Consider the following 60,948-nt stretch of genomic DNA (forward strand, 5'->3'; position numbering starts at 1 on the left):
AGGGAAGGTGGAAATGCTCAGACAGTTTATAGGCAACATTGTCCCTCTGGCAGTAACCTAAATGCAAATGCAGGCTGCTGCTAAAAGGCATGGTCCCACTCTCCCTTGGCTGTGTGTTCCCTTGCTTGCTTATCCACCTTGAAATAACCCTAAAAAAAATCCCAAAACACAACCCAAAAAAAAAAAAAAGAAAAGCAACAAAAATACATCATCATTTCTGCTGATGAATAAGATGAACTGACTTCCCTTCCAGCTACCTGGACTGACACAGAGGGAGGAGACAGAGAGCACCAAGGACATGGTGGAGGGTGGAGAACTGCACCCTACAGTCCATCAGCCCTACACATCTGTTTCTTGATATGGTTTCTTGGCCCGTTAACTTGCCTAGGGTAGAGCAGCCAGCCACCAGCACAGCTCATGAGGAGCTGCTCAAACTGCAGTATGAGATGCTTTGGTGTAAGCATATAATAGGGAATGTTGCTCAGATTAGTTACCCCCAGCTTGGTGTATCCCATAACCCCAAGGAGGAGGAAGCACTGAACTCCTCTGGTTGAATGACCATGTTCATCCACTCAGCACAGAGGTGTTCACCTGCATGTTTTCATTCACCATGAGACCCCACTCCTACAGGCCCTCAAACACCATTTTCCAACCTTTTATACCCAAAAGCCAAAAAATATTCCTTGTTTGAGGCACTCAGTAAAAGTCATCCCCAGTGTGACCCTTTGCCAGAGGACCTCCGCCCGTGACCAGCAGTCCTGTCTAACTGGGACCCCTTCCCAGAGTGTAGACCCACACGTGGTCAGTGGAGCACATCTGAATCCATCCCGCTACCTGCAGGATTGCGTGTAGGAGTAGAGAGGACAGTCAGGCCAGGGGGAAGCCAGAATAGTAGAAGAAATGAGAAGGTGAAATCTACCATCCCTTAAGAGATGCAGGCTGGTGAGAATTTAAATCAGGCTAGCCGTGCACTCTGAAAAGACATGAAGTTTTTGCCCTCATGGGAGAAAGACAAATGAGGAAGAGGATTTTTGTGGGAAAGGCTTGGTTGAGCCTTTAACTCCAGCTACCTGCACCAGACAGAGCTTAAACGGCTACAAAAATATGGGTTCTTCAGGACTACCCCAGTAGATCTACAAACAGCTCCTAAGGGAGACCCAGAAACCATCCAGACATCTTGGGAAGGATATTTTGGGTCTTTGGAAGTACACTTTGTGTCTTTGCAGCCATACGGACAGCCAGGGTAGAGCCCTACCCTCATGCCTGCTTTGTCAACCAGTACAAGCCTCATGAATAACTGGAGATGTCAGTTCATCAAAGCATGGCGTGAACGTCCCCCTCGCTGGATTTTGTTTGCTGTTCCCAGGCAACAGGCCAGTGTTTGCTTGGCAGAGAGAGCCAGATGGAGACAAAATCTTCCGTTTCTGCCCTAAAAATGACGTTGTAAACAGAGCTGCATAATCAGGAGCAGAACGGTGGTCAGATGGGGTCCTGCTTGGGGAAGCTGAGCTCTCCCAGCCTTGGGCAAGCCCCTTAGATCCAGGTTGTCCCTAGCAATCCCACGCAAACCAATGCAACCACCCGCATGCGTGGCTCTTCCTTCACCTCCGTGCAGGAGAAACCATTAGCACTATCCCTGGCACGGTTTTGGCCTTGGCAAACTAGCGCTTTGCCAAAGTGTTCCTTGGCACAGTTTGGAGGTGGGCACATGCCAGGGACCATTCGTAGTAGCTGTCTGGATGTGGCCATGCAGCTGGCGGGGAGAGCTTAGATGTGCAGACACAAGGTGTGCTGTGTCCCTTTGCCACGGGGCAAAGAACAGTATTTTGAAAAAAAATTGGGAGAAATGAGGGATTTGCAGATTCAGACCGTATAAAATGAAATCTTTTTCTACTCAGAGAGTAAATAAGAAGCTGCAGCAGGCTGTGAGACCAGGAGCACAGAAGATTTGACAGGTGGAGTGGAGCATGGCACAGGACAAGGCCGCATGAAGCCTAGCTGCCAATGTCACCAGTGTGATGGTGTTCACACACCAGGTACGAGATGCATTTGAGATGCCCAACAATTGGCCCTGACCTCCAGCTGCCACAGCAGAATGGCACATAGATCTGGTGTCACACCTACCAGCCTGATGTGGGTGTCTTGGGCACCCCAGAGCATCCCAAATGCTAACTGATGCCCATTTAGGTGACTGACATGAGTGCTAGATCTCCATGAGCTTCAGTGAGTGCTTAGACATCTCATGAGCCTGAAGACCTACATGTTTTAAGGAATACCTATGACCCACCCGATGCCTGTAGGCTTGAACAAGCATAGGGTTTTGGGATTATCCAAACATCTCCCCTGGGCTCATGGAGGACCTGGGGAGTGGGCAGGAGGCACGACAGAGCCTGCTGGGCAGAGTTTCACTCCAGAAGCACCTCTTGCAAAGCAGGGCTGGCACTGGGTGGTTTATAGGGGATATGGCAGAAGTCCAGAGGAGCAGGAAAGTCTGGTGAAATGTGCTGAGGATGAATGGCTCTGACTGTTCAGGGTCTCGTCGTGCACAAGAACTATTGGGAAACTTGTGAGGTTCATGTTTAAAACAAACAAACAAAAATGTTCTCTTATGTAACCAGTTGCACACCTATGAAACGTCCTGTTGAGGGACATTGCAATGTAAAACTTCTCTCCTCAGAGTTTCTGAGAGTTTCTCTCAGAAAATAGCCTGAGAGCAGGAGAAAAGTTGAGATAAACACCACGGATGTGCTGTGCTTACTCTAATTCAGATCTCCCTGTATGGCTGCTGTTAGAAGCAGGAGGTGGATGGTCCCAAGGGCTGAGTGAGGACGGTTCTATTGTGGTCTGTAACGAAAGCTTGCCCACAGCCATGGGGGGTTTCTGGGCCAGGACTGAGCCCAGAGCTAAGCCCATGGTCATTTCTTCCCAGGCTGAACTGCAAGTCTGTATCTGCACTTGCTTGGCTTGGCTTTTGGTAAAAAGCTGCCAGTGGGATGAGGAGGTGGAGGCTGCATCACAAGCTGGCAAGGGTTCAATCGCCAAAGGATTCGCTCCTGCTGGCATGAATTTATTTTATTTTAAATAAGTTTTAAAATAAAATAAATCTATGCCAGCAGGATTTTAAAAATTGGGCTGCTCAGGTCCTGGACTAAAGGCAGATGAAGTCACTGGAGATATCCCTCCCATTTGGGGCCATGGGACAGATGGAGATTGACTTGACCCCTCCCTATCCTCAAAACCTCTAAGGCACCCAGGAGCTAATTTCTGTGCACAGATCAGCCTTTGTGCATGGTGGGATCTGAAAAAAAACATCTGGTGGCAGGTTGGGGAGCAGGGAAGGGCGGGAGGCTGATGGACCAGCCCCAGTAGGCTCACTACAGGCTGAGGCCAACATGGCGTAGGGACCACGCCGGGAGGGAGCAAGCCCAGCTGCTGTCAGAGCAATCGCCCAGGGGACAGAGACTTCCTGCCCTTGATTTCTTGGGGAAATCTGGTTTATGATGGTATTGTCTGTTTTTGGCTCTCTTTCCCAAGGCACGTTCTGCAACATGACCCATGCACCGCAGCTGCAGAGCGGGGATTTGTGATGTGAGGAGGACACATCCTGGCCACCTTTGTGCCTGCCCTGTGGAGTCTGGAGCTCCAGACACAACTCATCATCTGAGATGGTGCTGCTCCCACCAAGGGAGAGCAGCTGAGCTAGAGATAAAAGATGGCGTTTTGCCATCCATCACTGAGAACACCATAACCACGTGGTACTCTGGCTCTGCGCTAAACCTCCTCTCTAGAGTGCATTAAGCCACCTGCACACACACGTTCAGGCACATCAGATCACATACTCAGAGCAGGACACTCACAGAATCACAGAATCACAGAATCACAGAATCAGTAAGGTTGGAAGAGACCTCTGGGATCATCGAGTCCAACCATTGCCCTGACACCACCATGTCAACTAGACTATGGCACTAAGTGCCATGTCCAGTCTTTTCTTAAACACATCCAGAGATGGTGACTCCACCACCTCCCTGGGCAGCCCCTTCCAATGTCTAACGACCCTTTCTGAGAAGAAATTCTTCCTAATGTCCAACCTGAACCTCCTGTGGTGAAGCTTGAGGCTATGTCCTCTTGTCCTATCGCTAGTTGCCTGGGAGAAGAGGCCAACGCCCAGTGCGCTACAACCTCCCTTCAGGTAGTTGTAGACTGCACTAAGGTCACCTCTGAGCCTCCTCTTCTCCAGGCTAGACAACCCCAGCTCCCTCAGCCGTTCCTCGTAGGTCAGACCCTCCAGACCCTTCACCAGCTTGGTCGCCCTCCTCTGGACTCGCTCCAACACCTCAACATCTTTCTTGAAGTGCAGGGCCCAGAACTGAACACAGGATTCAAGGTGCGGCCTCACCAGTGCCGAGTACGGAGGGACGATCAGTTCCCTAGACTGGCTGGCTACACTATTCCTAATGAACTCATGAGCATGCAGACGCTCCTCCTTGCTCAGGGTGTAGCTCAAGAGCTGCAATCTTGTTTCTCTTACATAAACCCTGCCCCCGCCCCATGTCTCACATAGGAGATGCCAATCCTCAGAGGCACGTGGTGAGTTATGGTCTTCCACCCACTGCACTAAGCAGTACCACCAGATATGCAAAGCACCAACATTTCTAGAGAGGCTCTACACACATCCTTGCAACCCTCCCTCCTACAGGTAGGTTTACAGACGCATTTTCTTTCCCCAGGTTGTGTGAGGCCAGTTTGCACGACACGCTGTTTAAATGCTCAGTGTCCTGTGATCTGAAGTCCAGCTGGTGAAGGGTTCCTTATCTGCACTGTTTGATGAAGATGATCCTTGTTCTGTTCAAGCAACCTGAAGGCCATCGGTTTTACATTTTCCAGCACTACCTGGCACCCAGCCTGCAAATAAAAAGCCATCAAGGTGACTTATAAAGGGAACATGGATGACTTGGGGATGCCCTCTGCCATGTCATTGCTGTAAAAATAAACCTTTATAAAGTTTCTGTTTCCTCTTCCTCTACTTGTTGTTGGTTGTGGGAGGTTTCTGCTCGTTATTTGCTTTGTGTTGTTTTCCCAAGTTGAAACTCGGGTCCCGCCTCTACTGATTTCCTGGAACGGACCTGGAGAACTAGCACAAACCACAGAGCTTGCCAGCATTTTTCGGAGAGCTGTAATACACAAGTTTTTCTAACGCTCTGGCTCCTGATAATTGTAGGGAGGTATCCCAGCTTTCTCATTTAATAAGTACATAAATTAACAAGATGATAAATTGCCATTTTTCTCGGCAGTTGTAAATAAAAACTTGGCAAACAGTCTCTTTGCAGCCTAGAAGTTGGGAAATACAAACAGACCTTTGATTTTTAAGGATCCCATGATTTTCAAGCCAACTTTGTGTGTTGGGGAGTGCTGAGGAGGAGACTGGATTTTTTCACGCTTGACTGTGTCAGCGCTAAACACAGAGGCTGGGAGCTGGAAATAAAAAAAAACAACAGCTTTGATACTGCAAACACTTGGACGGGATTTTAACATCACATGCTTGAGCCTACAAACACAAGAAGAGCCAGACTGGGTCAGCCCCAACGTCCTGTCTCCAGCAGCAACCAGTAGCAGACTCCCCAGTGCTCAGTGCAAGTTGTTGACAAAACCCTGCCTTTTTTTTTTCCTTTTTTTTCTTTATTTTATTTTATTTTTTTGTTGTTTTTCTTTTCTTTCTGGATTTTTTTTTTTTTTGCTGTAACATGCTGTGTCCGAGAATGGGCACATCCCAGTGCAACTGTTTGCTGTCATGTTGAAATGCATCTGAGATTGACAAAGTTCCCTTTGCTCCAGGAACATTACACAAGCCCCGGGCACTATATATCCAGGATTTCCCTCCTCTTCATCACTTTACAGCTCTTCACTCCTCCTCGTGGTGGAACCTCCACCCACGTTCAGCCATGCGGATCCTCCAGCTGCTCTTTGCAGTCGTTGTCATTCTCCTCCTCCAGGACGCTCCCGGTAAGGACAAAATACTCACAGGGGTTTCTGCAGGACTGTGGAGAGAGAAAAGACAGGTTCCTACCCCGAGCTAGAAAAGGACAAGACAGGGCCCTCAAGTCAAACCAAGTCAAGTTGAGGCTGACCTGACTCTTGCTTCCAAGGAACACATTTTTTCTGAAATGGTCTCTATGAAGTTCCTGGATGCAGGTGTCTTAGGTTCATAGACTGTATGTGCCCTTCTCTCCATCCTCTCAAATCCCACCCAGAAATGCTGAGCCTAAGACAGGAGCCAGAGCTCTGCTCCTGACCAGGATACAAGCCACAGAAAAAGGAGAACCCCATGAAATTAGAAAGCGTCTTCCAGGGGAAAAAGTGGGGGGAAAGATTGCTAGTTGTTTTTTTTTTTGTCTGTCTGTTTTCTTCTGGGATTCTGTTTTAATTGAGAAATCTTCCTTGGTTGCGCTTTTTCACTGGTTGCTTGTATATGTATGTTAGGAATTCAGGTTTCGTTCAGCTGTGAGGTCACTTGGGTGTTACTAGGACTATGGTGGTATGACATTTGCAGAAAACAAACCTGATATAACCAAGAAGAGGAAATGTACTTGCTTAGCCTGTTTATGCTCTCATTTAGTTAACTTAAGTCCTAGGGATAAAGGGAGGAAAGAGAAGGGTTTGCCCACTTCACTGATGGTGGATACCCACCAATGTATCCCTCCAGAAACCCCAAGCTTGGTGTTCCTGCTGTGTGTAAAGAGAAGCAGAACATACCCTTTTTATCAAAACAGGAAGATTTAAAACTAACAGAAAAACCCAAAATACCAAGAAACAAACATCACAACCCCCTCACCCCCCCCAAACAAACCAATAGATAAAACACCTGTTCCAAAAAGACACTGCTCTGACTTTTGATGTTGCCCAAGGGATCCACCTCACCTAACTCATCTAACCTAACTTAGCCAACCCAAAGCTGGCCATCTTGCCTAGACTAGTTGTTAAGAGACTCCCAGCGCTTGCTGGAGGGAGGTGCTCCTCCCAAGCATATCTGACCTTCACCATGAAGCCAGCTGAATTTCCCCTTTGCCAACTGCAAGTGTTTCATTGCCCAGCCAGTGACACCAGCAGGTCTCCAGGTGGGTTCCCAACTCCTCTAAGAAGGTCTCATATCCCCTTTTCCCCTGCAGCAAGAGGCCTTTCGGACAGCCATCAGTGCAGAAGCAACCATGGCCACTGCCGGAGGCTTTGCTTCCACATGGAGCGCTGGGAAGGGAGCTGCAGCAACGGCCGCCTGCGCTGCTGCCGATGAGAGCAGCCACGCTGGGATGGACCCTGGAACCCCAGGAGGACCAGCCTAATGACCCTGCAACCACAACTGTACGTAGGATCTGCTCTCGGACACCTCCGTGCCTACACCCGCAGCTCGGTTTGTCCATCACCAATAAACATGTTGGGTTTATATATCCTTCTGGGTCCAGAGTGCAGCCGTATTTCCCTCTGAGATGGACCATCCTGCCTAACACTTGGGATTTGATGCACTTGCCCACCCAGAGACATTTAGAGCCATTTGAGATGCACCGGGGTACCCAAAACATTTGCACAGGGCTGGAAGATGTGGCACAGGACCAAGGGGGGACACCTGTGCCCTTCCAGGGTGGCAGCAAGAGAGGGATCTCTGCTGGGCTTGTCCAAGCAGTTATGAAGCCTCTCTTCTAGCCCATACCTCTATTTCTGTCTTTGTCACAGCCTTTATCAATCTCTGCCTCTTGCTCTATCCATCTACAGAAGAGACCACAGCAGGATCCATTCTCTTCAAGGAGGTGGATCCAAGACAGAGGTATGATTTGCCCTCCAGAAGTGCCTCTTCCTCCCCCATAACAACAACAAGGTCAGCCTGGGTGGGTGGCTCAGGTTATCCACCTCTGAGATGAGGTCAAGTGGGGTGAGATGGAGAAATCCCATTCCCATGGGCAAAATGATTCACCTGGTGGTCGCACACTGAGTGTGGTGGGTTCTGCATCTGCCCCAGAAAAAGGAAAGGATATATATATATATCTTGATGCCTGCATGGAAACTGCCTGGTAGGAAGACCATCTGGCCTGTGCTGTCCCCTGAGCCATGCCAGGGTTGTGTCTGGACCAGCTGGCACAGACCAAAAGCCTGGGAGCAGTTTGACCCATGCCTCATCCATGCAAAGTGTTTTGGCAGGTGAAAGAGAATAAACTCTTGTATTTCAGACCATATCCCAACATCACATGAGGGGCATCACTGTCTCATTTCTTGCATATGCTGATCTATTGGGTGGAATTATGAGTGGAAATGGGCCAAGGATGAGTTCATTTACAGCAGCTCCTCCCCAGGAGTAAATGTTGTTGATTGTGGTGCTAAGAAGGAAGGGGAATTGCCCACCGCTATGTGCTCCGGAGCAGGACCCCAGGAACCTAGGAAAGAAGGTGAGGTAGGGTGAGCACAAATAGAGATGTCTTGGAAGTGTGAGGAGAGAGAAGGAATGAAGGGATATGAAAGTGTCCTTGAGAGAAAAGCTGGAAGGTTCATCTCTGGAAAACACCCAGTGTGGTATCTCGGACATGCAAGCAAGAAAGTGGCCAAAACTATCACCCAAAATCTTCCTTGGACTGCAAAACCCCTAGCTACACACCTGGCTTTAACCTAAACCCACTCCACTATCTACCCCAGAGGGACCAGTCTTGTCCTGGAGGAAATAGAGGGAAACCAGTAAAACCAGTGACTCAACTGTGCCGGCTGACACCCAGGGGAGATCTGTCCCATCTTTGTCTGGACTCTGAGGAGGAAGAGATTCCTCCGCTCCTCCTATCACCGTGGATTAAACCAGTAAGGGACTGGGCTTCCATGTGCTCCTGGGCTGGGGGTACCCTTGTCCTTGCTCCTCTCGCTCCGCAGGCTGCAGTGGCTTCACGCAGTACCCTCTCCTGGATGCTGCTCCTCTCCGTTGAGTGATGGTCCAGCTCTCGGGGGCCTTGGAAAGCTCAGCCAGAGGTTAGCAGCCACTCTGGCTCGCTCGAGCCATCAGTCCCATTGAGCAGATAAGGCTCCCCTTGATAACAAGACCTGCCAGAAACAAGCCTCCAGTTTTTCCACCTTTTTGAAGTCTGGCCGGTGAAGTTTTACAGAACTTTGTCTTTTTGCCAAAATAACCAACTTCCAGCTCCAGCCTCCGTCTTCCCTCCTTTTCCCCGACCTCCTCCCCCTGCCTTCCCTCTTCCTCCTCGCTCCTCCATGCACACGCCTCTCCGTGGGGCTGATAGGGATGCTGGGGGGGGTGGAATGGGGGATGAGGGGGTGATGTCATCTGTTTTTGGCTACTGCCGGAGGAGGCAAGGGTTAGACATGTCTGCCTCTACCCAGCCTGGCGCCGGGAGCAACTGGGAGCCTTCCTTTCGCAGCCGCCTCTGCGCCTTATCAGGGGCAGGATGACATCTCGGGGTTGCAAGGGAAAGGAGGTGGGGAGCCCCTGAATGTGAGCCTTGTGAGAAGCATGCACGCCTGTGTGTGCACATGGATGTGTGTGCGTGTGCTCTTTGGCAGGAGCTGCAGAGAGAAATGGCTCGCAGCAGGATGGAGCTGGCTATCAGCCGCTGGGGAGAAGAAAGCGCCTCTGTGCAGCAACGCAGACAGAGTCAAGGGCGATGCTGTCGCCCAGCTTTGCTCCTGCTAAGGCCTGGGAGAGTTTAACCTCTCGCATCCCGAGCAGGCAACCTGGAAAATCCTGTGGAAGCATCTGCAAAGGGTTAAAAGATCCCCCTTGCTATCAAAGGAGGAGGGCAGGGCAGAGGGAGGGAGGTGAATCCATCTGCCCCTTACCCAAAGCTTGGGGTCCGGAGTGATCTCAAGCAGGGCTGGCTACAAATTTATCATGGAAATGGTTTTGAGATGGAGCATTGGGTCCTCCCCTAAATGTTACTGTGAGGGTGCCAGAGCCCTGGCACAGGCTGTCCAGGGAGGGTGGAGAGTCTCCTTCTCTGGAGATATTCAAAACCCACCTGGACACGACCCTGTGCAACGTGCTCTGGGTGACCCTGCTTTGGCAGGGGGTTGGACTGGATGATCTCCAGAGGTCCCTTCCAACCCTTAACCATCCTGTGATTCTGTGGTTTTGGCAGTTTTTCCTTGACTTTGAATGGAAAACCTTAATTCTCCATAAAACAGCAATAACTCCTAACATCGTTCCCTCTTTTCTTCTCTCGCCCAGAAACACGATTTGATGAGAAAAGAATTAAATATTTTTGTCTAAACCCAGAAACAAACTGTGTTTCCTATCTCCTACAACACTCGGGAGGGAAAAGCCTTGTGGGACATGGGAACTGCAGCCCAAGGAGAGAGATGGTTCCCTACAGCAGTGGTCTTTTAATAGTTCTATTTTATTTTATATTATTTATGAATGGTACAAAAAATATTTTCTTCCTCCACCCCAATGGATTGTCCTTCTCACCCCCACTTTGGAGACCAATGCTCTAGAGGAAAACGGAGACTCTAGGGAGAGGAACTACAGCCCCTGAGGCATGGGGCAGAAAGGTAAATGTGAAAGTGATAAAACTGGTTCTCATTCCAGCTGGAAAATTTATAAAATTTATTTATTTTGCTTGAAAAAAATAAGATTTTCTGTAAAAATCATTCTCACTTCTTGTAATTACAATGAGAAAATAGATACTGAAAAACCAGGAGGGCTGTAAATCAGGGTCACCTTCAGGGACCCTTTCACTCCTAAGCCCGGTTTCACAAGAGCCCCTCTCATCTCAGGCAGAGCCAAGCCCTTGCGCTGGATAAGTGATTTGAACATCTACGAAGCAAAGGTTTCCATCTCCTTGGCCTCCACGGCTTCCTTGAGAGCCAGAGAAACAGGCTCTGTACAGCAAGAAATCATCTTACAAGGGTTTTCTTATCTCTGCGGATGGCGAAGGGAGCCCAGGGTGACCCGCCACCGTGGAGACACTTCTGTCGGTCAAATGAACCTCTGCCAGCAAAACCTTGGCACGTTTTTTACATGAATAAATAAATGTCCTGTTTGGATGCCCCTACAAGGGGACTAAGGAAAGATGCAGCCACCGGGACTGCCCTGTGCTGACCTTGGCTGTCCACGTCAGAGCAAAAGCCTGACAGTCTCACAGGCTGTGTAATACAGTGCATTTTTTTTCTAGGCGTAAATAAATGACTTCACCCTCCTGGCGAGATGCTCTGGGCTCTTTCGGCAGCCCCACATGGAAGAACATCAGTGCTGGAGCAACACAGCCCCCCTCTCCCCAGGGAGACAGCGCTGGCCGGTGGGGATGCTCCAAAACAAACACGGCGGTGAGCAGATGCCGGGCTGCTCCCCAGCGTGCCGGCAAAGCCACCTGCGGCCAAAAGCTCGTGGCTCTTGGTTTGGAGATGCCCCAAGGATGAGAGACACCACTGAATTTGGGGAGAGTGTAGGGGAAAGGCTTTGCACCCCAGATGAGGGAGGGTAAAGGACCCCTTTCCCCTCTCCATCCTCCTCCCCAGGGCCACCGTTTGCAGGACCCTTCCCCAAGCCCTGTGAGCACTCAGCCCTTCCTCCAGGACCAGGTCCCTCCGTCTGGGACGGACACGAAAGCTGTCAGGAGGTTTTATTATCCAGATCTTCATGCCACTATCAGCGACTCCCACACACTGGAAGTGAGATATGTGTGACAACATTTTTTCCATTGGCGAGCTTATCATTGCTGAGAAGAGGGGAAGGGGCTGGGGAGGGTGATGGTGAGGAGGAGGGGGGAAGGAGGGGAGGCACATGGGAATGACCCCATCCTTCTTCCACCCTACACACCCCATCCTTCTCCCACCCCATGCTCCCCAAATCTATGAAAGAAGGAGAGGAAAAACAGGTGTTTGGAGGAGTGTGTTGGCAAAGCAGTTGTGTCAGACCTATAGCCTCCTGGACCAGTAGAGACAGTCCTAAATTCCTTGGGTAAGATCCTAAAAAACTCTTCCTGAAAACATATCTCTTAATTCATATGGGTGTACATACAAATGGAGAGACCTTCTTCAAGGATGTTGGCTGAGCTACCAAGACCCCAAAGGGTATGACCCCTCCTTGGTGTCAGACTGATCCTTCCCAGGACTGGGGAAGGTCCAGCCAGCAGAGAAGATATTAATACAGCAAAAAGCTCAGCTATATCAGACACGGACAAAGCAACTGTGATCCCACCACTGCAGCTGCAGTTGTCAACTGTGCATTGCATCTCACTGGGGTTTTGCAGTGGTCACTTTTATCAAGCCCTGGGAAGGCAGGGTCTTGGCCCACAACCCTGTTTTGAAGAGCATAGCCCAAACCCTGGCTTTCTCGGTCTTTGTCCGGAGAAGACAGAGGGGGTAGAAGTAAGGCATGGTTCTTCAAGCCTGGCAATCCATTCCAAGCCTGGAGGACCTGATGTCATGGTCCTGGGACATCAGGCAACAGAGACGTTTGTGCAGCTACAGGAGATGCAGGGACAAAACCAAACCTTCAGACAGACAATGGGAAGGCTTTAGGGAACTACAAGACTTGGTGAGTCTCCTGATAGAGGTCTGGAGTTGGCAGCACTTGCAATGGCAATACATGTCAGTCAGGAGCTGAGGATACAGGTGTGATTTCAGGGGGTCTCTGTGTTTTCTCTGGAAACCACTAGATTTATTCCAGGGTGGGCAAGTTCAAGTCTGCCATTAGCCCCTTTCCTCCTAAGTGCTGGGTTTCTGCTAGGCCCATAGCAACCCTTTGAAGTAGTCACCTCAAACATAACAGGATTCCTGGGATGAAAAAAATAGATTAAATAGCCTCTCCTACCAAGCTGCTGCTTCCAAGGAAGGCTCGAGACAAGGCTGCCCTGGTTTTGCTTCAAGGTGAGAAGTTTGGCAACGCTGTCTCGGGACCATGGGGAGGTAATTGTCCAAAGGAGCCATCTCTGAAGGCAGCGGTGAAGCTGAGGTCCCCCTTGCTGGCACGTGAATAGGTTTATCTCCCCAGGGAGGACAGTTATGGATTTACCCCACTGAGCAGCGTGATGCCCCTTAAGTGCATTATGGACTCTCCAGGCTGGTGTTTCCAAGGATGGGGCTGGATGACAATACAGTCTTTTAATGTATGGTCCACAGTCAAGGGGCAGCCCTGTCCAAGCACCAGACATCTCCTGACACTAAGCACATGGGAGAGAAAACACATGGGAGCTCATGGCAGAGGGAAAAAGTGCATGTTTTGTCTCTTCAGTGATGTGATTACTTCTGGTAGCTGGTGTGGGGAGGTGGCAGCTGTGCTTTGTGATTGATGGGAGGTTTCACCATCAGCACCACCACTCCCAGGCTGACTGTTCTTTGGGGAGCTGCTGTCTGCTGGGAGATGATGGTCTTCAAGCACAGCTCGTTAGCAGAGTCCCCTGGGGGGTGACCAACTGTGGTGGGTTAAGCACAGGCTGGAAAAGGGTCCTTTGCATTCTGTGAGCTGACACAGTGGGGGATGAACCAAGGTCCTGCTGAGTGTAGGCAGAAGCAATTTTGGCTCAAGTTAATCCAGTTATCAGCCCCCACAACAGTCCTGTCACTCACTAGAGTCACGTGGTGAAAGCCTTCAAAATGCCTTCAGAGACAGGTAGAATCATCCCACCGGCATTGCCAGCCCCCACACCACCAGCTGGACCATTCTGAGATAAAAATGAATCCCAAAACATGTGTGGAGACCTTCTGTGACTTGAGCATGGGACAGAGATGAGTGGGTTTCTCATGGATGAGTCTGTTTGCAGCAGTAACGCTCTCATGAGGGCAATGGTCACGCTTAGACCAATGGAGACCTTAGAAAAGAGGTTTGTAAAAGAAGGTGGTGTTACAAGGCCAACAAATGTCATCCTGTGGGGTGGGGAAGGTGCCTTGGTTTTTTGGAAGTTCTCTTATCTGTACATAAGCACAATGTCCATGTTGTGCTGTTCTTGAGAACAGAAGACTTCCCAGATTGCCCTTTCACCATCCAGGCAACTGAAGAGCTAAAGAGTTTCCCCTAGGCACCCAGAAGGTCTTCCAAACCTGGCCATCCAGCAGATAAGCAGTCCACCTGGACTGCAGGGGTGGCAGCCTGGCAGAGGTCAGAGACATCTCCAGTTGTTTCCTTGCTCAGGTGCTCCTTGCCCATCTCTTTGCTGTTCTCTGTCTTCACAGCCTGTAGGTCATCAAAGTGGGAAGAACCTGCTCTGGAGGTGTGGTATCTGCACCAGGGAAGGTAGGTGAGCTAATGGTACTGGAGGTAAGGGCCCCACTGCTGGGGTCATGGGCTAGATCACACAGGTGAAGCATGGACCAGCTTGCATGGATCAAGGCACAATGGCACAAGGAACTAGGAACCAGACAGGAATATATTGGCCAAGTGTCAGAGGACAAACCACCACATGCTATCAGGAACAGAGAAAAGCCAGCTTTTGTGAACAGCAAAACAGCACTGCCATTTCCTTGAAAAGATGGTATTTTTCAACCTGCCATGCTCACGTGTCTATGCAAGCTGCAAGCTGTCCCCAACGGTCACATCACCTGAGCTGGCAGCTCTGCTCCTTGTGCTTGGGAATGTCCTTTGAGCCCAGGAGGTATCAGTGGACATCTAGAGGGCACCAAATGTGATGGAGGGAAGACTTAGCAGACCTTTCCTTTCTCCTTTCCTCTCCTTTCCTGTTCCCCACAGGGCAGTGAGTACACAGATATGCTTGTTTTGAGGGATGTGGGGATGGCCCTCCATCAGCCGGGAAAGCCCAATGTCACAGATGGCAAAGCCAAGGCATCCATGCACCACAAAGGCTTTTGGGAACCCACCCTTGTGGGCCCGTCCTGGGTTGGATGGGGCAACCACCTAGCAAGAGGTTATGAGGGTGCAGACCCAATCCTGCAGCGTTCAGGGAGTGCCTGTGCCATTGCTTTGCCAAAATCCCATAGGGCATCACTGGCTGACCCCAGTGACGCGTTTCTGGAAGGAGACGGCTCCCAAATTAACTAGTTTAGTCCTGGGATTCAACCTAGTGAAATCATTTGCACGAACCACGGAGAGGACAGAGAGGAGGCTTCCTGCGATTGGTTTGTCCTCATTGAGAAATCCCAGGACTAAACCAGATCTTTTTTAGTTCTTTAGCCCCACCACCAATGAACACACACAGCAAAAGAGCTACCAACAATGTCTGCTTTCAAGGAGGTGTTGCCTGTCTGGGTGAGCACGTGCACCAGTCCTGAAACTTCCCTGGTGCCGGACGCTCCTCCCAGACAGTGACAGAAATGCTGAATCAAAAAATCTGTTTTTTTTCTGGGCTGAGCCTGCCTGAGCCAGCATCCCAGCAGACAGGAGGTCAGGAAAGGCTTGCTGTGGGAAACAATCCTATTTAAGGTTTGGCACTTGTTCAAGCTTAAGGATAGAGCTTTTCCTACAGTGTGTGATCAGGCACATGGAGAGCTGGTCTCCATTCCTGCCTCTGAACGGCTCTGCAAGCTTTCCTGCCTCAGTTTACCCATCTGTGAGACGGGGGCAAAGATAACTATCTCCCAAAGGTGAATGCTGGAGAACAGCTCATGAAGACATGGAGTAATTGAGGTTGGGTGGGACCTCAGGAGATCTTGGGTCCACCTCCTGCTCCAGCCAGGGCAACCTAGAGCAGCTGCTTTCAGGGAGAGCTCAAGGAGGTGTCCCAGGGTGTCAAACACCATTTATTAGATTTTTAAGAAATATCTTAGAATATTAGATATCCAGTCTGGATGTGTTTAAGAAAAGACTGGACATGGCACTTAGTGCCATGGTCTAGTTGACATGGTGGTGTCAGGGCAATGGTTGGACTCGATGATCCCAGAGGTCTCTTCCAACCTGACTGATTCTGTGATTCTGTGATTCTCTTTATAATATCTTACAGTAGTAAAGGCTGTCTTGGGACATGGGCTGTTAGAGACATCCATACTGAAGAATGTGGGTTTTGACAGGATTAAAACCTCCCACAGAAACATCCTGTGACCTTGTGTGTTTTTTTTTTAACTTGTGCAAATTGAAAAGCAAAAGCATTCAGCAGGAAAATTCCTCCATATACCGTGCAAGAAAAGAAAAAAAAAGTCTAAAAAAGTGATTTTCACTTCTTACCATGAAACTTTCCTTCCTGGGGGTGGTGGTGGGGGTGAACCCGTTTTCCAACCCAGCTGCCATCCCTGGAGAAGACGGAGCCCCCACGAGCAGGGCAGCTCAATGCCGTCTGCGGGGGTCTCCCCGGGGCAAGCCCCCCAGGCTGCCTCCCCCTCCACCGGTCCCCAGGGCACCCGGCCATGCCTGAAGAGACCGTGGGAGTTTGGCTACCGCTTCCCGGCTCTTATCGGCACTCACGGCAGCCTGTCACCGACCCCACTTAGTTCAGCCACCCCGCACCCACCACGGGGCTGGCCCCGTCTCCGGGCGACCCCCGCTATCTCCGGCACCAGCTGAGACCTTGGCGGGAGCTCGTGGTTTTCTGACAGCAGAGGAGCCACCCCAGCTCCCCACCCTCTCCCATCGCCCCACTCCCCTCCAGCCCCCTGCCACCACCATGTCTGGCATGGGCTCAGCTCTTTCTTGCCGACCGAAATAGCAGCAGAGATAACCGACCCAGGCAGGGACCCAGGGACAAATTTCCATTCAGAAAAACATCCTCCCCAACCCTTCGGGGAGGACAACCCGGCGACCACCACCTCATGTGGACCCTTGTTCATCTCCAGCCTTGCAGGCAGGGGAGAGGGGATGCAGTTATGTGACCGAGGTCGCAGAGCCTGCACATGGCAGAGCTGGAGGCTGATGGGTTACCAAGTGCTCTCCCAAACCCAACGCCATTCGTAGCAGTGTCATTGCTGGAGTTTGGCTGTGTTTTACATATGTATGGAGGAAGCCAAGGAGCTGCAAGAAGCAGACCACGCCTCAGGGGCTGGCTTCTGCTCTCACTTGTTTCCTGCTCTCTTCCAGTGATGCTGCCCTTTGGGTGGCTCAGCAAAAGAGACAAACCCAGTCCTGGGCCCAGCAGTTCCTGGAGAGCAAAAGATGCCCCCTCCCTGGCAGTGTCCAAGGCCAGGTTGGATGAGGCTTTGAGCAACCACGTCTAGTGGAAGGTGTCCCTGCCCATGGCAGGGGAGTTAGAACTAGATGATCTTTAAGATCCCTTCCAACCCAAACCATTCTGTGATTCTATGATTCTATGCAGTTGCCCTGTAGGTCTCTTCAACCTCTGGTGTATCTGAAGGATTGACCTCTTCCCTTCCGGGGTTATCATCTACCAGACCCTCACTGTTGGCAGGGTACCTTGGCGGGACATGGACAATCCCTCCTGTCAAGGAGGGAATTAAATAACTGCCTTTGTCTACACTTTTAAATCACTAGGTCCTTGCTTTTAACGCTGACCAGTGAACACTGAGCTAAACAAGCCCTGGGCACAGTTTGGCCATCAGTACATTCCCAACAAGCTCTCCTGCAGTGAAGAGGTCTCAGACCTGGCACGGTCCCAGAAGCCTGTGGGTAGAGAAATGATTCTGAAGGGCCACTAAGTTAGGTTTCCCTCCATCACACCTATCTGTGCTTTGGGGAGGGTTACACCAAAGGTTACAGCCAGGATGGAAGATGGTAAGCACCTGGATTGGGGTTTTATCCATGCAGGTGTAGAAGAAAGGCTGTGTCTTGGAGAAACTATGCAGAAGGACAAGATTTCCATGTGCCACAAGTGAGACCTGGTCAAATGTGATACCTGGCGTATAGGCCTGAGTGATCAGTGGGAAAGTTCTGGAGTCTGCAGAAATCAGTTGGGAAACACAGTTGTTATGTTCTACCACAGTAGGATTAAACACTGGGACACTTGCAAAGGGAACCCTGAGGCAGGACAGACCTGGGCCATGAACACAAGCCCTCATCTCTGACAAGTTTCATCCCAGCAGGTCAGCAAGGTTCTGAGTCCACATCAAGTCCTACCCCCAAGACACCCCCTCTTTGTCTATCCTAAGAGCAAGGCAGTGACTTGGTGGCACCACGATGGGAAGCGTGCCACTAACAGATTCATTAGCAGCACTTCACAACAAGCTAATTAACAGTTTCCCACAGGGCTGTGCCTGGAGTCTCCTGGCCAGGTACGACCCTGCGGGTGTGTGACAACCCCCCGCAGACAGACCTGCTGGAGCATCCCCAGCTCCCACCTTGCTGTGAGGCTAAGACCTGTATCCCAAAATGATGAGAAAGATTTCTCTGGGCTGCCTTTGTCTCGGCAGCTTCCTCTCGGGGCACGACGCCTGCCGTAGGAGAAGCTGGGATCTTCATTTCCCTCCTACCCTCCATTATTCCTCTATATTCCTCTTCCAGGGTCTTATCTCCCACCACCTTCCTGTTTTTCTTCCTCACTCAGCACCCTCCAGCCTCCCCGGCTCCTGGACCATCGGCTCCTGTCGAAATGCTTCCTCCTCTGGCTGATGTCCTCCCAGCGATAGCCCCAAGCATCCCAGGGGACCGCAGGCATCCCGCGGGGCCCCATCAGGAGAGGGTGGTGGTGATGACCCCACGCCAAAGGAAACGGCACTGGGAGGAAACGACGGCACTGGGCTCCCAGAATATCTCTGCAAAGGGCTACCCCAGGGATGCAGAGATAAGCAGAAAAGGCCTCATTTGGGGGGGAAGGAGGAGGAGGTCAGGGCTGTTTGTCTGAGATGTTTGTGTGTCTTCTGGCATAAACACCAGTCTGCGCTCTCCCAGCGGGCGCCAGCATCGTTTTTGGAGCAGGGGCAATTGTTTATTCAGCCTCTGCTCACCTTGAGACGTGCAGCTCGGCAACGTGGCGGTGAGGAAGATGCTCAAGGCCACGGGGAGACAAAGTTAGGAGGGCCAAGCCCTGACACAGCAGTTCCCAGGAGGTGGTCCCCTCTTTTTTTGTGTGTGTTGCCTTGGGTGAGTGTCAATTCAAGGTTAGGACCTCACTGTGCCTGATGCTGGAAAGACTCTGGGCTATCCCCTGCTGCTCAGGTGGGATCTGCAGGCACTTGGTTGCACACACATGGCCGTGGTGACACAGCCCATCCTGTGGGACAGCTGCCTGCCTTGTGAGGACTACCATAGATGATGTCCACCATACCCCTTATTGGGCCAGTCTCAGGAGCCCATGGCTCTTGTGAATACCAGCACATAGTATTTGTGGGCTACAAGTCCTCGGAGAGGCTGCAGGTGCTCCCTGCACTCGGAGCATGCAGTGAAGCCCTTCTGGGAAGACCCTGTGGTGTTTTGTCAGCCCTCAAATGCTGAGGTCCATTCCGTGGTGGGCAACCAGTTGCCTCAGCATGGTGGAGGCTGCAGCCAGAAGTCACCACCACCTCTTTCCCCATCCCAGAGGTTCTCCATCCCAGGATCTTCCTGCAGCCAAGTGATGCCCTGGGATGGGGAACAGGAACAAGGACCTGGGGAGCAGCCCCTGGGCCCCCCACTGCACAGGCAGAGCTGGAGATACCGCCAGGACTGTGCACAAGGGCAGTGTGTTGGGACATCTGCCTCCCTTTCCCCAGGTGAAGAAAGCCACCTCGCAGCTAAAGAAGACCCATTTCAACCTAGCTGACTTGCTACCTCATCAGCTAGGAGAAAAACTCAGCTGCCAACTTCCCCTCCAAAACTCAAGACTTCTCCAAAGCCCCAGGACAGCATAATTTTACGCTTAGGTCTCAGTTTAAATACACGCATGTGACTCTGTTGCAATGAGTATGAAGCACGCTCGCTGCCTCGGAGCCAGCTCCATCTGCTCTTCCCAAGCTGAACCTGCTGCCTTCCTCCTGCTATATTTATCAGAATGATTTAGCTGGTTGGAAAGTGCTTGGGGAGGCAGCAGGGGTGGAGAGACCTTGGAAATCAGCCATGGGAGAAAACCTGCAGCAGCCTCCATCCTGATGTGGCTGTTGCAAGATGCTCTCACGTCTCCCTAGGGGTAATTCCAGTGCAAAGCTGGGAGGCTGCTCATCATTTGTTGAACTGCTCATGCTCTACAGATAATTTTTAAGTCTTTAGCACCCTTGCTCATGGCCAGCTGGGCTCGTTGTCCTTGTGCTGGAGACCTGCTCACCTCCCAAACCTTCACAACCCTCATCTCCAACTGGAGATTTCCAGGATGTGCTGGTGCCAATTTTCTTCTGCCCAGGAGATGGTCCAAAGCAATTTGTCCTCCCCCCGTCCCTCTGTGCTGTCCCTCTGAAACCACAGGGATACCCAGCCTAAAATGGGAATTCTTGCTGATGAAAGCATGATTGGGGCATTTAAGTACCTAAAAAAGTTTTGACACTGCCATGTTATTCTGTGGCAATGAGACCAGAGGAGAATAACACGAAACCTCTCCAAAACACCCCCAGTGAGAAAGAACAACATGCAGCTGCAACTCCTCACTTTTTTGCATCCCTTGGTAAGATCTGCTCCCTTGGAAGCTCTGTCCACACCAGCCAGAAGGTACTTGCACAAATCTCTGCAGCTGCAGGTGTCGAGCAAGCTTCGCAACTGATTTCTGCTACACACCTCAGTGCATGGACTCCTGTTAGGCAACTGATGACACAAAACTGGGAGGAGTGGCCATTACACCAGAAGGCCGTGCTGCCATTCAGTGAGGCTTGCACAGGCTGGAGAGCTGGGCGGAGAGGAACCTCATGAAGTTCAACAAAGGCAAGTGTAGGGTCCTGCACCTTGGGAGGAATAACCCCCTGCACCTGTACAGGTTGGGGGCTGACCTGCTGGAAAGCAGCTCTGCAGAGAAGGACCTGGGAGTTCTGGTGGACAACAAGTTCCCCATGAGCCAGCAATGTGCCCTTGGGGCCAGGAAGGCCAATGGTGTCCTGGGGTGCATTAGGAAGAGTGTGGCCAGCAGGTCAAGGGAAGTTCTCCTGCCCCTCTACATGGCCCTGGTGAGGCCACACCTGGAGTAACTGTGTGCAGTTCTGGGCCCCCCAGTTCAAGAAAGACAAGGAACTACTGGAGAGAGTCCAGCGGAGGGGTAAGGAGATGATCAAAGGACTGGAGCATCTCTCTTAGGAGGAGAGGCTGAGGGAGCTGGGTCTGTTTAGCCTGGAGAAGAGAAGGCTGAGGGGGGATCTTATCAACGCTTACAAATACCTTAGGGGTGGGTGTCAAGAGGAGGGGGCCAGACTCTTCTCAGTGGTGTCCAGTGACAGGACAAGGGGCAATGGGCACAAACTGAAACATGGGAAGTTCCATCTGAATATGAGGAAAAACTTCTTTACTTTGAGGGTGCCAGAGCCCTGGCACAGGCTGTCCAGGGAGGGTGGGGAGTCTCCTTCTCTGGAGATATTCAAACCCACCTGGACATAACCCTGTGCAATGTGCTCTGGATGACCCTGCTTTGGCAGGGGGTTGGACTAGGTGATCTCCAGAGGTCCCTTCCAAACCCCAACCAGTCTGTGATTCTGTGTAACTGGGCTTGCAGGAGCAGACGCTCGATGCCCTTCGCTGTGGAGATTTTTATGGTGTTCACCTTCCTGCTCATTCCTGATGCACACACCCCTTGCATTTCAGTCTCTCATGTGTTTTTTTCTTGCTGTGCTGTGATGAAGTAGGGCTCTGCAGTTGCTGTATTTAGCTGCCAGCAGGCACTTTAAATGCTCCCACCAAATTCTGTGAGGGTCAATACTTGCTAGATGTTGTGCAACAAGGCTGTTCCACGATGCCCTGGGAAGTGGCAGCAGGAGCTGGTTGACTCTGCAGTTTTCTGCCTAGCCATGGAAATCTGCTTCACATACATTCCTTTGTAAAGCCTTCCCGGACCACGAGATGGCATCAAAAACCAGTGCAGCCTGAACCGGACTGGTTTCCCCTCCGGTTTGGCCTCATAGAATCATAGAATCGGTTTGGTTGGAAAGGAACTTTAAGATCATCAAGTCCAACCGTTAACCCAGCACTGCCAAGCCCACCACTAAACCACGTTCCTAAGCACCACATCCAGAAAACTGAGAGGTCCTTAGTGGGATCCTGCTGGGATGGACGGCACGGCATGTACCTCCTCGCAGGGACACCCCTTCTGCCGTGGGAAACTCTCTGTTGGCTTCCTCGTCCTGCACATTTTTTCTAAATAAATTAAAATGAAATAAAATATGATGCCAGTTTCCCCCATATCAAAAATAGGTCCCAGCTGGCTGTTAGGTACCCGTCTCACACGGTCCATAGTCCCTTGCCGCTGACCCTCAGAAAACCCTCCCAGCACTTTGCCCTTCCTGCCCCAGCTCCTTATGAATGACCCTGATTTCCAGTCCCACCAGTCCTCCTCCTATTTCCATTTCCCCCCTGAGGCCCATGGATAAACAAAGCAAAGAACAGGGAAAAACGGGGTTACCAGGAGAAAATGGGTCCCGGGTGGCCAGCGGCGTGTGACAGACCCTCACACGTCACCAAGCGCCTGGCACAGTGCCTGATGAGATAACCTTTCACTGGAGCACCAAAAAACACTCATTTCCAAAGAATCTTGGGAGGTTTCCCTTCCTGCCAGGAGCCAGCAACCCTTCTAGCTTTGCAGGCAGGCGAAGGGTGCAGGCAGCATGGCCAAGCGGCTGCAGCAGGGCTCCCCATGTGCCAGGACTGCTGCTTTCTCCATCTGGGCTCACCATGGGATGGAGCCTTTGAGCCTCAGTTTCCCTTCTGTGAAGTGGACACTGATAATGGCGCTGCAGAGAAACTGATATCTCCCTGGACCTGAATTCTGCATGTACAAGACAGCCTCCATCCCTATCTCATCTATCGAAACCAAACACGATACAGAACAAATATTTTGGCCTAAGGAACCCCCCACGACGTGTGGTTCATGTTGTGAGCAGGAGAGATCAAGAGATGGAGATAAATTCAGTGACACAGATAAGAGTCTGGGGGTCTCTTTGAATAGACAAGGGCAAGTACAGCCCCATTCCTTGTCCAGCCACTTTGGGAAAGCATCTTCCCAACCCTGTATTGGGAGGAAAGACTCACATAAGCGTAGGAGCAAGTCCCATCAGCCAAGAGCCTAGGTGCCCACCCTGCTCAGGCTCTTGTCTTGGCCTCTTCCAACCTCTGAGCCTGCAGAGAAAGGCAAAATTGTTAAACACTCCCCCAAAAAGCTGTGCCCAGAGCTCTCCCTGTAAAGTCAGGATGTCAAAGTTGCTCTCAGTGGGAGGCTCTGACATGCTGGTCCTGCAGAATAGCAAAGGACACGAAAGGGGGGGGTTGCTTTATCCGTCCCTCTGTCCAGCACCCACAGAAAAATGCTCTAGATGCAAATTTTCATGGTGTGTGTCAGTGCCCCGGCTCCTCTCTCACTTCTTCTTTCCAGAGGATTTCCTCCTTCTCCGAGGCCAGCTGGAGGTTTCTTTATGAAGCACAAGAGCTGTCCCCATCCTTGGCTTTTCTTACGCAAATCTGTCATCTGAGCAAGGGGTGACCACGGAGGGGAAGTCAGCTCCCGCTTTCCATCACAAGCTTGGACAGACAGAGATTGCATCCGTGCAGCTCAAAAGCATGAACTCAGCAAGTGATGGAGGGAGGTCAGGACCAGGTGCCCAGGTAGAGCAGCTGAGGTCTGAGCACTTGCCACCGCTCTTGAATTTCCTGGAGGCTGGGATACGGTAGGAGCAAGACCAAAGTCAGGCATGTACCACAAAGGGAAATGAGGCCACAGTGTCTGAACCTGCATGACACCTCATATGGAAAGCACATGGGAAAGGTTCCCTGGAGGTAAGGTGCTTCCCAAGAAGGACATCTTGGTCTGCCTGGGACCCTATCAGCTACCAAAGCCCCAACTAGCCCCACATCGAAGTGGGGACAACACTGGGGAGCTGGCCCAGCCCAAAGAGCTGAAGAAGAAGGCCCCTTGCTGGAGGACAGAGTAGGTGGAAAAAGTTCCTGTAGACTCAAAATACAGCCAGAGTCATGGAGGAAAAAAATCAGTCCCATACTTCTAAACACAGAAGTCCACCTCTGGATCCAAGAGTGCCACAGCCAGAGAGGCCTGGCAACACTGAATAAGTGAGCAGTAACATTCACACCTGGATCACAGAATCATAGAATCATTTAGGTTGGAAAAGACCCTTAAGATCATGGACTCCAGCCACAAATCTAACACTGCCAAGCCCACCACTAACCCATGTCCCTCAGCACCACATCCACACGGCTTTTAAATACCTCCAGGGATGGTGACTCCACCACTGCCCTGGGCAGCCTGTTCCAGTGCTTGACAACCCTTTTGGTGAAGAAATTATACCTGATCTCCAATCTTAAACCTCCCCTGGCACAACTTGAGGCCGTTTCCTCTCGTCCTATCACTTGTTACCTGGGAGAAGAGACTGACCCCCACCTCGCTACACCCTCCTTTCAGGCAGTTGTAGAGAGCGAGAAGGTCTCCCCTCAGCCTCCTTTTCTCCAGACTAAACACCCCCAGTTCCCTCAGCTGCTCCTCATCACACTTGTGCTCCAGACCCTTCACCACCTTCGTTGCCCTTCTCTGGACTCGCTCCAGCACCTCAATGTCTTTCTTGTAGTGAGGGGCCCAAAACTGAACACAGGATTCGAGGTACAAAGATCTCTCTCAAACCAAATGTAGGATGAGTTTTGCTTTCAGTCTTTTATGTGCCAGACATGAAGACAGACATTTCCACCTTCGGATGAGAGCAGTTTGGCACCTCCTTGGGCACAGCGTAGACTTAGCACAGCTGATGGTGTTTGCTTAAAGTCAAAGGAGGGGAGACACCTCAGGAAGATGAGGTGGATGAAACGAGGGAACAAGGAGAGCTTTTCAATAGAAAAAACAAAAACCGCTATTAATGATTAATTTAGACAAGGATTTTTCCTTGCATTAGAGCCAAGGAACAACTTTGTCGCTGTGCAAAGGGACATAAACTTTGCAGGAGCAAATGATAGCCCTGCCATTGCCCCTCCAAACCCAGCCAGGGCAAGCAGGCTCTGCCCCCCCCATCTCTCTGATAACCCAGATCTGGATTTGATTTGTCCCAGAAATGATGGGAAGAAGCTTTTTGCTTATGTCACCCATTCCTGAGTCACCTCCCGGCAGTCACCCGCTTCCTCGTGAGCTCAGCTGAGTCACCAGGGGCTGCGGGGTTGCGTAAACCAGAGTTCACTGTTTGCAAGGATTTGCAGGGAGCAGCGGGGGAGGACGCTGCAGGACCCTGCAGATCTAGAAGGGGCCTTCAGCCTCTTAGGGAGCATGAGCAGTGTAAGGCAAAAGGGGTGCACAGTGGTTGGAGGACACCAAGACCCCCCCAGTTTCCACCTGCCTTGCTGCATGGATGGAAATCCAGGCTCGGTGTTGGATTAAGCTCTGCTGATCCCTTTATGGCACGGCCGAGTGTTGCTCCCTCCTGCTTGGCCATTTGAAGACCAAACCTTCAAAGAGGAAAGGAGCAGAGCTGCAAAGCCAGGTTCCCACATCATTACTGTGGCCAGGGGGCCATCCCCATGGCATTGTGGCGCTTTGCTCATCTCCCATCCACAACAGGAGCATGCAGCACCCTCACCCAGCCAGGGCAGCCTGTCCAGCGCCTTACTCAATGCTGTCAGCAAAGCTCATTGTCTGGGCAGAAAAATCTGGTCAACAAACCCCCAGCTGCCACTGGAGAAGCCTAAATCCAGTCGAATTAGCCAACAGCCAGTCCAAGGCATGTTTCGGTGGGTTTTTTGATGTCATGTGCTCCAGCAGTAGCCCTGGCAGCCGTTGAAAGCTTCGAGAGCAAGGATGTGAACTTGGGATGTCCCCGCTCCCATGGAGAGGTGAGAATTACATCGGTGTCCAACCCTTCCAGCGAGGATTTACCAGGCAGGGTTATGGCTTTATAAAATCCTGCTTATCAGTCGCCCTGGGTAAATTATTTACCTTGGCAGCTGATCCAGCCGTAACAACCATTATTATGCCCATCAAAACCCAACCGATGAGTTGCCGGAGATGTTCTGTCGCTGCGAGGACATGCAAGTCAGCTGCAAAATCTACAGGAGCAATAGATTGCTGTTAGGGACACAGATATAACTCACATTCCAATCGATTAGTTTGCAAATTTGGGTACAAGATGTACATCTGATGTACCCTTTCAAATCGCTGAGACACAGGTTTTCTGTTTTAGAGATGAAAACCCCGGATATGTTGTCTAAAATGTCAAGGGAGACCAACCTAGGCTGGCTAATTCTCAATTTAAGGCAATAAATGCTGATATGCACCCTTGAAGTAATGTCTCTTGGGCCAAAAATGCATTTTTATTTCATTAATTCCATTAATGCTATTTATTTCATTTATTCCCCAGATGCCTCATGTTGGGTCACCTGCAACATTTTGTAGATTACGTGGTTCAACGCCCCATGACAAGACAGATGGGAAGAGGAGAACTGGCATTGAGAATAGCGGTGTTGACTTTTGAGGATGAATTGTGATGCTCAAAGAGGGACACGAAGGCAAGAATAAAAGACCTTCAAAAGCAAATATTGTAGTGCTGTTTCAGTAGTAAAGTTTTAGTGTTTAAAAGTATCTGATAAGGGTGAATTAGAAAAAATCCATGTGGGTACACCCAGAAGGAGGTCTGGCAGCCAAGAAAGATGTTGAGGTGTTGGAGCGAGTCCAGAGGAGGGCGACCAAGCTGGTGAAGGGTCTGGAGGGTCTGACCTATGAGGAACGGCTGAGGGAGCTGTTTAGCCCGGAGAAGAGGAGGCTCAGAGGTGACCTTATTGCAGTCTACAACTGCCTGAAGGGAGGTTGTAGTGGAGTGGGAGTCGACCTCTTCTCCCAGGCAACTAGCGATAGGACAAGAGGACATAGCCTCAAGCTTCACCAGGGGAGGTTCAGGTTGGACATTAGGAAGAATTTCTTCTCAGCAAGGGTCATTAGCCATTGGAAGGGGCTGCCCAGGGAGGTGGTGGAGTCACCATCTCTGGAGGTGTTTAAGAAAAGACTGGACATGGCACTTAGTGCCATGGGGTCTAGTTGACATGGTGGTGTCAGGGCAGTGGTTGGACTCGATGGTCCCAGAGGTCTCTTCCAACCTGACTGATTCTGTGATTCTGTGAAGTGGACAGCACAGGCTCTGGGTTCAGGAAGGAGCACGCTTCACTCCTATCCTAAGCCAAGCCAAGATATTTGCTTATTAAATAAATCTGCATTTCATATCCTTGTCGTGATAATGCTTTTAAACCCTGGAGATGAAAAAAAAACAAACACACCTGCACTGTTTAGGGCTTCTCTTTTTTTTTGTGGAAAATTAATATGCATAGAAACTTTTATTCTTAAACTTAGAGGTGTTGGTCCTGCAGCAGCTTCGTTAGGAGCTATTTGCTGCTTAATGGTGAGTCAATCAGCAGTGATATATCAAGCGATAAGAGAAGGTTGCCCAAGACCTCCTGGCTGATTTCCTTATCTCTTTCCTGTAGTGGTGGATTTTGCTCCAAAGGCTGAAGTTTGCCACAGCCTGAGCAAACGCCGTTTATTTCCCTGATACACTAAAAAACCCCACAAAAGCAATGAAGGGAGTTGTTTCATACCTGGTTTGGGCACAGAAGGGATTTACAGGCTCCCTGGAGAGCATCTCCAGGGTAACTTTCCTGGCTGCATTCAGCTTCATATATAAAAACAACCTATCTCAAAAAATGGCATGTTTTTGGCCCAAACTGGCTGCAAAACAGATGGTACTTCAACACTTCCCCAAAGAGAGCAGCAAAGCCAGGAGTTCATGCAAAGTTTTAGTTCATACTTTCGTTTCTTGAAAAAGCTGCAAAGTATTTGCAGAAAAACGTCGGCATAGCCCGAAGGGTGGGCTCCGTCATGCCCCGTAACAAGGAAAATTAAAAGGGTCTTTATAGGTCTGCACAGGTTTAAAACTGCTAACATGCAACTTCTGGGCAAAAACCTATTTGGAAAAAAAAAAATGTATTGGGAATAAAGAGGGAACTACAGTAAGTTACTGGGAAAAAATAAGCATTAATGATGTCCCCAGTCCAGGTCCCCTGCATCCCACGCCATGGCCACGTGGCTGGTGGCACCGGGGACTTCTGAGCCAGATCGTACCAAGGGTGGGACAAAAATCGGGTTCTTCTGCCTGTGTTTTATGTCAACAAAACCTCCCAGGCAACATAGAAAACTACAAAAATCACAGTAATGAGCAGAGCGAAGAAATCCTGTGTGAGTCAGAGGGAGGTTAGGCAGGTTACAAGTGATTTATTTGCTTTTTTATTATTATTTTAATTGCCAAAGCATAAATAAAGCATAGTGAAGGGTTTTACTCTTTGCTGCTTAAAAATTATATGTGAAGGCAGGCAATGGTCCGAGGGCTTTTGCACACCATGTATCAAAGCATAAATACACTTAAACACAGCAACGTCATCTCCAATTTTACTGCATAAATACCGGGTCAGTATTAATTTAATTTAATTTAATACACAGTCAAGTGTATTAAATATTATTTTTCTGATTTTTTTTAATCAGTAGGAAGCCTTCTAAACCAAAATCATTCTTTAAAACATGAATGTGACCAAAAAATGATTGGATATAAATGGCAGCAGGGGAAAAAAAAAGGTATACTCACTGATTTTCTAGAGAAAATATATAACAAACCTTCCAAAAAGTAGAATGCAAATACTAAAATTTATGTGAAAATATGTATATGAGGCACAATGCTCATGAAAACCCAACTGAGAGAGAGGGATCTTGCCGGTTGCCAAGGGATGTGTTTGTTACCTTGCAGAAGTGCTCTCAGGTGGCTGAAAAGTTGGGAGCAGCCTTGCCCAGGTGCCACAGATGAAGCTGGGAAGAAATGAGGATTAATCATCTGCTTTTATTCCGCCTTGTTTGACGTCTGCTTGTGTCCTGCTATAAAGCCTGAGCTCTTATAAGTCATCTAAAGCGTCCTGAAAGCCTAGAGAAGCCGGTCAGGAGCATCGCATCCCTTTGGCCTTTGCAGACCAGCCCTCCTGCTCCATCTGTGCAGCACCACGGACCATCCCTGCTGCTCTCCATTCCTGCTGAGGAGGCCTCGGGGTTCCCCTTTCCAGTGTGTGAAATAAGTCCCAGGTGATTCCCTTTGCCAAGCTTTGATTTTCCACACTGGCTGCTGGATGTCAGTAGACTTTTCATAGAATCACAGAATCGTTTTGGTTGGAAAGGACCTTGAAGATCATTGAGTCCAACTGTTAATCCAGCACTGCCAAGGCCACCACTAACCCATGTCCCTCAGCACCACTTCTACACGGCTTTTAAATCCCTCCAGGGATGATGACTCCACCACTGCCCTGGGCAGCCTGTTCCAGTGCTTGACAACCCTTTCAGTTTCCTCACTGATTAAAGTTATTCTTTTCTGTTCCAGGCCAAATGGTCTGGCCATTGCTGAGGGTGGTGGGGAATATATTTTATCCCCACCTTCTCCCAGAGAGGGATGAGAAAGGAAAAAATGGATGGTCTTTCACATTAAAGAGAAGATTTAGCATCACTGTAGTTTAGAACAGGGCTTGAAACTCTTAAGATGACCTTTCTGTGTGTTCATGCTTCTGAAAATCAGCCAAAATGAGAGGGAAAAAAAGTCAGTTAACACAGTAAAAACTTGCTAGACTTCCAGATATCTTCAAAGAACATTGGTAGGATGGAGGTAAGACAGGTAGGGAATGAGGTAGGATGCAGGAGAGAAGCAGGCAGGGTGGAAGCTGGTTGGAGGTGGAAAAAAGGCAGGATGGATGTAGGATGGAGACAGGATAGAGGTGGGATGCAAGTAGGTTGGAGGAGGAAAGTTAGATGGGGTGGCGACGGGCTGCAGGCAGGCTGGAGGAGGGAAGCGTAGAACCATAGAATTGTTTAGGTTGGAAAGGACCTTTAAGATCATGAAGTCCAACCATTAACCCAGCACTCTCAAGTCCACCACTAACCCATGTCGCTCAGCATCACATCTGCACGGCTTTTAAATCCCTCCAGGGATGGTGACTCCACCACTGCCCTGGGCAGCCTGTTCCAGTGCTTGACAGCCCTTTCAGTGAAGAAATTTTTCCTGATACCCAATCTAAACCTTCCCTGGCACAACTTGAGGCCGTTTCCTCTCACCCTGTCACTTGTTAACTTGGGAGAAGAGACTGCAGGAAGGATGGAGACAGGATGGAATCACAGAATCACAGAATCGTTTTGGTTGCAAAGGACCTTTAAGATCATCAAGTCCAACCATTAACCTAACACTACCAAATCCACCACTAAGCCATGTCCCTCAGCACCACATCTACACGGCTTTTAAATCCCTTTAGGGATGGTGACTCCACCACTGCCCTGGGCAGCCTGTTCCAGTGCTTGACAGCCCTTTTGGTGAAGAAATGTTTCCTGATCTCCAATCTAAACCTCCCCTGGCACAGCTTGAGGCTGTTTCCTCTCATCCTGTCACTTGAGGGATGGAGACAGCATGGAGGAGGGAAGCAGGCAAGATGTGAGTGGGATTGAGGAGGGATGGAGGTGAAATGCAGGTGGGATTGAGGAGGGATGCCGGCAGGCTGGAGAAGGGAAGCAGGCAGGATGGAGACGGGGTGGTGGCAGGACGGCAGAGGGAAGCAGGTGGGATGCAGGTGGGGCTGAGGAAGGACGCGGGCAGGTTGGATAGGGAAAACTAGACGGGATGGAGGCCGGCTGGGGAAGGGAAGCGGGCGGGAGGGGGGCGGGCGGCAGGCAGGATGCAGTCACGCTGGGGGCGGGCCGGCGTGACTCAGCCGCCGGGAGCTGCCCCGTCTGCGGCCGCTGGGGGAGCGCGGGGCCGAGCCGGGCCGTGCCGGGCCGTGCGGGGCGGTGAGTCCCGGGGCGGGGGGCGGTGAGTCCCGGGGCCGGGGGCGGGCCGGGGCCGGGCATAAGGAGCGCAGCGGGGCGCGGGTGTGGGAGCTGCAGCGGGGGCAGGTAAGGGGAGGGGGATGCTGCGCTGAACGGCCCGGCTTGGGGAGGGGGACACGGGTGGGAGGGTGGGGAGGGGGGGGAGACCCCAGTCCTGCGCCCGAGGGTGGGGGGACACACACCCCCCCCAGCCCTGCGCCCTTGGGGGGCAGCGAAGCAGCCCTTTAGGGCAGCAGAAGCGTCTCCCTCGGTTTCCGGATGCGTTTTGGGGTGTTTTTGGCCATGTCGGGTGCAGGATGGGTGCTGTGCTGCTCAGAGGTGAGGTTTGGTGCAGGGGAAATGCCATCAACCCCCAGCGCGTCGCAAAAGCTTCCCCTAAATGGTGGCAGGAGGAGCGAGGAAACCTTGTTTTCATAATGAAGATGGAAAAAAAAAAAAAACAACAACAAACCAAAACCCAACCCTGCTCGTCAGCTGATGCTGAGGAGGTCGGTTTGGCACCCGCTGAAGGGCTGCTGGGAACAGCCCGTGATGCCCAGCTCTGCTCTGGCACCGGGGCTGTGGCTTGGAGATGGCGCTGGATGAACCTGCCTTGTGTCTGGCTGCTGTGCCATATAGCCTTGGCGTGCCATATAGCCTTGGCGTGCCATATAGCCTTGGCGTGCCATATAGCTGTGGTCCGTATATCGCCCGCTCAGGGTTGCTCTGCAGGCGTGATCCAGCAAAGAGCGCTTCCTTGTATCTCCAGGTTGCAAAGTTGAGGGATTTCGGTAGCAGCAGGGTGTCTGCTGAGGCAGCTGAGCTCTTGCGCAAGACTCTGGTTTGTGGATTGGTCTGTAAGAGCCAAAAAACCCCAAAGAAAAATCAGTGCAGCTCCATTTGGGGGGAATGCTGCGCTTTCTGTGAATGCAAGAGGCGAGCGCCACAACTTGTCTCAAGATATATTTATTTTGCCAGATATCTAACCTGTGCTAATGGTTTGGCTTTCCTGGAAAGGAGTGGGTGCGGGGAAGAGTGTCTCATGCTTATTTTTTTTAAATTCAAGCTGTGATAATGCAGTGTAATGGCTGTAATGAAGTCACCAGGCCCTGAGTTTGGTGCGTGCCTGTGGGGCCACCAAGCTAACCTGGTGGCACAGCAAGCTAAGCTGGATTGCTCAGTTTAGATGCTTGCTTTATTGTGGCTTAGAGTCACGCAGGAATACTGGCAGCTAGAACAAAGGACAAAGCTTGGCTTAGGTAAGGGGCTGCTTGATGGAGGAGGACACATGACTTGGGTTTTGCTGAGTACCTCTGACCCTGGAGGGTGAGCTGTGAGGGTGGGACAGCTTTTATCTTCCCCAAAGCCTTGGAAAAGGGGGTGTGGGTACCTCTGTCTGTGCCTTCAGGGGTTTGGCCCAGACAATGGAGGAGCTGAGAGGTGCTTCAGGGCTGTGACTTATCTCATGGCCTGACCTGCCTAAGCTGAGTCATGTGAGCTGGGCTTTGAAGAGCCTGTTTTGGGGGTTTTATTGTCTGGGCAGAGAAATGCCCAGTTAAGTGGGCATTGTGGGCTTTGATTTCTGGGTGATGAGGAGAATACCTCGTGGTGGGACTCTGCAGAGGGATTTGCTGTTGTGGGCACTGTGCATCTGCCTCAGCTGCTGGGAGGAGGCTATGGGACCCTGCTGATCTCTGGCGTAATGTGGTCCAACTAGTTGGAGCCCTGTCCCTGGGAAAGCAGGCAGGGAACTGCCTCTGGTTTCAAGATCTCCTGGTCAGGAGGGATGGAGAAGGCACTGGGGTGATGTCACCTCCTTCCCTCCTGTCTCTGTGCCGTTGCAGAGGGACTGCGGGTGGGTGGTGCAGAGCCAGCCGCAGCCATCTCGCTTCGGGTGCTCTCCTCCCTCGCACGCTGCAGCTGCTCTGAGCAGCTCATGTTGGAGGGCCTTTGGCCTCGGTGCTTCCTCCTCGCTGGCTGGGAGGGAGGGGGCTCAAGGGCTGTACTCAGGTGGCCTAAATTTCCTCTTTTTAAGTAGCCAGCTGGCTGAATTGTGAGAGTCCTGCTCAGGGTCAGGTGTGCTGGTGGGTAACAGCTTTCTGGAGTTATTTCTTGCTCATCCTTTAAGAAATTGGAACCTAAGCTTTGAAATCTAAAGCAGAGGGCAGGGGACTTGTCCTCAGGTCCACAGCCCAAGAGGAGGTGGAGCAGCCTGGGGGGCTCTTTGCAAGCCCCAGACATCCTCCTGCCATCTGGGGAGTTTGCTAGGATGAAGCTGCTGGGTCTTAAGAAGTCCACCAGCCGAGCTTTGCTTCTGTTTTCAAGCTAACAGGCTCTGGTGGGATGTTACCTGTGAAGACAGACTTAGCCAGGGGTATCCTGAAGGTGCACGGTGCCTCCAGAGACACGGGGGGTGCAAAGGGAAGGGATCTCCTGGGGTTGCTGGAGAAACTCCTCTGGCCTGCTCCGCCGTGCAGCAAGACAAGCAGATATCTGTCGCGTGCAGTGGCTGTTGTGCAAGTTTGGTTTTGGTGTTGCTCTTTTGGTGCCGTTAAAAACAGCCGTGGGGCTTTAGGGGGAGGGAAGCGTGTGCGGAGGAGATAGCGGTGGTGGGGGAAGCACGCGCGTGGTCACGCTGCCATGGGAAGCGTCTCGCTGTGTCTGGAGGGGAAAGGGGGGCGAGGGTGGAAACCAGCAGCCTTTGCTTGCCTGATGCGTTGCCGCTGGGGTCAGCGTGACTCCGGCTGCACGTGACTTGCTGTGGGGGGAAATCCACCCCGTGAGTCCCGTGCCTGCGCCCTATATATAGATTTGCTGTACACGGGGCGCTTGGTAAAGTGGTGGAGGGGCAGGGAGGAAGAAATTGCACAAGATCGAGGATTTTCCCTTCCTTCTCCAAGGTTCTGGGATACTCCATGCTATCCAGCTGGGAGTATCAGCTCCCCACCCCCCTACCCTGAGACTTCATGCCTGTAGGGACTTTTTACAAGGGCATATAGTGACAGGATGAGGGAGAATGGTTTTAAACTGAAAGAGGGGAGATTTAGATGAGATATTAGGAAGAAATTCTTGACTGAGGGTGGTGAGACACTGGCCCAAGTTGCCCAGAGAAGCTGTGGCTGCCCCCTCCCTGTTCGAGGCCAGGTTGGATGGGGCTTGGAGCAACCTGGTCTAGTGGAAGGTGTCCCTGCCCATGGCAGAGGGGCTGGAGCAGATGACCTTTGAAGGTCCCTTCCAACCCAAACCATTCTGTGATTCTATGAGACTTCATGCCCATAGAATCCTAGAATGGTTTGGGCCAGAAGGGACCTTCAAAGGTCATCTGCTCCAGCCCCTCTGCCATGAGCAGGGACATCTTCACCTAGACCAGGTTGCTCAAAGCCCCGTCCAACCTGGCCTTGAATATTTCCAGGGATGGGGCATCTACCCCCTCTCTGGGCAACCTGTGCCAGTGTTTCACCACCCTCACAATTTCTTCCTTACATCTAGTCTGAACTACTCTCTTTTAGTTTAAAACCATTATCCCTTGTCTTGTCGCTGCAGGCCGTATTAAAAAGTCGGTCCCCGTGAGATCAAGGGTTTCCTCTTCATTCTCCACCCAGATCTTGCGATAATCTGTGCCATCCAACTGAGACTATCAGCTCCCCCCCAAAAAAACCCCTCATGCCCATGGGAGACCTGGCAAGAGGCTTGTTTGCTGAACCAACTGGCTGACTCCCAGCTATTTGGGTTGTGCTGGACGACGTCTCGCTGCTTCTGCTGGGTTTGCTGGCCGTCGGCCACGCCGTGGGGCGGATGCAATGCAGCAGAGCTTAAAGACGAGCGCCTGTCCCAGGGGAAACTGCCTGGTGTCTTTTTCCACTCTGGTCTCGGGTTGCCTGGAGCTCGCAGTCTGCAGCCGGTGTGGGCTGGTAACCTGAGGATGTGAGATCTCCCGTGTCTGTCCATCGAGAGGTCGGCGCAAGCAGCCGTAGGGCTGCGGGAGGCTTTGCAGGGCGGGTTTCAGCGTGTCAGCAAATTTACAAGCATCCTGCTGAAAACAAAAGCGTATCAGGTGCCTTCTGGCCTCAAAAATGTCTCTCTTCTCTGCTACAGAAAATATAGACTTGGCTGCAGGAAGTGTAGAGGGTTTTGGAGGGTTTTTTTTGTTTTGTTTTTGTGTTGATTTTTTTTTTTTTAAAGATTTTTCATTAGAGAAAGTGTTTCAGCTCAGGTTGGTCACCTATAGGCTTCCTATGGCCATTTGGAAGGGGCACAAGGCAAAAACCACACTAGCCTTAGAAATCACAGAATCAATCAGGTTGGAAGAGCCCTCTGGGATCATCGAGTCCAACCATTGCCCTGACACCACCATGTCAACTAGACCATGGCACTAAGTGCCATGTCCAGTCTTTTCTTAAACACCTCCAGAGATGGTGACTCCACCACCTCCCTGGGCAGCCCCTTCCAATGGCTAATGACCCTTTCTGAGAAGAAATGCTTCCTAATGTCCAACCTGAACCTCGCCTGGTGAAGCTTGAGGCTGTGTCCTCTTGTCCTATCGCTAGTTGCCCGGGAGAAGAGGCTGACTCCCACTTCACTACAACCTCCCTTCAGGTAGTTGTAGACTGCACTAAGGTCACCTCTGAGCCTCCTCTTCTCCAGGCTAAACACCCCCAGCTCCCTCAGCCGTTCCTCGGAGGTCAGACCCTCCAGACCCTTCACCAGCTTGGTCACCCTCCTCTGGACTCGCTGCAGAGGAGCACAGTGGGGACACCAGCAATGCCAGCAGGAACCCTCTAAGCAAACAAACACACATGAAACACCTTCAAAGAGGTGAGATCTGGGGGTAGGAGGACACAACACTCAACTAGCTTTTGGGCTGAGCATCCTGCTGAAAGCGCAGAGGGTGGGAAGAGAAATAAATAAATGGTGAAAGGAGGAGGGGGAAGGAAATAAGAAAAAGCCCTTTTCTACAGTTAGCTGTAGCCGCCTGGGCTTGTCGCTGGCAGAAAAGTAGGACACTCTTGCTGGGTTTTATTCTCTGGAAAAGCTAAAGTTGGCTGTGAGTGGGTGGAAGCAGCCTGCATGGAAATGCGTGCGTCTCCCCATCCCTTGCCCCTGCTCAGCAGGGCTGGATTGCTGCTGGCAGGAGCTGGGGGTCCAGCTGCTCGGGTGTGTTTGCCCAGAAGGGTTTAAGCCCAGGCTTGCGATGGTGATTTACACGTTCAGCTCGCTGAGTAGGAATTAGGGCCTGGATATCTCAGCTGTTCAGGCTGCTGTGGAGTATCTGAGGTCTCGGGGTGGATGTGGGGTTGCAGGAAGGGGAGCTGGGAGGTTTGGGAGGAGGAGGATGCCCTGGTGTGTTTGCAGAGATGGAGCAGCTCGTGGCCCAGCTTCGTGTCTGAGTCAGGCGTGGGGACGCGGAGCAAGTGGTGGCTGCTGGCGTTGGGGGTTAAATTGCAGTAGGGCAATTTAATGTGAATTAGGATAAAGGAGGTGGAAGAGCAGAGAAAGCACCGAGCCCTGGAGCATCTCTGGGCAGGGTGATGCTTGTGCTCCCACTGGACGCTGTGGCCCACTCTCGCCCTGCTCCTGGGTTTCCCTTGTGTCTCTGTTCCCCAAACTGGGACTTTCCTGGTGCCCTGTGCCAAGGGATGTGGCTTGGCAGCCTCCCTGGTGAAAAGCCCCACAGGCAGCTCTGATGTGCACAGGCTCCCTCTGCATAGGCGGGGGCGTCCCTGCCTCGGGGCTGTGACCCCAGTCAGCGTCCCCAGGGCAACGGGCTGGCCAAAATGAGGCCATAAAGCCCAAAAATGTGATTTGGAGTGGTATCTTCAAAGGGAGGAGCACTGCAGTAGGGCAGGGGCTAGCAAGTTCCTGGGGCTGCAGCCCTGCCTGCAGGTCGCCACGGTGGGGGGAGTCACATCTTCCTTCTCCTAGTCCTTATTCTCCAGTGCTGTGGAAGTAAACACAGCTTCTAATACCCTCCAAATCCCTTGGATCTGCTTCAAAAGGTATTTTCCTGCTGCTACTAATCCTGCAGTGGTCGGCAAACAGGGTTGCCTTGTCTGATTTCTTCTGAGGAGAGGGGATATAATAGTCTGCTCCTGTGTGTCTCCTGACCTTTGGAGTAAATTGGGATTGGGAGGGACTTCATGCAGCCACGTGTCTTATCCTCCCACGTGCTGCTGCAGCGGTCCTTCTGCCAAGCCCTCGCTCGTGGTCTGAGCGTGCCTTGGGAAGGTTTCCAATGATGCCCAAATCTGGCTGCAGGTGGAGTGTCCTGTTCTGTAGCCAAGATGTGGCCGTCCGTGTCCATCCTGTGTGTCCTGGTGGCCTTTGCCAATGCTCGCAGCATTTCTTACTACCCTCCTCTCTCCAGTGACTTGGTCAACCACATAAACAAGCTCAACACCACCTGGAAGGTGAGTACCAGGTTGCTTTTTGGGGCTTTTTTGGATGCATTGCTCAACAGTCTGTCTGTGGGACTCAGTAGCTGAGCTTTGGGAGTCTCATTGTGGTGGTTGCATCAAACCAGCCTTGGTCTCAGTTGACTCTTTATAAGGGCAAGTAGTGATAGGATGAGGGGGAACAGTTTTAAACTGAAAGAGGGGAGATTTAGATGAGATATTAGGAAGAAATTCTTTGCTGTGAGGGTGGTGAGACACTGGCCCAGGTTGCCCAGAGAAGCTGTGGCTGCCCCCTCCCTGGCAGTGTTCAAGCCCAGGTTGGATGGGGCTTGGAGAAACCTGGTCTGGTGGAAGGTGTCCCTGCCCGTGGCAGGGGGTTGGAACTAGATGATCTTTAAGGTCCCTTCCAACTCAAACCATTCTATGATTCTATGACTTCTCCAGTGAGTTGATGCTGTCAGGGATTCCTGCGGTGACAGTAACTGTGCATCTTCTCCGCTTTGGAGCAGAGCACCGATGAACTTGTAGAGTAGGAGCAATACTAAGAGGAGGAAACTCTGTGGGAGGCTGGAAACAAGCAGCAGATGGCAAGCTGTGTTGGTGACCTGGCCAAACCCTCCTCAGCCAGGCTGCTGTGGCCAAAGCCTGGAGCTTGACCTTAGCTTACTGGTCACGCTGCACTGATCCTGGAAGGGGCTGTGTTCTTTGTCTATAGGTAGCTTGGCTCTTGGCCCCTGGGTTTTATAGCAAGTGTCAGACACGGGCTGGGTTTGAGGGAGATCTGGAGCACCAGGCTGGTCCCAGCAATGCACTTGGTGGCTATGGAGAGTCATGTCCCATTTCTCTGCGTCTCTTCCCAGGCAGGACACAACTTCCGCAACACTGACATGAGCTATGTGAAGAAGCTCTGTGGCACCTTCCTGGGTGGACCCAAGCTCCCTGAGAGGTGAGTGCAGGGAGAAGAAGATGAGGGCCCTGGAAAAGCTTTTGTGGATGCCTCTGGTGTGTCTGGAGTGGGTGAGGGTCTCCCCAGCAGGCTGAGTGGGGTTTCCCTGGGTGCAGCTTGGTGGACATCTTGCATGGAGTTGGGCACAGAAGCATGCGTGGGGGGAGCATCCATCCTCTGTCCTGCCAGATAGTTGACCAATCGTGTAATTTGTATTCCTTGAAACTTAAAACACTGGAGGAGCTGCTGACCTGGTCTGAGGACTTCAGAAGTATTTATTCTCCTTCAGCAAGCAAACAACAAGAGCATTCGTCCTCCAGGTCACCTTCAGAGGAGTTTGGAGAGTCCTGTGCACCCAGTCCTGTTACACTGCTGTTCCTGTAACAGGACTTCCCTCTTCTCACTTGCAGGGTAGATTTTGCTGCAGACATGGAGCTGCCCGATAGCTTTGACTCACGGACGCAGTGGCCTAACTGTCCTACCATCAATGAGATAAGAGACCAGGGCTCTTGTGGCTCTTGCTGGGTAAGAGTGTGGGCAGTTTAAGGTCGTGTCGATAGTTTGCTGGACAAAAAAAACCATACTGTTGAGTTTGCTACTGAACTGCATAAACGGGGGGACGCATGGGATACTGCAGTGTCTGAGCTTCTTGGTGGGATTCTCCCAGCCAGACTCATGCTTGCTGCGTTCATTGCCAGAAGGTTGCCTGGTTTCTCTCCCATGGCCAGCTCTAATGGTCTTCCATTGGGTTTTGGGGCTGCCCACAGGCTTTCGGTGCCGTAGAAGCGATTTCAGACAGAATCTGTGTTCACACGAACGCCAAGGTGAGCGTGGAGGTCTCGGCGGAGGACTTGTTGTCGTGCTGTGGCTTCGAGTGTGGCATGGGGTGAGCTGCTCTTGGTTCTTGTGTGCTTAAAAAGTGGGTGGGAGGAGCAGGAGCACAACCTGAAGATGTTGATCATTTCAGCCCTGTCTTCCTAGTCTCCCTGATGAGCAGGAAGCCCCACCAGTGGTTTGTGCTGGAGATGCTGGAGTTAAGTGGGAACATAAAGGTGACTGCATGGACTGAAAGTCCCTCGAGGCCACATCCTGCCTGCAGCAGTTTGCTGGATGATGACGGATGGTATAGGGAGGGCAAGCACATAGCGGTACTTTCCCATAGAGAGTTGGCAGCTGCCTAAGCCAAAGGAAGGGTCTTCTAGTAGCCCCAAAGCCTTGGTTTTCAGGCACAAGCCTTTTGCCCGTGGCTTTTGCAGTCATTGAGAGCAGGGTGGGGAGTTGGGTCTCCACAGTGTGTGACTTCTGCTGCTCCTGGAGGCAGAGGCTGACCAGGGACCTGGCAAGGAGGCACCACTGCTTTGGGATTTGAAGGCATGGGTGCTCTTAGCTCCTTCTTGCCCTGAGGCTTTGGTGTCTTGAGGCCTGGGGAAGGCAGAGACAGACTTAGAAAGGATCAGCGTGCTGAAAGCTTCCCTTCAGCTGTCCCAAGCTGGGTCTGTTTCACTCTCCTCCCCCAAAAGGGGATGGCTCTGGGCAGGCTGGAGCTGGAACTGCTGCCTCTCTCTCCAGGTGCAATGGTGGTTACCCCTCTGGCGCTTGGCGGTACTGGACAGACAGGGGCCTCGTGTCCGGGGGTCTCTATGACTCCCATGTGGGTAAGTCCTGGCAGATAGCCTTGTGAAGGCAAAGAGGAGCATCTCTGCTTGGTTACAGGTTCAGGGTGCTTCTCTTCTGGTGTGTATCCTTGTGGCTGCTCCCTCCTTTGGGGCTGGGCTCAAACCCCTCTGCTAGCCCAGCTGGCTGCTCCTGTCCCCATGGCACCTCCTGGTCACCCCTTTGGAACAAGGGCCCATGAGCAGCACCTAGTGGCAGGAGACCCATCCAGGAAAGGAGCACAGTAGCCAGATGTAACAACCCCACAAGGCTCCTGCTTCCATAGCAGGAATGAATGGGGCTGTGAATTTGTTGTTGTTGCTGGTTTTGGACCAGTTCAGTGCACTTTGGATGAAGGCAGGAGTCTTCTTGACATGTTTCCCCCTCAAAAAGCAACTTGCAGACTGGAAACCTCTGCCTCTTCTTAGCATGGCCATGAATTGGTTCGTGTTTCCATCTTTTCCATCACCTTTTCAAGAGGGAGGTGGTGGGAAGCAGGTCCAGAGGGGAAACCCGTTGATCATCTGGCAGTGGCAGACCTACTCTTACTCACACCCCACTGATCTGTGGGGTTTCTGGGTCAGAAAAGTCATACCCTTTCTTGGAGCATCTGGTGCCTTCTCCAGCATGGCTGTTGGGGACGGGGGTGCTTGGGGACAGCCAGTTCATGCTGCCTCTGTCCTCAACAGGCTGCCGTCCCTACTCCATCCCACCCTGTGAGCACCACGTCAACGGCTCCCGGCCGCCGTGCACCGGGGAGGGGGGGGAAACCCCCAGGTGCAGCCGGCACTGCGAACCCGGCTACTCGCCCTCATACAAAGAGGACAAGCACTACGGTAAGGGAGGTGGTCTCTGACACTGCTTGATGCCCAGCAGGTCCAGAGCTGCTCCTAGTGCTAACTCGGTGGGGTTGGACCTCTCCCTAAGCTGTTCTATGGTGGCTATTTTCTGTGTCCTCAGGATGGATGGTCCTGGAGCAACCATAAGCCTTGGCAGATGCACAGTTTGTATTTGCTGAGACTCAGCTGAGATGGGGGAACTGATCTGAGTCCTCGTGGTGCACCTGCCTGCGTTGAAGAGCATGGTGCTGAGCCCTGGGGGAGTCTGGTGTCAAAGCCACCTCCTTCCTACTCCTTGGTGGTAGCCAGCACTATATCTGTAGGAGAGTCTGGCTGCTTCTTGGGGATTTGTCTCAGCCTTGGGTAATTTGGGTTGTTTTGGAAACGAGGATGTACAAGGGGAAAACTTCCCACGGAAGCTGTGTGGAATAGGTCGTTCGGGTACAGAATAGGACTTGGGTTAAATCATTCTCTCTGGAAGAGGGATGGTTAGAGCCCTGCGTGACTGTGTCAGTGCCTCTGGAGCAGCTGGGTTTGAATTTAACCTTTACGTGGAGAAGACCTCTTGCAGGGGAACGCTGAGTGGTCTCTGTCCAGCTGTTGCAAGACCTGTGTGGCCTGACAATGCCATGTCCTAATGGTTGGACTTTTTTTCCTCCCTAGGCATCACATCCTATGGTGTCCCTCGCAGTGAGAAGGAAATCATGGCTGAGATCTACAAGAACGGCCCGGTGGAAGGAGCCTTTATTGTCTACGAGGACTTCTTGATGTACAAGTCTGGTGAGCATCAGCACTGAGGCTGTAAGGAGCCCTGTTCCCTACTTCATCCATAGGGTCTGTCTTTTGTGGCCCTTGTGTTAAAGGAGATCTCACGTTCACACTTGAGTATCTGATGTTGCAAGAACATGGGCAGATGCCATCTCCTGTATCCATTGGTTCATAGAAAGGGGAATAGGTGCTTGGGACTGGCTCAGGGCTTGGGGGGGAGCCCCCAGAATTGCAGCTGAGAACAACAGCTAGTGGAACAGGTTGCCCAGGGAAGTGGTGGAGTCACCATCCCTGGAGGGATTTAAAAGAAGAGTAGATGTGGTGCTGAGGGACATGGGTTAGTGGTGGGCTTGGCAGTGCTGGGTTAACGGTTGGACTCTATTTAATCTTAAAGGTCCTTTCCAACCAAAATGATTCTGTGATTTTGGGTAAAATCCTGGCAGGTGGCTCTCCTGGTGTGGCCCCAATACCCTGTTCTGAACTTCTTCGGATGTGCTGCCTTTGGGCTCCTTGCCCAGTGTCTCTGGGTGTCCTGCGTGCTGAGCTGACGCTTAGCGTCAGTCCTTCCTCCAGACTCCGTTAAGCTTCAGATTTCCACTTAACCACAAAACCTTCTCAGCTGGACTCTGGGCTTTGATATCGAATGTCTCACAAGCTGCCAGTGGTCTGAAGCGGGGGTAGATGCGGTGGCCATTGACGTGTTGGCTTGTTGCCTTGCAGGGGTCTACCAGCACGTGACCGGTGAGCAGGTTGGAGGCCACGCGATCCGCGTCCTGGGCTGGGGGGTGGACAATGGCACTCCGTACTGGTTGGCCGCCAACTCCTGGAACACCGACTGGGGGGACAATGGTGAGGCCACCCCCAGATGCTGCCAGAGGGAAACACCCCTTCCCCTTTCTCCTTGGTGTGGTACAGAAGTTGACTTTTGCCCTTGGTGTGCTTCCAGGCTTCTTCAAAATCCTCCGAGGAGAGGACCACTGCGGCATCGAGTCCGAGATCGTGGCTGGCATCCCCAGGCCGGAGCAGTACTGGAAGAGGGTGTAACCTTCTTGACCAAACCACAAATAATCCTGAGTCCCTGATGCTTTTAACTGATAGCAGGTTGGGTGCAGAGCCCCCCCCCTCTAAGAGACTATAGTTGAGGTTACTGTTATTAAAGCTTTTTATCTTTTTTTTTGTTTGTTTTAAATTATATGGTGGAGCTGGAGGTGGAGCTGCTCTCTGCAAGCCCTCCGCTCCTGGTGCGTTGCAGCTATGGGGCATTCCCTGCTCAAAGGACTGCTGGAGCCATGGTATTTGGTTAGCCTGGACCCCTTCCAGCCCAGTCTGTTACTGGGAGGGTAGGAAGCAGTAGCTTTGTGCTGGGATGAGGGACTTGGTTGGGGCAGTGGAGATGGATCCTGCTGGGAAGCCACAGGCCAGGTGGGATTTGTGCACCCCTGGCTGGGTGGGTCTGACTGCTGGCACCCGAAACAAGCAGGGTGTGGTAGTGTGAGCCTTGAATTGGCTACACTTAGACCTGTTAATGATGAAATGCTGACAAACTTGATGTGGGGCTGTGTTAAGGCCCCTCCTGCCTGCAACAAGTCCTTTGTGCATCGCTTGCTCCGCTCCATCCATGTAGCTGCTTTTTAAACCACTTGGTCCTCAGCTGTTTATTTGGTTTTTTTTTTTCTTCCTGCTGTCGTCTGGGGTTATTGATCCTGGCTGGAGCTCCACGAGCCTTTGCTCAAACGTCCTGCAAGCATCTAGAAGCACGCTGGAAGGAGCAAACCCCTTTCCATCAGTGGCTGGGCAGCTCAGTGTGCGCAGCACGCCTTGGCGAGGGTGCCGAGTCCAAGGTTGGGGTGGTGCTTTGGGGCCATGGGTGCTGAACGCTGAGCAGAGATGAGGGATGTTCCCTAGGTCTGCTGCAGGAACCTTGTGCAGATCCTTGGAGGTATCTTGCTAACTTGCACACAGTTGAGGGAGAAAAACCTTATTTTTGTTACTGGGGGGAGGTGTAATAGCTGCGTAGGAGGAATCATGTAATTTGCCAACACTAATATAGCGAAAGAGCTTTTTATTTTTTCATTTTAAAGCACAAAGTATATTGCTGAGCTGAGGCTCCAGGCGTGCAGCAGGCTCCTCCTTGCACTGTATGATAGCCCCTTACCTCTGCTCACTCAGGCACCAGAGCTGTGCTGTGTATGATTGGAACATCTGTGCCAATAAATGATTTCTCCAGTGTCTTGTTTCCTGGACCTTTGTTGTTTCTGCTCAACTTCAGACCACCTCACACTCTCTTCCTGTTGCTCCGTGTGTTGTAGAAGCCAGGTGAGACCCTGCTATCTTCATCCAAGTGTGGTGACTCCCAGCCCTGTCCTCTGGTCATACGGGTGACAGTGTGTCAGGGTTTAAAGCTGGGCCGGCTCTTAAACCTGTGGCAGATGCTCTCTGTTAACCCTCCCCTCCCCGAAGGGAAAGGGAAAAGGGAGAGAGACTTACGGATTGGAAAGTTAAAACAGTTTTAATAAACTGTAATAATGAAAAAGAGTATAATAATAATATTGGAATAATCAAATATATACAAATCTATACAAAACCAAGATCGAGCTCCCCCGATGTCAGCCACATCACCCCTGGCACTGCAGGGCAGGCTCTGGGAAGGCCCAGGCTGGGCCCAGCGACGGTCGAGAGCTGGATTCAGGGATGCACGGATCGGGATCGGGGGCAGCAGGAAAACAGAAAGAGTCCTCCTTGGACACTGGCCAAAGGCTCAAGCTGCAGAAGCAGCCCAAGCAGGCAGAGGCCCCCAAAAACAGCAGGCCCAGACCCTCGTGATCCCCCCGCTTTATAGCGAGAATGACGTGTATGGGGTGGAATACCTTGTTGGTCAATTTTGGGTCACCTGCCCTGTCTGCTCTTCCCTGCAGGTGCAACCCCCCTTCAGCTCCTCACTCGTAAGCGGTGAGGAATTTAGCAGTGACCTTGGTTTCTCTAAGAATAAGTACAGCAAGAGCCTTTCTGCACAACATCCCTACTGGTGCCTCAGTGATAACTACAAACTTCGAGCGTTATCAGTCCTAGAAGCAGACACTGTCTGCAAAACATGCAGTTACTTTCAGAAAGTGCAGTTACTTAGAAGTAAAAATCACTGAAAGGAAAATTGGCCTGGTTTAGGCCAAACCAGGACACAGTGGGCCTTGTGTTGACTCCTGAGGAGCCCCTGGGCATTGCGTACTCCTGATGGGGGGGAAAGTGCTTCAACCTGGCCCAGACTGGAGCCAGGACAGCCCCCAGCTTCCCTGCACGCTGGCACAGAGGGTGCGGAGGACGAGGGTGCTCCCAGGCACAGGAGAGCATGGTTGCAGCCCTGGGCTGTGCCACCACTCCTGCTGCCTGCAGTGCAAAGTCCATTAAAAGTTAATTAATTCACTGACATTTAGCTGTGTCTCACCCCGGTTAAAAGTCTTGGGTCTGGCACACAAGGCTTTACTGCAATGCCCTGAGTGGCAACAAGGAAGTGTCTGCATTTCATCTGAGCTGAGGGCTTGTAACTTGGGGCATGGTGGGGAATTGGCCACCCAGAGGGACCTTGACAGGCTTGAGAGCTGGGCCCATGTGAACTGCATGAAGTGCAACAAGGCTGAGTGCAAGGTCCTGGATGTGGGTCGGGGCAATCCCAAGCACCAATACAGGCTGAGTGGAGAATGGATTGAGAGCAGTCCTGAGGAGAAGGACTTGGGGGTGATGGTTGATGAGAAGCTCACCATGAGCTGGCAATGTGCGCTTGCAGCCCAGAAGGCCAACTGTGTCCTGGGCTCCATTCCCAGCAGCGTGGCCAGCAGGGCGAGGGAGGGGATTCTGCCCCTCTGCTCTGCTCTCGTGAGACCCCCCCTGCAGTGCTGCGTCCAGCTCTGGGGACCCCAATGTAAGAAGGACATGGAGCTGTTGGAGTGAGTCCAGAGGAGGCCACGAAGATGCTCAGAGGGCTGGAGCACCTCTGCTATGGAGACAGGCTGAGAGAGCTGGGGCTGTTCAGCCTGGAGAAGAGAAGGCTCCAGGGAGACCTTCTAGCACCTTCCAGTACCTGAAGGGGCTACAGGAAAGCGGGAGAGGGGCTTTTTACAAGGGCAGGTAGTGACAGGACGAGGGGGAATGGTTTTAAACTGAAAGAGGGGAGACTGAGATTAGATATTAGGGAGAAATTCTTTGCTGTGAGGGTGGTGAGACACTGGCCCAGGTTGCCCAGAGAAGCTGTGGCTGCCCCCTCCCTGGCAGTGTTCAAGGCCAGGTTGGATGGGGCTTGGAGCAACCTGGTCTAGTGGAAAGTGTGGCAGGGGGTTGGAACTAAATGATCTTTAACATCCCTTCCAACCCAAACCAGTCTGTGATTCTATGAATTACTGGTGTAAAAGAAATGACAGCTAAAAAAAATTATCAAACACTTTTTTCCCAAAGAAAATGTCTTTAATTTCAACAAGACAGGAAGCTGCACAAAGAGAGCTACCGCAAGTTTCTTTTGAACAACAGCTTAAAACTATCTACATCGGTACTTGTGGAGTAAGGATCCTCCTTCTGAGTAACAGTCTGGCCACAGGGGCTTGGCCTCGCAAAGGCCACCAAGCTGCCCCCATGAGACAGCTCTGTCCTGCACCAGGACACGGGCTGTCCTTCCCTTTACAAAGGCAAAGCAGCGTTTGAGGGGGGGTGGGTAGGGACCCTGAAAACAAATCCACCCCAGAAGAATGAGGACTTGTCTTTAAAGTGTTGTTTTCTCTTGAAGTAAGGCCAACCTGATGTTTCAAAACAGCAGTGGAAGCCTCTTGCACATCACTCTAACCCGAAGTATCATCCCAAGCTGGAGCCAAATGGGCCAAGGAAACCTGCCCTGGCCCCCCCTCGGTGGCTCAAGCCCTCCCAGCCCATGGCAGGGATCACCACTGCCTTTCAGGGTGGCCAATGCACCAAGGCCCCCCAAAAAAGCATGCCATGAGGGACAACATGGTGTAAACCCTCACTCCCCTGGCCTGGCAGAGGCACCCCGTGCTGCTGTGCCACGGCCACCCATCCCCTTGGGCTGAAGAAAGGGTTCAGAGCCCAGACTCTGCAGTGGAGTCAGGCATGGAGTTATTAGCTCAGAGCCATGCAAGCAGCTCCCCTCTCCTCCATTTCACCACCTCCCCAGCTGCTAAAAGAGGAAGCTTTGCAAGTGCAGGGTGCCATCTGCTAGAGGACTAGGAGCTGCAAGAGATGGCTTTCAGCTGGCGGCACATTAAAGTGGACAGAGCATCCCACCTTCTACATATTTAACATTAAAAGGGCTCATCTCAAGCCTAGTAACCTCCCTTCAGCACAACAGAAATGTGAAGACTGCTTCTGCCTGTTTCCAGGCTGTAGGATGTCAACCAGCCCAGGCTGAGGGCCAGAAGGTAGGCAGAGCTTTTTCCCTGGACAAGGAAGCATATTCCTCTCCTGGCTGAAGCAGCATCCTTCCAGCGCACAGCAGGCACCAGAGGGGATGGGGAAGAGGCTGCCTAAGAAAGGGAGGCAAAACCCAGAAGGTTTTGCTCAGCTCTGAGCTGGAAAGGTGTCTTAAACCTCAAGCAAGAAAAGAGGCAACTGGAGTTTCTACTTAAAACCATCCTAATCAAAACCAAGAAAATTCAGGTAAACTGTCCAACAGGAAAGAAGGGGAAAAAAACATATTCAACCCCAAACAGTAAGACTCTGGTTAACATTTGTAACCATCCAAGCAGATGGCAAGGGCGGGGAGGAGCAGAGTCCGGCAACACCGCACCATCGCCCCAAGGCTGCAGCTCACCGGCGTCCCGTCCTCGTCACCGTCCCCATCCCCGTGGCACCCCGCTGCCTGGCCATCCCCACCGGTATGGGATGAGGAGCCTCCTGCCTCCGCTGCCCGTCCACCGACCATCTCTGCCCCCACCCGCCTGCTGCCCGTCAGTTCTCGCCCGCCTGGATGTACTCCTCGGTGGCCTTGTAGATGGTGCTCAGGTACTGCCAGCTCAGGGCGGCCAGGAGCATGGCGCACGACAGGTAGATGGGGGAGTAGTGGTGGCGCGATGCCATGGGGCCACCGGGCAAGCTCATGGCACGGATGGATGTGATGACCTGCTGCGTCTTGTTGGATGATGGGTCTGTGCTTGGGATCTTCTGGTAGATCTGCGGAGGGAGGAAGGAGGAGTTACAGTTCCCACTCAAGGTTGAGGAGGCAAATGGGACCACCAAGTGGAAGAGGAAGCCTTAAGGACCACCGTGCCCTCAGTGGTGGACTGCCATGGAGCAAGGACCAGCTGCAAGGGATTCCTCAATGGGGCCAGGGCCCATTTCCCTTGAGAAGTGCACTAAGCCAAGCAGCCTCTTGAGGGCACCCCGCGATGGGAGATGGACCACACGGCATCAGACACAATCCCTCAACCACAAGTGGTGTTGCTGGGACTAGCGGTTCTTGCCTGGCAATCCTCACTCACTGCCGGTGTGCTGCAGCCCCCCCCACACCAGTGAGGACACCCCAGTGTGATCAACAGCCAGTGTGACTGCCAGGAAATGGCCACCTTCATCAGATAACCCCATGATCTTTGGGGTTTTCTCTTCATGGTCTGCAAACCCCATGGCCTTTAAGATACTTGTCTGCGTGAGTCTTAGGGAGGCGTGCACAAGCAGAGACCCTCCTCTGGGCCAAGGTGTCACTGTCCCTTGTCACGGGGTTGGCCAGCCTGCAAAAGGAGCTCTAATAACCCACGGTTGGGGGTCTCCCTGGTGCAGAAGTAACATCTTTTTATTTAACAGCCCTCACTGGATTTGTGTTTTGGGGCTGTTTTGTTTTTTTTTCCCCCATGAATCTATCCCACCAGGTGTTCCTCCACGTGAACTTTTAACCCTCACAGTACCCTGAAGTCGTAAGTCCCACTGCTTTAACCACCTGCGAAGAGCTGCCCTTATTCACTGTTGGCCACAGAGCACAAGGAAACACCACATGCTGCCAGCTGCAGTTACAGACACAGAGAAAACAGGACCACTGGCTGGAGCAGCCCACGGGGAGGTGATGCAACCTGTTCAGAAGCATGTTGTGGGAAAGGTCCTCTGTGCCTGCTCAGGCCAGGGGAAGCCCTGTGCTGTGGCAGCTGACTTATCTCCTTCTCCACCAGAAGGACAACAGGACCTCAGTCTCTGCCTCTCAACACAGGCACAGACCAAGGGTACGTTCAAGGGAACACATCGAGCACCCAGTTTGGTACAGGCCAAAACCACGTCAGGATCCCTGTGCCCTGACACCACTGAACTAAAGGACGTAGGGAAAGGAGTAACAGATTCACGGGTCTTCCCAATTCCACACCAGAAACAAGGATGGGAACAGCCAGAAATTACTCGAAGCAAGTTGGTCCACCTACCTCTTCCACATACTGGTACATGATGGCTTTGACAGCTTGTATGTTTGTGGCATCCATCATGAGAGTGACAGCTTGTCCCTTCCGGATCTTCACAACACCCCTGAACACCTGCTTGTTGTTGTAGCAGGCAGCCAATGTGGCAATTGCCATCACCTAAGGAGAAACACCAAAAGCCCTTATGGCATTGTGAGGAGCTTGCCAAGTGTGAAATCGATGGCAAGACACTCTGGAGTGGGGCCACAATCTCACTGACAGCAGAAAGGGTAGGTACCAGGAAAGAATGAAGAGATAGAAGAGACGGAGATTAAAACAGGCTAACACCAACATGATACATAACCTCCTTCACCTCCAACTTCTCATCAGCTGGGCTGCAGATGATGAAGAACCTCTTGAAAACATAACTCACCTGGGGGATAGCGCAGAAGTTGAAGACACTTTGGTTTTTCAGGCGAGATAAGTACGTGAGGACATCAGGGACATGGTGGAGGGCGTTGGTGATGAGCTCATTCAGACACTGGACAGCCATATCAATGTTCTCGGGTTTGGCCAGATCTGAGAGTTTCTTTGCGTATCTGCTCCAAACCTAAACATCAAGATAAGGACTCACAAGCTGGAGGGTACATTCGTGCCGTAAGAGAAACATCAGTAACAGTCTGGGAGCAACAGGAACCACCAGAAACCCACAAAAGCCTTGAAGGATTGGGGCTTACAAGACTAAAGAAGGAAGGGCAGGCTGCAAAGACATGACAGTGGCCTTCGTATACACAAAGGGATTATCAAGAAGAAGGATGCAACTCATCTCCACATCTTCTCTAGGCAGGGCAAGGAAAAGACGTCTCACACATCAGGCTGACATCAAGAAATGCTCTTTGAGACAGGTGAGCCACATGGAAAAGGGAGAGAAAAATTCTTGGAGGGCCTCAAGAAGAGCGGACAAGCATCTGCCAGGCACAGGCAGAGCTGATCCTGCCTTCGGGAACAGACTAAGTACCCTCTCGAGATCTCACCAGTCTCATCCTCCCTCATTCCTGGAACCAACGTAACAGAGAGGGGTAAAAGCTGCCCACAACGAGTTCTTGGCAGTGTGGGGAGACATCACCTCGTCCCCACATCTGTACCCAGACAGCTGTAGATAGATGTGGAACGTGTCAGCCAGCTGTCATTAGAAGAACTGCTATTATGAAGATGTACAACCAACAGCAGCCATCTTATGCAGCACAGCTTTACTGTAGGGTCTTGATAAAATTAAAGCAGATCATCAAGTCTCTCCTGTTAACTTTGAGTTAAAGGGACACGAGAGACAGCACAATTTTAGCTGTGCACCTTCCACTACGCACCCTGCAATGCATTCCTGAGACAGGTGTCCTGGGAAGCGTGGACAGTTGACTCCATCCATTGCAGGTCTTGGACAGAAGTATGAAAGACAGTCAAGGGACACCCACAAACAGTGGAGAAAACCCCTGGCTTTGGGGATTTCAAAGGGAATTCCAGCAGGAACCCTTCTAATGAGAAGATGCAACTGACTGTATCAGAGCAGCAAGAACAGCACCTTCAGTTTTAGTGCATTTCCCAAAGAGGCACAGCAGAAACGCTCGCCCCAAGGCGGTGCTTTCCCTCACCTCTCTGGGCCAGAACTCCCTGCCCTCCTGCTGGTCCTCCAGATAGTCACGGATGATGTTGGTTTTCTGCAGGAAGAGGCCCATGGAGTTCGCCAGCTCCGTGTCTTGCCCGACAATAGGATCTTCTAGCTCTGATGCAGAGAAGAGACGGGAAAGGCCGATCCCCACCAGCCCAGCAACGTAGTGACAATACTGCGAGGCACCGAGAGGGGAAGGGGCAGGAAAAGAGCAAGATAAAAGGAGCAGTTACAGAGCTGCTTATTTGCCACAGTGAGTTTTACAAAAATAATGCTCAGAAGTAATTGACATCTTCTGGACGTTCTCACGGCCCTCCCTGGGATGTCTCAGCTCTCCCATGCCCAGCAACCACCTCAGCAAGGATGTCCCACCAAGGATGTCCCACCAAGGTGTGCCGCTCTGCCTCCAGCAGCCGAATGAACTGCCCGCAGGGGAACAGCTTGATGTGATGGGTCACCCAAAACACGTGTTGATGGGCAACACCAAAAACCCACGCCATCCTCCCATTGCCCACAGGACCAGCAGTCTCTCAAAGCCTTCCCAAGCCCACACAGCCTCCCTTATCCAGCTCAACCCTCTTCCCATAGGGATGCTCTGTCTCCTCTTTCCACCAAGACAAGATGGACCCTACACACGTTCAGTCCTCTCCTCTGTCCAGGCTGACTTACCTTATCCCACTCATGCTGAGAGTCCACCTTCTTCTCCAAGAACTCCGCCATCCCAACACCCATCTTGTGGCAAATATCTGAAATCACGTCCTGGTAGACCTTTGACAGGTTCCTGAACTCCATGGAGATCTTCAGCACAAACCACCATGAGGAAAAAAAAAAAAAAAAAGCCAGTGTCAGGAAAAAATAGCAGAGCTCAACATTTATTAAGAAATCAGAAAAAAACTGTTTACCAGGCTCTTATCCCGCCCTGGCTGGAGATCTGGTACAACTCCCACAACCAGAGTTGTTTCAAGGCCCCTAAAGGACAGGCTCGGTCTGTTCTCAGTCTAAACTGTATGGTCTCTGGCAGTAGATCAGACACAGAAGTATCTTTGGGAAGGCTCTGTGGCCTTGGACTGCTATCATCTGGGAGTTGCAGGACGAAACTAGCTACACTTGGTGCACACAGTTGGGTTTTTTGTGATTTGTGAGAGCACTCCATCATGCCAGCCATGGGAAAAGACGGGAGGTTTCTGGTGCTCTGCTCTCCTGAGCCCTCTCCAGCTCTGGCTCCGCAGGGCACGTTTTGCACAACTGAAAAGGCACCAAGTAACGGAGAAAGTGTGAAATCCTTCTTCCGCGTGTCCAATAACATGATTCAGTGACTCCATCACTCTCACACTGAAAAAAACCCTAAAAAGTGCATCCTCCCCTTCCCAAAACTGGAGCATCATGTTTTATTGTACTGAGCTTTATTCTCCATCACTGGGTAACTACAGCCAGACCAGGGTGTGCGTCCAATAAGGACAGTGGTCAGAATGACTACACCACCACAGATGCAGGCTCTTCTTCTGACTCTATCCATGGCTGCTGGCATGTCCTTGCCCCGTGTCTCAGTCTGTCTGTAAAACAAGCGTTATCAACTCTGCTTCTGTCTCAATGGCTTCAATCCACTACACGGAGAAGCATGATGTGCAAGTACACCTCTACTTAAATATTATTAAAATCATACCTGAAGATGAACTCAGATTGCCCGGATAACACATACACACCAAGAGAGAACAACAAAGTGCCATAAACACTGGATGGAGTCACCATCTCTGGAGGTGTTTAAGAAAAGACTGGACATGGCACTTAGTGCCATGGTCTAGTTGACATGGTGGTGTCAGGGCAATGGTTGGACTTGATGATTCCAGAGGTCTCTTCCAACCTGACTGATTGATTGATTGATTGTAACACCTTCTCAAAAGCTCTTCTGAAGTACCAAGCCACTGGCATACCTACCATACCTCTACCACTATACATCAAGAATCCCCTGACACAGCCATCTCCTATAGCGTACACTCCTCCCAGAGAGGGCACGGCCAACTGTTATCCCAAGAACAACTGTTATCCCATCCAAATTTACAATACACCTCAGTTTTGCAAACAATTATCCCATTCCCACTGCTAGGGAAAGCCCGATAAGGGTAGAATAAATTTAAAATGCTAAAAAGCTGAACAAAACAGAACTTCATCGGAAAATTAAATGCTCCCCACTCTATTATACTTTTTCTTAAACAGAACTTAAAAAAAAACCCTAAAAAATAAACCCAGCTATTCTTGATCAACGTGAACAACAGCAAAATTGCAGCATCCACCACGGGCCGGTCCCTGTGCCCTCACCAAAACCAGATGTCTGCATCCCCGCTCAGCAGAGCTCAGCCTTGCCTGCCAGCCACAGCATCTCCTTCTGCCGTCAGCTTGGTGGATCCCCTCTAGGACGACCAGCCAGATCTGCTTCCCTTCAGCGCTGGGAGATGCTGCATCTCAGCGTGGCAAAGCTCCACCACCCCCTTGCTCCTGCTGGGGGTGAAACCTGGCAGGAGCCCAGGACAAGAATCGCAGTTTCAGCTCTGCTGCCTGCCATCCTGAGCACCTACAGCACAAAGTCAAGACCCTACAGCTACATCTGCACCAGTAAAAGTATGGAGCATGGACTCAACCATCGTCATCTACCCCATCAGCACAGCCCCGATGTGCTTCTGAGCCTAAGCAATCCCCAGGCAACACTTGGGAAGTACCGTGGGCCAGAAACCACTTCTCGAGGGAAGTCTGGGATGCAACCATGCTGTTCTGCATGCTGAGAGAGTTTAATGGCTTGGACATGGCCAGACTGTCTCAATCGGCTTCCAGGTCAGAGAACATGCTCCAACACTGCTGTAGCTTGCTAGTGGAATCACAGAATCAATCAGGTTGGAAGAGACCTCTGGGATCATTGAGTCCAACCATTGCCCTGGCACCACCATGTCAACTAGATCATGGCACTAAGTGCCATGTCCAGTCTTTTCTTAAACACATCCAGAGATGGTGACTCCACCACCTCCCTAGGCAGCCCCTTCCAACGGCTAATGACCCCTTCTGAGAAGAAATTCTTCCTAATGTCCAACCTGAACCTCCCCTGGCGAAGCTTGAGGCTGTGTCCTCTTGTCCTAGCGCTGGTTGCCTGGGAGAAAAGGCCGACTCCCACTCCACTACAACCTCCCTTCAGGTAGTTGTAGACTGCACTAAGGTCACCTCTGAGCCTCCTCTTCTCCAGGCTAAACAACCCCAGCTCCCTCAGCCGTTCCTCGTAGGTCAGACCCTCCAGACCCTTCACCAGCTTGGTCACCCTCCTCTGGACTCGCTCCAACACCTCAACATCTTTCTTGAAGTGCGGGGCCCAGAACTGGACACAGGATTCAAGGTGCGGCCTCACCAGTGCCGAGTATAGAGGGACGATCACTTCCCCAGACCGGCTGGCTACACTATTCCTAATAGAGGCCAGGATGCCATTGGCCTTCTTGGAGATGCAGACTCTCTGTGTCTTCCTTTCAGAAGGATCCTTAGAGCAATAAGACTTTGGGCAATATTGTTACTAACAGTGAGGGTGCTTTTTATCTTACACGCATGTCAAAGATCTGCAGATGGACTCCTGTAGCTCTAGAGCAGATCCTGCAGGACTGCTGTAAACGCTGGTCCATCCACAAGCCAGATGCCCAGACAAGCTTTCCTCCTCTCCCTGTTAGGAGTCACAGGACACTCAACCAAGGCAACGCAGTGTTGGGCAACAAATCCAAACCCCTCTCTGCAAGGCGATGGTTGTTTACTCTTCCAACAAGGGGAGGCAAGAAGCCACATTTTAGAGCTGGTGCTTTTCCACAGCCAGATTACCTCTGGCTCGTACAGAGAGTTGCACAGTGTTTGGGTTTGCCACTCCAGCCCCACGTGCAGGTGATGTAGCTCTTCCGAAGAGCTACGGGCTCGCCAGGGACTGAACGAGCTCAGCAAGCACAGGCAGGCGTAACGCAGAGACAACCATGCACGCAAAGGTGACACAAGGCAGCTGAAGGAGGTGGACGTCTTACCGTTGGGAAGTCCTCAAGCACCTGCCGGTCCCTCTCCTTGCTCTCCATGTATTTCCACTCTGGTTCATAGAGATAGGAGTGAAACTCGTGCAGCATCGGGACCTTTACATCCAAGCTGATGGTCATGTCATCCTCTATAGTGTCCAGGGCACGGAGAACTAAGTAGAATATACAGACGGCATGTCTAGGGGAGAGAAAGAACAATCATCCCTTACTTGGGATTGCCTATTAGGCAGGACAAACAGTTTAGATTAACCACACAGCCTTCAGCAGAGGTGCTTCCAGCTCAACACGACACGCACTGGTATCACCAGGTCGTTGATGCTTTGGAAGATACAAGGACTTCCAGCACAATTCGCTTTCACGTTTCAAACGATAACGGTAGTTCATGAGCAGAACGGAAAGTGGTGATGTGAAAACCCTCCCAGTCCCCACCGTTGTATCCTGGTGTCCCCTACAGTTTGGAAACCAGCTTTGGTCAAGGGATGCCCGTATCCAATCCCTCTTTCATCAAATCATAGAATGGTTTGGGTTGGAAGGGACCTTTAAAGGTCATCTAGTCCAACCCCCCTGCAATGAGCAGGGACATCTTCAACGAGATGCAGGGTGTCAGCTTCCCCAGCCCTCATCTGGGGACAGTAGCTGTCCCCTGCAGTGCAGGAACATAGAATCACAGAATCACAGAACCAACCAGGTTGGAAGAGACCTCTGGGATCATCGAATCCAACTGTTGAACATAAAATAAATGCATTAGAAATGTGCTGCTCAAATCCCAGGGACACAGGAGCAGGTGAGCGATGGAATGCACCAACGGCAGCGCTTGCCACCTACCTTGCTCATCATCTCCTCGAACCTCCTCCCTGAGCAAGAGGTGCCTCGCACAAACTCCCCATGGGCTGCGGCACACCTGAGCTGGGCTGGGAAACCAAGGTTTTCCCTTCATGCAGAGAACTACGGCATGGCTTTTGGCTTTCTAGGGTGTGTATCTGCGAAGGGACAGGCCCGTAAGGTCTCCCTGGGCAAGGCAGGGCACTGCCAGATTCAACCCTGCAAGCAAGATCCAGCCCTGCGAGCAAGGCCAGCTCTTGCTAGGACCCAGAGGACAGAGCCTGTGGTCAGCTTATTGGAAAAAAGCAAATGCAGAATAAGGAAGGGGAAAAAAAAGCAGGTGTACTCGTCCTATCACTTCCTATATCTCCATGCACAAGACACTGGAGCCAGCCCACGTGTCCCAGCAAAGCTGCTGGAGAGCCATTTCCCCTCCTGGTCCCACGGTCCCTGCCTTTCCCGGCTCCAAAATCTGCATCTGAAGCAAAAAAAAGTCTTGACAGCGAGAAATACCGCTCCGACTCCAGGATTTATAGAAAATAATCCCCTAGCTCTAAGCGAGCACAGTGATGCTTCGAGGAGATGATGCGTTTATTAATTGTTTGACAAATGGAAACTAGCTTGGACTGCTTAAATGCTAATTACTAGGTGAAAGCATTGCTCTCCTGGGATGACAGCGTGCAAGCAGTGATTAAGCAGCCAGGGAAAACTGACTGGCTCTTAGAGCAAACACTTAAATTTGGCATTTTTTCCTTAATTGGAGGGTATTTAATACCTCTGTCAAACCACACACCCGAGCGCTCACGAGCAGCTCCCTTGTGCCCTCCTGTTCCTTTGCACGACTGAGTTTTTCCACTTCAACTGGGCTGCAAAGGTTCATCTGACACAATGCAAGAGCCCAGGACTCCCATCCGCTTTGAGCAGCGGCTTCCACCGGCAGCAACCAAGAAAGGCAGAGCAGAACCTGAAATGCCATCCCTGAAGCACCTCTCACATTGACACCACGCCAAGGGAAAGAGCTAGCAATAACTCCAGAGCTCAGCGTAGTTAGAACACTTACTGAACTCCACTTCTGCATCCAAACTTTAACTGCATCCCTACCTGCCATCATCTACTGAATTTCGCTTCGTGGCCATTTGGGCAAATCAAAGGAAGAAATTGTTTATGGTAAGGATGATGAAACACTGGACCAGGATACCCAGAGAGGTGGTAGATGCCCCATCCCTGGAAACATTCAAGGCCAGGTTGGACGGGGCTCTGAGCAACCTGATCTAGTTGAAGATGTCCCTGCTTATGGCACGGGGGTTGGACTAGATGGCCTTTAAAAGGTCCCTTCCAACCCAAACCTTTCTACGATTCTATGAAATATAAGATCATAAAAACAACTATACTGTCTGCCTGCAGCTCCCCATTTCTCTGCAGGGTTCCCAGGCACCGTGGTCCCAGCTGGGCTCCAACCTGAGATCCGTGGGGATGACAGGGACCAACCAAAGCCACACTGTCTTCACCAGAAAACACGTGTGACAGTGCTGGGAAGGGGACACCCCGGCATTACCTCCCCTTTGCACAGCTGGAAGCGCCCACATCCAAAGAGCAAGCCCGGTTTCATCTCAGGGCTCAAGCTCCAGCCCTGTTCTAGGCACAGCTCCCCCCTTCCCAGGTGAGGAGGTCTCTTTTCTCCTTGCCACCACATTCACCCTCTACCAGCACAAGGCAGCTGAACCTGCAGGAATTGATCCTGAAGAGTCACAGGGACAGGCAGGACGGGGGGGGCTGGCAGCGGAGTAAGGCAGGAGCATCCCTCTCCTCCTCTCCATCACCAGGAGCTATGACGTCTCAGCTGCTGATGAAGCTGCAGTTTTGAGCCTCCCACCTTCCAAGAAAACACCCTAACCATGGAGGACAGGGCCCTGGCCAGCAAAACAGACGGTTTATGGGGCCAAAAAACACAAGCAAGAAGGAACCAAACATTTTAGCTCAACTACCAACACCCTGGCCTGGGAAGCACTGCTCCGCTCATCCAGAAGTTCTCAGTTTTCCAACAGTCCTTGGGGGGCGCATGGAAACTCTCCCGGGAGCAGGGATGTGAACCAGAGAGCAAGAGCTTCACGCTTCCCCAACCCTCAAACACAGAGATTTTACTCCAAAGAAGTTGCAAACAAAGTTGCAGCATGGGAGGGGAGGGGGCTGTGGAGCAGGACACCGTGCTCGGGAGCAGACCCCGGGCAGCGCTGAGTTTCTCAGCATGATGTGGTGGTTTTAATTGTTGAATCCTTCATCACCAGCTCCTTCAGCCAGCAAGCAGAGAGGCAAATATCAAGCAATCTGTAACCACAGGGGTTCAGTTTAACCCCCTAATGGGGTTAATATCAATCAAAGCACTTCTTTACACGATCCAGCAGAATTAATTCCTTCAGTGAGCTTGCTGCTCTGCCTATTCCTATATTCTGCCTACTTTGTGTTTCCCTCTTTCATCCTTAAACTCAGCTACTGCGCTTTGAAAAGGAGTTTCTCCTGCTCCACCACAGCTGTAATCCAGCAGCAATCCCCACACAGCCGTAGGTTGCAAAGATCCGGCAATAGCATTTTTAGGATGCCAGGCAGAAGTTTCTGCGCCCTGAGGGGAGTGAAGCCTTCCTGATCCGAGCAAGCTGCAATGAAAGGATTAAAGACAAGACAGAGAAGAAAGATAACTGCAGGGAGATCAGGGCAAGCACACAGCATACTGGCACTGCTAATAGGTTTTGAGATGTTTTATTGATTAATTTGCCTTAATTTCTACATTAGCTAACATACCAGGCATGGAAAATAAAGTTTAATTCTTGGCCCCACTCATACCTTTCCACACAACCCCAGCCAAACCGCTGAATTTCTTTGCATTTCCTGCAAAAACAGGCTACGGAACAACCATTTCATAAACGGTGCGTGACAGCTACGGGGCAGCATCCAAAATGCCAAACCAGGGCTCGGGAACCCAACAAATAACCCAGTGTCCAGGCTGACGCGTGCAACTGCTCGGCGGAGTCGCAACCGCAGCGTTCGACGGGTCTAGAGCAGCTTGTAGGAACCCCTAATTTTGACAATTAATCCAGTTTGGGATTAACCAGAGATCTACATACTGAAATCAGTAATTACCTTATGAATATAAGGGATTATATAGAGCACACGTAGACACACGAGGCCCCAGGCCAGCTGAGCTTTGCATCCTCTGTCACTACAACCATCCTAAGCTTTCCTGCACGGGTCAGCAGAATTTGTACAGCAAAAAAATGATGATCACGTACGTTTTGAGGCAGCAGCGTCCAAACACACCTTCCAGGCAGGGTCCAGACCCTCGGTCAGCCCCGGATTTTTGCTCACCGAGTCCCTGCGGCCAGCCCCAAGGCCAGCGCCAGCCTTGGCGCTGCCAGGACACATTCCCAGGGTGTCACAAACAGCGCAGGGCCAGGCGCCACGTTTAACTGTCTGCTGGCCGAGAAGCTGGAGCGCTGGTCCCCGAGGAACCCAGCTGGGGCGGAGGGATGCGCTGCACCCAGCTAGAACGTGAAAAACCTCACGTCCAGCTGCACGGGGTGGGGCTGCGCTGAGCCTCTCCCCGCCAGCTCAGCCCAGCACCCTGTTGATGTGCTGCACGGGGAGCTGGGGGAAGAGGGAGAACTTCCCAGCAGCTCAGCTAAAGAAACGTGGTATATGGGGGCACTGCATGGACCACCTCCTGGCCAGCCCTGGAGGAGCCCTGGAGTCGGGGTGGGGGGGGGGCATTGCACCCACCACATCCCCAGGAGCCCCAGTGTTGGGGAAGCATTGCACCCACCACCTCCAGAGGAGCCCCAGTGTTGAGGGGGCACTGAACCCACCAACGCCAGAGGAGCCCCGGCATCAGGTGGGCATTGCACCCACCAACTCCAGAGGAGCCCCAGTGTTGGGGGGGCATTGCACCCACCAGCTCCAGAGAAGCCCCAGCATCAGGGGGACATTGCACCCACCACCTCCCAGGGACTCTCACTGTTGGGGGGCATTGCACCCACCACCTCCCGAAGAGCTTCTGTGTTGGGGGAGCATTGCACCCACCAACTCCAGAGGAGCCCCAGTGTCAGGGGGACATTGCATCCACCACCTCCCGGGTAGCCCTGGTGCTGGGGGGCCATTGTACCCCCCTCCCCGGCCCCCCCCGGTCCCCCACCCCCGCTCACCGCAGCTCTCCGTCCAGGGCCTGGATGACGGCGGCGAAGCTGCGGCTGGTCTGGTTGAGGTAGCGGTAGCAGGTGCGGAGGCCGCGTCCCAGCGAGTCCTGCGGGCAGAGCGGGGTGTTGGGGGGCGGCTGGAGACGGGGGGCGGCCGGCGGCGGGGCCGGGGGGGCCCCGTGCTGCACCCCCCGCCCGCCGCCCCGCAGCCGCCCCAACGCCCGGGGGGGACCCCGCGGCGGGGACAGGGCCAGCGTCCGCTTGAAGAGGGACACGGCTTTGGTGCTGGCCGCCATGGGGGCGCGGCGGCGGGGAGGGGGGGTGCTGCGGCCCGCTCCGCCCCCGCGGCCCGCCCGCCGCCCGCCCCCTTAACCCGCTCGGCGCCCGCCCCGTCCGAGCACCGGGGCGATGCACGGGAAGCATCAAGGCGGTGGCACCGGGTCCGTGCGGTGCCCGGAGCCGCTGCCACGCACGGAAGGGCCTCACCCGGTGCAGCGCCCGGGTCCGTGCGGTGCCCGGAGCCGGCGCGACGCACGCCCAGCACCGGGCCGGTGTAACGCACGGGAAGGCCAGAGCCAGCGTAAGTCACCGGGCCCGTGCGATGCACGGAAAACCCGAAGCCGGTACCAAAGCACCGGGCCGGTGCATCCCTGATGCACGCGGGGTACCGGCCCCGAGCAACGCACGGTAAGGCCAGTCCCGCTGCCATGCACGGGAAACCGGTGCGATGCCCGGAGCCGGTGCGATGCTCGCCGAGCCCCTGCGATGAATAGGAGCCCCGAGCCGGTGCAACGCCCGGGAAACACCGAGACCGTGCGAAGCGCACAAAGCCGGGCCGGTGCTGCCCGCGCCTGACACCGGGCCGGTGCTGCCCGGGGCGTGCGTGCAGCGGTCACCCATGGCAACGCCGCAGCCGCGCAAGAAGATGACAGCCCCCCCCGCTCCTCCTCCTCCTCCCGGCCCCACACCACGGTGGCAGCACCCCCGCCCCTCCCGGGCACCGTGCACCGCCCGATCGACGGAGACAGCGAAGCGCATCCCCCCGCTCGCCCCGTCACCACCGCATCCCGTCCCGCTCACCGGGTCGATCCGCGGCATGACGGCCCGGTAGCCGCCCATCTTGAAGCGCAGCAGGTTGTAGATGTCCTCGGGGTGGCCCAGCCATTTCCTCAGCAGCTCCATGGGGGCCGCGCTCAGCCCCCCGTCACGGGCTCCCGGTACCCCCCGCCACACTCCCCGCCCGGTGCTTAACCGGCGCCGGGCGGGGCCGCCCCTGCCCCGCCCCTCCACCAATCAGCTCGCTCTTCCCATCGCTCGGTGGGCCGGCGGGGGCGTCCATTGGCCGAGACGCTCTCGCACCAGGGTAGCGCCAACCAATAGGAACGCGGCGGGGCTGGTGTGACGGCCGCCGGCCGGCGCTGATTGGGTAGCGGCGCACCGTAGCCACAACGCGGGGCGCCGGCAGAGCGGGAAGGCGGCGGGCGGCAACGGGCGGCAACGG

The 60,948-nt window shown here is 52.3% G+C and overlaps 3 protein-coding genes across 5 annotated transcripts; 2 read left to right on the forward strand and 1 right to left on the reverse strand.

Moving 5' to 3' along the window:
* The first annotated feature begins 5,939 nt into the window (after positions 1 to 5,939).
* Positions 5,940 to 7,285, forward strand: LOC137671613 (gallinacin-13). Its single transcript, XM_068415229.1, has 2 exons — positions 5,940 to 6,000; positions 7,164 to 7,285. Exons 1-2 carry the CDS (start codon positions 5,940 to 5,942, stop codon positions 7,283 to 7,285), a joined length of 183 nt encoding a protein of 60 aa, XP_068271330.1.
* Positions 7,286 to 30,670: 23,385 nt separating this feature from the next.
* Positions 30,671 to 43,597, forward strand: CTSB (cathepsin B). Of its 2 annotated transcripts, none has more exons than XM_068422455.1 (10): positions 30,671 to 30,752; positions 37,026 to 37,177; positions 38,023 to 38,108; positions 38,519 to 38,633; positions 38,876 to 38,994; positions 39,678 to 39,763; positions 40,451 to 40,597; positions 41,264 to 41,380; positions 42,089 to 42,217; positions 42,315 to 43,597. In XM_068422455.1, the coding sequence occupies exons 2-10, from the start codon at positions 37,052 to 37,054 to the stop codon at positions 42,410 to 42,412; spliced, it is 1,023 nt and encodes a 340-aa protein (XP_068278556.1). In that variant the 5' UTR covers positions 30,671 to 30,752; positions 37,026 to 37,051; the 3' UTR covers positions 42,413 to 43,597. The 2 variants fall into 2 exon arrangements, with proteins under 2 accessions (XP_068278556.1, XP_068278641.1); XM_068422540.1 differs by lacking the exon at positions 30,671 to 30,752 and adding an exon at positions 30,787 to 30,857.
* A 2,201-nt stretch (positions 43,598 to 45,798) lies between these two features.
* On the reverse strand, positions 45,799 to 59,740 carry FDFT1 (farnesyl-diphosphate farnesyltransferase 1). Of its 2 annotated transcripts, none has more exons than XM_068422232.1 (7): positions 59,457 to 59,740; positions 54,436 to 54,619; positions 51,068 to 51,196; positions 50,382 to 50,573; positions 49,169 to 49,345; positions 48,763 to 48,915; positions 45,799 to 47,533 (listed from the first exon to the last, which is right to left on the reverse strand). In XM_068422232.1, exons 2-7 carry the CDS (start codon positions 54,559 to 54,561, stop codon positions 47,312 to 47,314), a joined length of 999 nt encoding a protein of 332 aa, XP_068278333.1. In that variant the 5' UTR covers positions 54,562 to 54,619; positions 59,457 to 59,740; the 3' UTR covers positions 45,799 to 47,311. The 2 variants fall into 2 exon arrangements, with proteins under 2 accessions (XP_068278333.1, XP_068278418.1); XM_068422317.1 differs by lacking the exon at positions 59,457 to 59,740 and adding an exon at positions 58,548 to 58,625.
* Positions 59,741 to 60,948: the final 1,208 nt, after the last annotated feature.

Source organism: Nyctibius grandis, chromosome 1 (genome assembly GCF_013368605.1).
Source record: "Nyctibius grandis isolate bNycGra1 chromosome 1, bNycGra1.pri, whole genome shotgun sequence".
NCBI classification, from domain to species: Eukaryota; Metazoa; Chordata; class Aves; order Nyctibiiformes; family Nyctibiidae; genus Nyctibius; species Nyctibius grandis.

Coding starts and splice junctions, on each gene's coding strand:
- LOC137671613 (XM_068415229.1), top strand. CDS start 5,940: ATGCGGATCCTCCAGCTGCTCTTTGCAGTCGTTGTCATTCTCCTCCTC. Junction 6,001..7,163: donor CCTCCTCCAGGACGCTCCCG/GTAAGGACAAAA, acceptor TTTCCCCTGCAG/CAAGAGGCCTTTCGGACAGC.
- CTSB (XM_068422455.1), top strand. CDS start 37,052: ATGTGGCCGTCCGTGTCCATCCTGTGTGTCCTGGTGGCCTTTGCCAAT. Junction 40,598..41,263: donor CAAAGAGGACAAGCACTACG/GTAAGGGAGGTG, acceptor TTTCCTCCCTAG/GCATCACATCCTATGGTGTC. Junction 42,218..42,314: donor CACCGACTGGGGGGACAATG/GTGAGGCCACCC, acceptor GTGTGCTTCCAG/GCTTCTTCAAAATCCTCCGA.
- FDFT1 (XM_068422232.1), bottom strand. CDS start 54,561: ATGACCATCAGCTTGGATGTAAAGGTCCCGATGCTGCACGAGTTTCAC. Junction 50,574..51,067: donor CTCAGCATGAGTGGGATAAG/GTAAGTCAGCCT, acceptor GGTGCCTCGCAG/TATTGTCACTACGTTGCTGG. Junction 48,916..49,168: donor ACTTCTGCGCTATCCCCCAG/GTGAGTTATGTT, acceptor GTTTCTCCTTAG/GTGATGGCAATTGCCACATT.